Source organism: Triticum urartu, chromosome 7A, assembly GCF_056163025.1.
Source record: "Triticum urartu cultivar PI428250 chromosome 7A, HENAU_Tu73, whole genome shotgun sequence".
In the NCBI taxonomy this organism is placed as follows: Eukaryota; Viridiplantae; Streptophyta; class Magnoliopsida; order Poales; family Poaceae; genus Triticum; species Triticum urartu.
In genome coordinates, this window is record NC_141879.1 from 594,689,349 (window position 1) to 594,761,437 (window position 72,089).

General features: G+C 45.6%; 4 protein-coding genes across 4 annotated transcripts; 3 read left to right on the forward strand and 1 right to left on the reverse strand.

Moving 5' to 3' along the window:
• Positions 1-20,385: 20,385 nt before the first annotated feature.
• On the forward strand, positions 20,386-21,513 carry LOC125519109 (uncharacterized). The gene is made up of 3 exons (XM_048683988.2): positions 20,386-20,648; positions 20,753-21,124; positions 21,285-21,513. Exons 1-3 carry the CDS (start codon positions 20,556-20,558, stop codon positions 21,372-21,374), a joined length of 555 nt encoding a protein of 184 aa, XP_048539945.2. The 5' UTR covers positions 20,386-20,555; the 3' UTR covers positions 21,375-21,513.
• Positions 21,514-34,745: 13,232 nt separating this feature from the next.
• LOC125518903 (non-specific lipid transfer protein GPI-anchored 9) lies at positions 34,746-36,343 on the forward strand. The gene is made up of 3 exons (XM_048683797.2): positions 34,746-35,288; positions 35,819-35,881; positions 36,162-36,343. Exons 1-3 carry the CDS (start codon positions 34,904-34,906, stop codon positions 36,263-36,265), a joined length of 552 nt encoding a protein of 183 aa, XP_048539754.2. The 5' UTR covers positions 34,746-34,903; the 3' UTR covers positions 36,266-36,343.
• On the reverse strand, positions 35,946-38,297 carry LOC125518901 (uncharacterized). The gene is made up of 4 exons (XM_048683795.2): positions 37,773-38,297; positions 37,238-37,514; positions 36,669-37,010; positions 35,946-36,243 (listed from the first exon to the last, which is right to left on the reverse strand). Exons 1-3 carry the CDS (start codon positions 37,939-37,941, stop codon positions 36,701-36,703), a joined length of 756 nt encoding a protein of 251 aa, XP_048539752.2. The 5' UTR covers positions 37,942-38,297; the 3' UTR covers positions 35,946-36,243; positions 36,669-36,700.
• On the forward strand, positions 38,277-39,197 carry LOC125518902 (RING-H2 zinc finger protein). The gene has a single exon (XM_048683796.2). The coding sequence runs from the start codon at positions 38,372-38,374 to the stop codon at positions 39,050-39,052; it is 681 nt and encodes a 226-aa protein (XP_048539753.1). The 5' UTR covers positions 38,277-38,371; the 3' UTR covers positions 39,053-39,197.
• The last annotated feature ends 32,892 nt before the right edge of the window (positions 39,198-72,089 follow it).

Genomic DNA, 72,089 nt, shown 5'->3' on the forward strand with positions numbered 1-72,089 from the left:
GTTTCGAGGGCTAAAATTGGGATTTCAGGCTCGTGCCCACGTCAAGAGGTATAAGACCTCCGACGATTTTCTTAGCCTGCAAACTAAGGGAGAAAAGCTCAATTGTTGAACTTGTGCTCAGATTGTCTGAGTACAACAATCGCTTGAATCGAGTGGGAGTTGATCTTCCAGATGAAATAGTGATGGTTCTCCGAAGTCATTACCACCAAGCTGCTAGAGCTTCGTGATGAACTATAATATATCAGGGACATATATGATGATCCTTGAGATATTCGCGATGTTTGACACCAGAAAAGTAGAAATCAAGAAGGAGCATCAATTGTTGATGGTTGGTGAAACCACTAGTTTCAAGAAGGGCAAGGCCAAGAAGGGATACTTCATGAAACAGCAAATCAGCTGTTGTTCTAGTGAAGAAACCCAAGGTTGAACCCAAACCCGAGACTAAGTGCTTCTGTAATAAGGGGAACAGCCACTGGAGCGGAATTACCCTAGATACTTGGTAGATGAGAAGGCTGGCAAGGTCGATAGAAGTATATTGGATATACATTGTGTACTTTATTAGTACTCCTAGTAGCACCATGGTATTGGATACCGGTTCGGTTGCTAAGTCTTAGTAACTCGAAATAAAAGCTACGGAATAAACGGAGACTAGCTAAAGGTGAGCTGACGATATGTGTTGGAAGTGTTTCCAAGGTTGATATGATCAAGCATCGCACGCTCCCTCTACCATCGAGATTGGTGTTAAACCTAAATAATTGTTATTTGGTGTTTGCGTTGAGCATAGACATGATTGGATTATGTCTATCGCAATACGGTTATTCATTTAAAGCGAATAATAGTTACTCTGTTTATTTGAATAATACCTTCAATGGTCTTGCAACTAAAATGAATGGTTCATTAAATCTCGATCGTAGTGATACACATGTTCATGCCAAAAGATATAAGATAGTACCACCTACTTGTGGCACTGCCACTTAAGTCATATCGGTATAAAACGCATGAAGAAGCTCCATGTTGATGGATCTTTGGGCTCACTCGTTTTTGAAAAGTTTGAGACATGCGAACCATGTCTATTGGTGTATATGCATGAAGAAACTCCATGCAAATGGACCATTTGGACTCACTTGATTTTGAATCACTTGAGACATGCAAATCATACCACATGGGCAAGATGACTGAAAGCCTCGTTTTCAATAAAATGGAACTAGAAAGCAACTTGTTGGAAGTAATACATTTTGATGTGTGCAGTCCAATGAGTGCTGAGGCGTGTAGTGGATATCGTTATGCTCTTACTTCACAGATGATTTGAGTAGATGTTGAGTATATTTACTTGATGAATCACGAGTCTGAATTATTGAAAGGTTCAAGTAATTTCAGGGTGAAGTTGAAAGATCGTCGTGACAAGAGGATAAAATATCTATGATATGATCATAGAGATGAATATCTAAATTACGAGTTTGGCACAGAATTAAGACATTGTGGAAATTGTTTCACAACTAATACAGCCTAGAACACCATAGTGTGATGGTGTGTCCGAACATCATAACCGCACCTTATTGGATATGATGCATACCATGATGTCTCTTATCGAATTACCACGATAGTTTATGGGTTAGGCATTAGAGACAACCACATTCACTTTAAATAGGGTACCACGTAATTCCGATGAGATGACACTGTATGAACTATGGTTTAGAGAAACCTAAGCTGCCATTTCTTAAAAGTTTGGGGCTGCGACGCTTATGTGGAAAAGTTTCAGGCCGATAAGCTCGAACCCAAAGCGGATAATTACATCTTCATAGGACACCCAAAACAGTTGGGTATACCTCATGTCTCAGATCCGAAAGCAATAAGGGATTGTTTCTGGAATCGGGTCCTTTCTCGAGGAAAAGTTTCTCTCGAAAGAATTGAGTGGGAGGATGGTGGAGACTTGATGAGGTTATTGAACCGTCTCTTCAACTAGTTTGTGGCAGGGCACAGGGAGTTGTTCCTGTGGCACCTACACCAATTGAAGTGGAATCTTATGATAGTGATCATGAAACTTCAGATCAAGTCACTACCAAACCTCGTGGGATGACAAGGATGCGTACTACTTTAGAGTGGTACGTAATCCTGTCTTGGAAGTCATGTTGCTAGACAACAATGAACCTACGAGCTATGGAGAAGCGATGGTGGGCCTGGATTCCAAAATGGCTCGAGGCCATATAATCCGAGAGAGGATCCATATATGAAAACAAAGTGTAGACTTTGGAAGAACTACTTGATGGTCGTAAGGCTGTTAGGTACATATGTATTTTTAAAAGGAAGACGGACAATGATGGTATGTATCACCATTAAGAAAGCTCGACTTGTCGTTAAGATGTTTTCCGACAAGTTGAAGGAGTTGACTACAATGAGACTTTCTCACTCGTAGCGATGCTAAGAGTGTGTTGGAATTATATTAACGATTACTGCATTATTTATGAAATCTTGCAGATAGGATGTCAAAACATTGTTTCCTCAACGATTTTCTTGAGGAAAGGTTGTATGTGATACAACCGGAAGGTTTTGTCAATCCTGAAAGATTCTAATAAGTATGCAAAGCTCCAGCAATCCTTCTAAGGACTGGAGTAAGCATCTCGAATTTGGAATGTATGCTTTGATGAGATGATCAAAGATTTTGGGTATATACAAAGTTTATGAGAAACTTGTATTTCCAAAGAAGTGAGTGGGAGCACTATAGAATTTCCGATGAGTATATGTTGTTAACATATTGTTGATCAGAAATGATGTAGAATTTCTAGAAAGCATATAGGGTTATTTGAAAAGTGTTTTTCAATGGAAAACCTGGATTAAGCTACTTGAACGTTGAGCATCAAGATCTATGAGGATAGATCAAAACGCTTAATGGTACTTTCAAATGAGCACATACCTTGACATGATCTTGAAGGTGTTCAAGATGGATCAGTCAAAGAAGGAGTTCTTGCCTGAGTTGTAAGGTATGAAGTTAAGACTTAAAGCTCGACCACAACAGAAGAGAGAGGAAGGACGAAGGTCGTCCCCTATGCTTTTGTCATAGGCTCTATACGGTATGCCATGCTGAGTACTGCACCTGATGTGTGCCTTGCCACATATCTGGCAAGAGGGTACAAAGATAATCTAGGAGTAGATCACCACATAGCGGTCTAAATTATCCTTAGAGGAATAAGGATATGTTTCTCGGTTATGGAGGTGATAAAGAGTTCGACGTAAAGAGTTACGTCGATGCAAGCTTAACACCTCTCCGGATAGCTCTGAGTAGAGATACCGGATACGTATAATGGAGCAACAATTTAGAATAGCTCCAAGTAGAATAGTTATTTGGAATGGCTCCAAATGTAGCGTAGTAGTTGCATCCACAAGATGACATAGAAATTTGCGAAGTACATATGGATCTGAATGTTGCAGACCCGTTGACTAAAACCTCTCTCACAAGCAACATGATCAAACCCAGAACTCATTGAGTGTTAATCACATAGTGATGTGAACTAGATTGTGAGCTCTAGTAAACTCTTTGGATGTTGGTCACATGGCGATGTGACCTGTGAATGTTAATCACATGGCGATGTGAACTAGATTATTGACTCTAGTGCAAGTGGGAGACTGTTGGAAATATGCCCTAGAGGCAATAACAAATTGATTATTATTATATTTCCTTGTTCATGATAATCGTTTATTATCCATGCTATAATTGTATTGATAGGAAACTCAGATACATGTGTGGATACATAGACAACACCATGTCCCTAGTAAGCCTCTAGTTGACTAGCTCGTTGATCAATAGATGGTTACTGTTTCCTGACCATGGACATTGGATGTCATTGATAACGGGATCACATCATTAGGAGAATGATGTGATGGATAAGACCCAATCCTAAGCCTAGCACAAGATCATGTAGTCCGTATGCTATAGCTTTTCTAATGTCAAGTATCATTTCCTTAGACCATGAGATTGTGCAAATCCCGGATACCGCAGGAGTGCTTTGGGTGTGCCAAACGTCACAACGTAACTGGGTGGCTATAAAGGTACACTACAGGTATCTCCGAAAGTGTCTGTTGGCTTGGCACGAATCGAGACTGGGATTTGTCACTCCGTGTAAACGGAGAGGTATCTCTGGGCCCACTCGGTAGGACATCATCATAATGTGCACAATATGATCAAGGAGTTGATCACGGGATGATGTGTTACGGAACGAGTAAAGAGACTTGCCGGTAACGAGATTGAACAAGGTATCGGGATACCGACGATCGAATCTCGGGCAAGTATCGTACCGCTAGACAAAGGGAATTGTATACGGGATTGATTAAGTCCTTGACATCGTGGTTCATCCGATGAGATCATCGTGGAACATGTGGGAGCCAACATGGGTATCCAGATCCCGCTGTTGGTTATTGACCGGAGAGTCATCTCGGTCATGTCTGCATGTCTCCCGAACCCGTAGGGTCTACACACTTAAGGTTCGATGACACTAGGGTTATAAGGAATAGATATACGTGGTTACCGAATGTTGTTCGGAGTCCCGGATGAGATCCCGAACGTCACGAGGAGTTCCGGAATGGTCCGGAGGTAAATATTTATATATGGGAAGTCCTATTTTGATCACCGGAAAAGTTTCGGGTTTTATCGGTAACGTACCGGGACCACCGGGAGGGTCCCGGGGGTCCACCAAGTGGGGCCACAAGCCCCGAAGGGCTGCATGGGCCAAGTGTGGGAGGGGACCAGCCCCAGGTGGGCTGGTGCGCCCCCCCCCCCACCAAGGCACAAGGCGCCACCAAGAGGGGAAGGGGGCAAACCCTAGGGCAGATGGGCCCTAAGGCCCACCCTGGTGCGCCTCCCCCTCTCCCCTCCCCTTGGCCGCCCCTAGATGGGATCTAGGGGGCTGCCGCCACCCCTAGGGAGGGAACCCTAGGTGGGCGCACAGCCCCTCCCCTTCCCCTATATATACTTGAGGTTTGGGCTACCCAGCAGACACAAGTTCCTCTCCTTCTTGGCGCAGCCCTACCCCTCTCCCTCCTCGTCTCTTGCGGTGCTTGGCAAAGCCCTGCTGGAGTACCACGCTCCTCCACCACCACCACGCCATTGTGCTGCTGCTGGATGGAGTCTTCCTCAACCTCTCCTTCTCCCCTTGCTGGATCAAGGCGTAGGAGACGTCACCGGGTTCTCTTGAACGCTTCCGCTTAGCGATCTACAAGGGTATGTAGATGCACTCCTCTCTCTTGTTGCTAGATGACTCCATAGATTGATCTTGGTGATGCGTAGAAAATTTTAAAATTCTGCTACGTTCCCCAACACAGGCACCTCAGGAACATTTTCTTGAGCTGCGCCACTTACCGGTTCAAGAGGTAATACTTCATCAAGTTCTACCTTCCTCCCACTTATTTCTTTCGAGAGAAACTCTTTCTCTAGAAAGGACCCATTCTTGGCAACAAAGGTCTTGCCTTCGGATCTGAGGTAGAAGGTATACCCAACAGTTTCTTTAGGGTATCCTATGAAGACGCATTTTTCCGACTTGGGTTCGAGCTTTTCAGGTTGAAGTTTCTTGACATAAGCATCGCATCCCCAAACTTTTAGAAATGACAGCTTAGGTTTCTTCCCAAACCATAATTCATACGGTGTCATCTCAACGGATTTCGATGGAGCCCTATTTAAAGTGAATGCGGCAGTCTCTAAAGCATAGCCCCAAAATGATAGCGGTAAATCAGTAAGAGACATCATAGATCGCACCATATCTAATAGAGTGCGATTACGACGTTCGGACACACCATTACGCTGAGGTGTTCCAAGCGGCGTTAGTTGTGAAACTATTCCACATTTTCTTAAGTGTGTGCCAAATTCGTGACTCAAGTATTCTCCCCCACGATCTGATCGCAAGAACTTGATTTTCCTGTCACGTTGATTCTCAACCTCACTCTGAAATTCCTTGAATTTTTCAAAGGTCTCAGACTTGTGTTTCATTAAGTAGACATACCCATATCTACTCAAGTCATCAGTGAGGGTGAGAACATAACGATAGCCACCGTGAGCCTCAACACTCATTGGACCGCACACATCAGTATGTATGATTTCCAATAAGTTGGTTGCTCGCTCCATTGTTCCTGAGATTGGAGTCTTGGTCATTTTACCCATGAGGCTTGGTTCGCACGTGTCAAATGATTCGTAATCAAGAGACTCTAAAAGTCCATCTGCATGGAGCTTCTTCATGCGTTTGACACCTATGTGACCAAGGCGGCAGTGCCACAAGTATGTGGGACTATCATTATCAACCTTACATCTTTTGGTATTCACACTATGAACATGTGTAGCATTACGCTCGAGATTCATTAAGAATAAACCATTCACCATCGGAGCATGACCATAAAACATATCTCTCATATAAATAGAACAACCATTATTCTCAGATTTAAATGAGTAGCCATCTCGTATTAAACGAGATCCTGATACAATGTTCATGCTCAAAGCTGGCACTAAATAACAATTATTGAGGTTTAAAACTAATCCCGTGGGTAAATGTAGAGGTAGCGTGCCGACGGCGATCACATCGACCTTGGAACCATTCCCGACGCGCATCGTCACCTCGTCCTTCGCCAGTCTCCGCTTATTCCGCAGCTCCTGCTTTGAGTTACAAATGTGAGCAACCGCACCGGTATCAAATACCCAGGAGCTACTACGATTACTGGTAAGGTACACATCAATTACATGTATATCACATATACCTTTTGTGATGCCGGCCTTCTTGTCCGCTAAGTATTTGGGGCAGTTCCGCTTCCAGTGACCACTTCCCTTGCAATAAAAGCACTCAGTCTCGGGCTTGGGTCCATTCTTTGGCTTCTTCCCGGCAGCTTGCTTACCGGGCGCGGCAACTCCCTTGCCGTCCTTCTTGAAGTTCTTCTTACCCTTGCCTTTCTTGAACTTAGTGGTTTTATTCACCATCAACACTTGATGTTCCTTTTTGACTTCTACCTCTGCTGATTTCAGCATTGCAAATACTTCAGGAATGGTCTTTTCCATCCCCTGCATATTGAAGTTCATCACAGAGCTCTTGTAGCTTGGTGGAAGCGACTGAAGGATTCTGTCAATGACCGCGTCATCCGGGAGATTAACTCCCAGCTGAGTCAAGCGGTTATGCAACCCAGACATTTTGAGTATGTGCTCACTGACAGAACTATTTTCCTCCATCTTACAGCTGATGAACTTGCCGGAGACTTCATATCTCTCGACCCGGGCATGAGCTTGGAAAACTATTTTCAGCTCTTCGAACATCTCATATGCTCCGTGTCGCTCAAAACGCTTTTGGAGCCCCGGTTCTAAGTTGTAAAGCATGCCGCACTAAACGAGGGAGTAATCATCAGCACGTGTCTGCCAAGCGTTTATAACATCTTGGTTCTGTGGGACGGGTGCGTCACCTAGCAGTGGTTCTAGGACATAATCTTTCTTGGCAGCTATGAGGATGATCCTCAGGTTCCGGACCCAGTCCGTATAGTTGCTGCCATCGTCTTTCAGCTTGGTTTTCTCTAGGAACGCGTTGAAGTTGAGGACAATGTTGGCCATTTGATCTACAAGACATATTGTAAAGATTTTAGACTAAGTTCATGATAATTAAGTTCATCTAATCAAATTATTCAATGAACTCCCACTTAGATAGACATCCCTCCAGTCATCTAAGTATAACATGATCCGAGTTGACTAGGCCGTGTCCGATCATCACGTGAGACGGACTAGTCAACATCGGTGAACATCTTCATGTTGATCGTATCTTCTATACGACTCATGCTCGACCTTTCGGTCTTCTGTGTTCCGAGGCCATGTCTGTACATGCTAGGCTCGTCAAGTCAACCTAAGTGTATTGCGTGTGTAAATCTGTCTTACACCCGTTGTATGTGAACGTTGGAATCTATCACACCCGATCATCACGTGGTGCTTCGAAACAACGAACTGTCGCAACGGCGCACAGTTAGGGGGAACACTTTCTTGAAATTATTATGAGGGATCATCTTATTTACTACCGTCGTTCTAAGTAAACAAGATGCAAAAACATGATAAACATCACATGCAATCAAATAATAGTGACATGATATGGCCAATATCATATAGCTCCTTTGATCTCCATCTTGGGGCTCCATGATCATCTTGTCACCGGCATGACACCATGATCTCCATCATCGTGTCTCCATGAAGTTGCTTGCCAACTATTACTTCTACTACTATGGCTAACACGTTTAGCAATAAAGTAAAGTAATTTACATGGCGTTTCTCAATGACACGCAGGTCATACAAAAAAATAAAGACAACTCCTATGGCTCCTGCCGGTTGTCATACGCATCGACATGCAAGTCGTGATTCCTATTACAAGAACATGATCAATCTCATACATCACATATATCATTCATCATTCATCACAACCTCTGGCCATATCACATCACAAAACACTTGCTACAAAAACAAGTTAGACGTCCTCTAATTGTTGTTGCAAGTTTTTACGTGGCTGCTATAGGTTTCTAGCAAGAACGTTTCTTACCTACGCCAAAACCACAACATGAATTGCCAATTTCTATTTACCCTTCATAAGGACCCTATTCATCGAATCCGATCCGGCTAAAGTGGGAGAGACAGACACCCGCCAGCCACCTTATGCAACTAGTGCATGTCAGTCGGTGGAACCGGTCTCACGTAAGCGTACGTGTAAGGTTGGTCCGGGCCGCTTCATCCCATGATGCCGCTGAATCAAGATAAGACTAGTAACGGCAAGCAAATTGACAATATCGACGCCCACAACTACTTTGTGTTCTACTCGTGCATAGTAACTACGCATAGACCTAGCTCATGATGCCACTGTTGGGGAACGTTGCAGAAAACAAAAAAAATTCCTACGTTTCATCAAGATCAATCTATGGAGTCAACTAGCAACGAGAGGAGAGTGCATCTACATACCCTTGTAGATCGCGAGCGGAAGCGTTCAAGAGAACGGGGATGATGGAGTCGTACTCGCCCCGATCCAAATCACCGATGACCAAGTGCCGAACGGACGGCACCTCCGCGTTCAACACACGTACGGAGCGGATGACGTCTCCTCCTTCTTGATCCAGCAAGGGGGAAGGAGAGGTTGATCAATATCCAGCAGCACGACCGTGTGGTGGTGGATGCAGCAGTGATCGCAGCAGGGCTTCTTCGAGCTTCTGCGAGAGGAAGAGGTGTAGCAGGGGAGAGGGAGGCGCCAAGGCTTGGGTGCGGCTGCCCTCCCTCTCCCCCTCCTTTATATAGGCCCCCTAGGGGGGCGCCGGCCCTGGAGATGGGATCTCCCAAGGGGGCGGCGGCCAAGGGGTGTGGAGTGCCCCCCAAGGCAAGTGGAGGCGCCCCCCACCCTAGGGTTTCCAACCCTAGGCGCAGGGGGGCCCAAGGGGGGGGCGCACTAGCCCACTATGGGCTGGTTCACCTCCCCACTTCAGCCCATGGGGCCCTCCAGGATGGGTGGCCCCACCCGGTGGACCCCCGGGACCCATCCGGTGGTCCCCGTACAATACTGGTGACCCCGAATCTTTCCCGATGGCCGAAACTACACTTCCTATATATAATTCTTCACCTCTGGACCATTCTGGAACTCCTCGTGACGTCCAGGATCTCATCCGGGACTCCGAACAACTTTTGGATTACTGCATACTCATATCTCTACAACCCTAGCGTCACCGAACCTTAAGTGTGTAGACCCTACGGGTTCGGGAGACACGTAGACATGACCGAGACGGCTCTCCGGCCAATAACCAACAGCGGGATATGGATACCCATGTTGTCTCCCACATGCTCCTTGATGATCTGATCGGATGAACCACGATGTCGAGGACTTAATCAATCCCGTATTCAATTCCCTTTGTCAATCGGTACGTTACTTGCCCGAGACTCGATCGTCGGTATCCCAATACCTTGTTCAGTCTCGTTACCGGCAAGTCACTTTACTCGTACCGTAATGCATGATCCCGTGATCAACCACTTGATCACATTGAGCTCATTATGATGATGCATTACCGAGTGGGCCCAGAGAGATACCTCTCCGTCATACGGAGTGACAAATCCCAGTCTCGATTCGTGCCAACCCAACAGACACTTTCGGAGACACCTGTAATGTACCTTTATAGTCACCCAGTTACGTTGTGACGTTTGGCACACCCAAGGCACTCCTACGGTATCCGGGAGTTGCACAATCTCATGGTCTAAGGAAATGATACTTGAGATTCAGAAAAGCTACAGCAAACGAACTACACGATCTTTGTGCTATGCTTAGGTTTGGGTCTTGTCCATAACATCATTCTCCTAATGATGTGATCCCGTTATCAATGACATCCCCATGTTCATAGCCAGGAAACCATGACTATCTGTTGATCAACGAGCTAATCAACTAGAGGCTCACTAGGGACACATTGTGGTCTATGTATTCACACATGTATTACGATTTCCGGATAATACAATTATAGCATGAATAATAGACAATTATCATGAACAAGGAAATATAATAATCATTTTATTATTGTCTCTAGGGCATATTTCCAACAGTCTCCCACTTGCACTAGAGTCAATCATCTAGTTACATTGTGATGAATCGAACACCCATGGAATTCTGGTGTTGATCATGTTTTGCTCTAGGGAGAGGTTTAGTCAATGGATCTGCTACATTCAGGTCCGTATGTACTTTACAAATCTCTATGTCTCCATTTTGAACACTTTCACGAATGGAGTTGAAGCGACGCTTGATATGCCTGGTCTTCCTGTGAAACCTAGGTTCCTTGGCAAGGGCAATAGCTCCAGTGTTGTCACAGAAGAGAGTCATCGGGCCCGACGCATTGGGTATGACTCCTAGGTCGGTAATGAACTCCTTCACCCAGACTGCTTCGTGTGCTGCCTCCGAGGCTGCCATGTACTCCGCTTCACATGTAGATCCCGCCACAACGCTTTGCTTGCAACTGCACCAGCTTACTGCCCCACCATTCAAAATATACATGTATCCGGTTTGTGACTTAGAGTCATCCAGATCTGTGTCGAAGCTAGCATCGACGTAACCCTTTACGACGAGCTCTTTGTCACCTCCATAAACAAGAAACATTTCCTTGGTCCTTTTCAGGTACTTCAGGATATTCTTGACCGTTGTCCAGTGTTCCATGTCGGGATTACTTTGGTACCTTCCTACCAAACTTACGGCAAGGTTTACATCAGGTCTGGTACACAGCATAGCATACATGATAGGCCCTATGGCCGAGGCATAGGGGACGACACTCATCTTTTCTCTATCTTCTGCCGTGGTCGGGCATTGAGCCATGCTCAATCTCGTACCTTGCAATACAGGCAAGAACCCCTTCTTTGACTGATCCATTTTGAACATCTTCAATATCTTGTCAAGGTACGTACTCTGTGAAGGACCAATGAGGCGTCTCGATCTATCTCTATAAATCTTGATGCCTAATATATAAGCAGCTTGTCCAAGGTCCTTCATTGAAAAACACTTGTTCAAGTAGGCCTTTATGCTTTCCAAGAATTCTATATCATTTCCCATCAAGAGTATGTCATCCACATACAATATGAGAAATGCTACAGAGCTCCCAGTCACTTTCTTGTAAATGCAGGCTTCTCCATAAGTCTGCATAAACCCAAACGCTTTGATCATCTCATCAAAACGAATGTTCCAACTCCGAGATGCTTGCACCAGCCCATAAATCGAGCGTTGGAGCTTGCACACCTTGTCAGCATTCTTACGGTTGACAAAACCTTTCGGCTGCATCATATACAATTCTTCCTTAAGGAAACCATTAAGGAATGTCGTTTTGACGTCCATTTGCCATATCTCATAATCATAGAATGCAGCAATTGCTAACATGATTCGGACGGACTTCAGCTTCGCTACGGGTGAGAAAGTCTCATCGTAGTCAACCCCTTGAACTTGTCAATAACCCTTAGCGACAAGCCGAGCTTTATAGATGGTCACATTACCATCCGCGTCTGTCTTCTTCTTAAAGATCCATTTATTTTATATGGCTCGCCGATCAACGGGCAAGTCAGTCAAAGTCCATACTTCGTTTTCATACATGGATCCTATCTCGGATTTCATGGCTTCCAGCCATTTGTCGGAATCCGGGCTCACCATCGCTTCTTCATAGTTCGAAGGTTCACCGTTGCATACAACATGATTTCCAAGACAGGGTTGCCGTACCACTCTGGTGCGGAACGTGTCCTTGTGGACCTACGAAGTTTAGTAGCAACTTGATCTGAAGTTTCATGATCATCATCATCAACTTCCTCTCTAGTCAGTGCAGGCACCTCAGGAACATTTTCTTGAGCTGCGCCACTTACCGGTTCAAGAGGTAATACTTCATCAAGTTCTACCTTCCTCCCACTTATTTCTTTCGAGAGAAACTCTTTCTCTAGAAAGGACCCATTCTTGGCAACAAAGATCTTGCCTTCGGATCTGAGGTAGAAGGTATACCCAACAGTTTCTTTAGGGTATCCTATGAAGACGCATTTTTCCGACTTGGGTTCGAGCTTTTCAGGTTGAAGTTTCTTGACATAAGCATCGCATCCCCAAACTTCTAGAAACGATAGCATAGGTTTCTTCCCAAACCATAATTCATACGGTGTCGTCTCAACGGATTTCGACGGAGCCCTATTTAAAGTGAATGCGGCAGTCTCTAAAGCATAGCCCCAAAATGATAGCGGTAAATCGGTAAGAGACATCATAGATCACACCATATCTAATAGAGTGCAATTACGATGTTCGGACACACCATTACACTGAGGTGTTCCAGGCGGCGTTAGTTGTGAAACTATTCCACATTTTCTTAAGTGTGTGACAAATTCATGACTCAAGTATTCTCCCCCACGATCTGATCGCAAGAACTTGATTTTCCTGTCACGTTGATTCTCAACCTCACTCTGAAATTCCTTGAATTTTTCAAAGGTCTCAGACTTGTGTTTCATTAAGTAGACATACCCATATCTACTCAAGTCATCAGTGAGGGTGAGAACATAACGATAGCCACCGCGAGCCTCAACACTCATTGGACCGCACACATCAATATGTATGATTTCCAATAAGTTGGTTGCTCGCTCCATTGTTCCTGAGAATGGAGTCTTGGTCATTTTACCCATGAGGCATGGTTCGCACGTGTCAAATGATTCGTAATCAAGAGACTCTAAAAGTCCATCTGCATGGAGCTTCTTCATGCGTTTAACACCTATGTGACCAAGGCGGCAGTGCCACAAGTATGTGGGACTATCATTATCAACCTTACATCTTTTGGTATTCACACTATGAACATGTGTAGCATTATGCTTGAGATTCATTAAGAATAAACCATTCACCATCGGAGCATGACCATAAAACATATCTCTCATATAAATAGAACAACCATTATTCTCAGATTTAAATGAGTAGCCATCTCGTATTAAACGAGATCCTAATACAATGTTCATGCTCAAAGCTGGCACTAAATAACAATTATTGAGGTTTAAAACTAATCCCGTGGGTAAATGTAGAGGTAGCGTGCCGACGGCGATCACATCGACCTTGGAACCATTCCCGACGCGCATCGTCACCTCGTCCTTCGCCAGTCTCCGCTTATTCCGCAGCTCCTGCTTTGAGTTACAAATGTGAGCAACCGCACCGGTATCAAATACCCAGGAGCTACTACGATTACTGGTAAGGTACACATCAATTACATGTATATCATATACCTTTTGTGATGCCGGCCTTCTTGTCCGCTAAGTATTTGGGGCAGTTCCGCTTCCAGTGACCACTTCCCTTGCAATAAAAGCACTCAGTCTCGGGCTTGGGTCCATTCTTTGGCTTCTTCCCGGCAGCTTGCTTACCGGGCGCGGCAACTCCCTTGCCGTCCTTCTTGAAGTTCTTCTTACCCTTGCCTTTCTTGAACTTAGTGGTTTTATTCACCATCAACACTTGATGTTCCTTTTTGACTTCTACCTCTGCTGATTTCAGCATTGCAAATACTTCAGGAATGGTCTTTTCCATCCCCTGCATATTGAAGTTCATCACAAAGCTGTAGCTTGGTGGAAGCGACTGAAGGATTCTGTCAATGACCGCGTCATCCGGGAGATTAACTCCCAGCTGAGTCAAGCGGTTATGCAACCCAGACATTTTGAGTATGTGCTCACTGACAGAACTATTTTCCTCCATCTTACAGCTAAAGAACTTGTCGGAGACTTCATATCTCTCGACCCGGGCATGAGCTTGGAAAACCATTTTCAGCTCTTCGAACATCTCATATGCTCCGTGTCGCTCAAAACGCTTTTGGAGCCCCGGTTCTAAGCTGTAAAGCATGCTGCACTGAACGAGGGAGTAATCATCAGCACGTGTTTGCCAAGCATTTATAATGTCTTGGTTCTGTGGGACGGGTGCGTCACCTAGCGGTGCTTCTAGGACATAATCTTCTTGGCAGCTATGAGGATGATCCTCAGGTTCCGGACCCAGTCCGTATAGTTGCTGCCATCGTCTTTCAGCTTGGTTTTCTCTAGGAACGCGTTGAAGTTGAGACAACGTTGGCCATTTGATCTACAAGACATATTGTAAAGATTTTAGACTAAGTTCATGATAATTAAGTTCATCTAATCAAATTATTCAATGAACTCCCACTTAGATAGACATCCCTCCAGTCATCTAAGTATAACATGATCCGAGTTGACTAGGCCGTGTCCGATCATCACGTGAGACGGACTAGTCAACATCGGTGAACATCTTCATGTTGATCGTATCTTCTATACGACTCATGCTCGACCTTTCGGTCTTCTGTGTTCCGAGGCCATGTCTGTACATGCTAGGCTCGTCAAGTCAACCTAAGTGTATTGCGTGTGTAAATCTGTCTTACACCCGTTGTATGTGAACGTTGGAATCTATCACACCCGATCATCACATGGTGCTTCGAAACAACGAACTGTCGCAACGGCGCACAGTTAGGGGGAACACTTTCTTGAAATTATTATGAGGGATCATCTTATTTACTACCGTCGTTCTAAGTAAACAAGATGCAAAAACATGATAAACATCACTGCAATCAAATAATAGTGACATGATATGGCCAATATCATATAGCTCCTTTGATCTCCATCTTGGGGCTCCATGATCATCTTGTCACCGGCATGACACCATGATCTCCATCATCATGATCTCCATCATCGTGTCTCCATGAAGTTGCTCGCCAACTATTACTTCTACTACTATGGCTAACACGTTAAGCAATAAAGTAAAGTAATTTACATGGCGTTTCTCAATGACACGCAGGTCATACAAAAAAATAAAGACAACTCCTATGGCTCCTGCCGGTTGTCATACGCATCGACATGCAAGTCGTGATTCCTATTACAAGAACATGATCGATCTCATACATCACATATATCATTCATCATTCATCACAACCTCTGGCCATATCACATCACAAAACACTTGCTGCAAAAACAAGTTAGACGTCCTCTAATTGTTGTTGTAAGTTTTTACATGGCTGCTATAGGTTTCTAGCAAGAACGTTTCTTACCTACGCCAAAACCACAACTGGAATTGCCAATTTCTATTTACCCTTCATAAGGACCCTGTTCATCGAATCCGATCTGACTAAAGTGGGAGAGACAGACACCCGCCAGCCACCTTATGCAACTAGTGCATGTCAGTCGGTGGAACCGGTCTCACGTAAGCGTACGTGTAAGGTTGGTCCGGGCCGCTTCATCCCACGATGCCGCCGAATCAAGATAAGACTAGTAACGGCAAGCAAATTGACAATATCGACGCCCACAACTACTTTGTGTTCTACTCGTGCATAGTAACTACACATAGACCTAGCTCATGATGCCACTGTTGGGGAACGTTGCAGAAAACAAAACAAAAATTTCCTACGTTTCACCAAGATCAATCTATGGAGTCAACTAGCAACGGGAGGAGAGTGCATCTACATACCCTTGTAGATCGCGAGCGGAAGCGTTCAAGAGAACAGGGATGATGGAGTCGTACTCGCCGTGATCCAAATCACCGATGACCAAGTGCCGAACGGACGGCACCTCCGCGTTCAACACACGTACGGAGCGGATGACGTCTCCTCCTTCTTGATCCAGCAAGGGGGAAGGAGAGGTTGATGAAGATCCAGCAGCACGACGGCGTGGTGGTGGATGCAGCAGTGATCGCAGCAGGGCTTCGCCGAGCTTCTGCGAGAGGAAGAGGTGTAGCAGGGAGAGGGAGGCGCCAAGGCTTGGGTGCGGCTGCCCTCCCTCTCCCCCTCCTTTATATAGGCCCCCTGGGGGGGCGCCGGCCCTGGAGATGGGATCTCCCAAGGGGGCGGCGGCCAAGGGGGGTGGAGTGCCCCCCAAGGCAAGTGGAGGTGCCCCCCACCCTAGGGTTTCCAACCCTAGGCGCAGGGGGGCCTAAGGGGGGGGCGCACCAGCCCACTATGGGCTGGTTCCCCTCCCCACTTCAGCCCATGGGGCCCTCCGGGATGGGTGGCCCCACCCAATGGACCCCCGGGACCCATTCGGTGGTCCCGGTACAATACCGGTGACCCCGAATCTTTCCCGATGGCCGAAACTACACTTCCTATATATAATTCTTCACCTCCGGACCATTTCGGAACTCCTCGTGACGTCCAGGATCTCATCCGGGACTCCGAACAACTTTCGGATTACTGCATACTCATATCTCTACAACCCTAGCGTCACCGAACCTTAAGTGTGTAGACCCTACGGGTTCGGGAGACACGTAGACATGACCGAGAAGGCTCTCCGGCCAATAACCAACAGCGGGATCTGGATACCCATGTTGGCTCCCACATGCTCCTCGATGATCTCATCGGATGAACCACGATGTCGAGGACTTAATCAATCCCGTATTCAATTCCCTTTGTCAATCGGTACGTTACTTGCCCGAGACTCGATCATCGGTATCCCAATACCTTGTTCAGTCTCGTTACCGGCAAGTCACTTTACTCGTACCGTAATGCATGATCTCGTGATCAACCACTTGATCACATTGAGCTCATTATGATGATGCATTACCGAGTGGGCCAGAGAGATACCTCTCCGTCATACGGAGTGACAAATCCCAGTCTCGATTCGTGCCAACCCAACAGACACTTTCGGAGACACCTGTAATGTACCTTTATAGTCACCCATTTACGTTGTGACGTTTGGCACACCCAAGGCACTCCTACGGTGTCCGGGAGTTGCACAATCTCATGGTCTAAGGAAATGATACTTGACATTCAGAAAAGCTACAACAAACGAACTACACGATCTTTGTGCTATGCTTAGGTTTGGGTCTTGTCCATCACATCATTCTCCTAATGATGTGATCCCATTATCAATGACATCCCCATGTCCATAGCCAGGAAACCATGACTATCTGTTGATCAACGAGCTAGTCAACTAGAGGCTCACTAGGGACACATTGTGGTCTATGTATTCACACATGTATTACGATTTCCGGATAATACAATTATAGCATGAATAATAGACAATTATCATGAACAAGGAAATATAATAATCATTTTATTATTGCATCTAGGGCATATTTCCAACAACAAGGGTGCAACAAGTTTTGTGCCAGCCTTGAGAGCATCGAGGGCTGTCCCTTGAGTGGCCTCGGCACCAAAGACATGGTATACAATTCCTCCATCTTCATTCCCGTTTCCGTTGTTTGATGCTTGCATGTTGATTGCGCATATAAATATACATTCGTGTCCTCAATTGTAGGAATTCCAAGCTTTGGAAGCATTCAAGGCCCAGCATGGAAACAAGTCATTCACCCTCGCCCATTGTTGGATGCTCATAAAAGACGATGAGAAGTTCAAGGAGTAATATGCCGCCCTCAAGAAGAATGGAGGGTCGTAAGCCGCCGAGGACCATGGTGAGGTAGAGAAGCGATCGTGGGGAAAGACCAAGTCCAAGAAGGAGAAGAAGCATGATGCAGTGGCATTTGCCTTGCAAAACTTTGCAAGGCATGATTACCCAAAAGGAAACAAGAGAGGAGAGGCGCCGCCAAGATAAAGCAGAGAAATTGAAGGCCTACATCGAGATACAAAGGAAGAAGCTCAAGATGGAGTTGGAAATGCAAGCGAATAAGTTCGAGATGGAGGCAGAAATGCACGCGAAGAAGCTAGAAATGGAGGTGGACATGCAAGCGGAGAAGCTCGAGATAGAGGCGACCAAAGCCAAGACCAAAGCAAAAGAAGTGGCGCTCGCTTGCATGATGAAGGAGGTGAAGATCATGACGGTGGACTTGAGCATGGTGTCCTCGAGAAGGAGGCCATGGTTCGATAAGATGCAAAGAGAGATGCTCAAGCTTGATGATTGATCTATGACGGAGAGCGACATCTTTTTTGCATGCCGACAAGTGTGCCGGTAGGACCACGGCCGAGATGTATGGCGTGATTGAACTACCGCCTTTTTGTGTGCTGGCAACTGTGTCGACCATTGGCGTGTGTGCCGACAATGAACAGTGTGTTGTTTTTTGGAGGCTGGCATGTATGCCGGCCGCTGGCATGGCGGTCGTCATGAGTTGTGGCCGCTGGCCTTTTTTAATGTAGATTTGCTTTGTATGCTAACAAAAAATGCGTCGGTCGGTTGGGCACACCGGCCGGACACATGCGGACAGCGAGCGCCTAGCCGACCCAAACAGACAAAACGCGCGTCCGTTTGCGTCGGAGCGTCGGAGTTGCTCTAATTACCTCACCCCAATGAGCTAAGTGCATGTAGAAAGCAATGAGACCATGTGTTTATGGCCATGCATGACACAAAGTAACACATCATTAATTATGATATGGTATCTATCAATGTTACTCCCTTCCTTAATTTTCGGCCACATTAGGGTGTTTGCTATTCCCGAGTGCATGATACCGGCTAAGGTACCACCACTATGGCCAGCCTTATTAGTCGTGATTACCGTGTGACGCGAGAGAAGCTTTTTTTCTACTTTAAAGTTCACTTAGAAGATAGAAATACACTTTTTTATGAACAAATTTTAATTGCCAAAGTACACTTATTCGCAGACAAAGGAAATATGAGGCATGCATCACAAAAAATGAGGTCCCTATGATACAAAATATGTTATGCATTGTGCAGGTAGTATCGTACACTAGTATGCATCACTGTAACTAGCCATAGCTACAGGTGAAAACATTAAATAAGAAAAAGAACGAAATAGAAAAGTGAAAAAAGTACCCCCCCCCCCCGGTATATTAGGCTCCTCGTTTTTTGAGGCAAAATTTGACCATGCATTTGTGTAAAATATGAGTTATAGGTAAGCAAAAATAACACAATTGAAACTTCTTTCAAATATAAATTCAACAATATATGTAAGCAAAAAATAATACAATTGAAACTTCTTTCAAATACAAATTCAACAATACATGTAAGCAAAAATACCACATATACTATTTTACAAATAAAATTTATGCTCAAAATTTGAAGACTAATAAACTCATACCAAGGAAGTAGTAACTAATAAGAGTAGCTGCTGTTCCGCTACTACTTATTTTTGCTCTTTAATCATCCAATCACTGATAACTCTGTTCGTCTCTAGACCAAATCCACCAAGAGTGCGCTGCAATGATTCGTTTCATTGTAAGTGGATTCGCAGCTATGCATGTATACTCGGACGCATCATGAGGCCATGATAGAGCGCCTTTCGCGCGTTCGCTTCTTGTTAGGACGATGTGCAACGCACGCTTCCTAACGGATAACGCTGTCGATCCAAAAAGATCGATCATGCGCGATGACAGGCGAGCAGCAGCAGCATCGCATGCCGCCACCGCCACAGCCACCGCTGCGGGGCTCTCTCGGGCGCATTGCATCGCAAGGACACCAAGAAGCGGTTAAAAACGCGAAACCCCAGCCGGACCCCGCCCACCGTCGTTGGTGACCGGGACAGCGGCGGCGAGGAGAGTTGACGACGGTGGTGGTGCGCGTGCCAGCCATTCATGTCACAATTATCGGGCCCGGAAAGCGCCTCGAACTCCACGCGCGCTCGTCGGAATCATCCCGCCCGGATTCGAAACACCGAGCAAAAAGCCGCGACCAAAAGGTAAAACCCCACTGCGCTGCCTTCCCACGCTCGGCTGCCGCCGCTGCTGCACACTCCCAGTCAGTCCCTGTTCCGCCACCTTCTGCTCGTCCGTGTCACCGGGTGCGTGCGAACGATTAGCTACAGATTAATCGCGAATCTAGGCGCCGATCGATTAACATAACCTTTCCTCCCATCATCACGCTGAAAAGGCCCTCGAAAGCCAGGCGTCCGTGCTTTGGTAATTTGTTCGTTTGTTACAGGCTTTACTCGCTTACCAGTTTGGGCTTTGGGCTTTATGCTTTGTGCCATTGCCTGCACTGCACTGCAGGTCAGTGCGCCAGGCACCACCATCACCATGTGCGGTGCGGTGCCTCCTCGCTCCGTATTTACTCCCACCACTCGCTGTCGCGCCACGGCTACTTGTTCGAGCTCCAGAACCAAGCGGCAGCACAAGCGCAACTGCACAAGCAACGAGGAGTAGGCCAAGCGCTGTGGAAGGAAGAGATGGGAGCTTCCACCGTGCAATGCTACTCCTCCTCCTCCTTGCTCGCGTTGCTGCTCTGCTCCATGCTCCTGCACCCGTCGCAAGCATTCAAGGTACGTGCGTGTGTACAGCTTAGTTGTAGCATCGAATTATGGATGTCTTCACGTCACGTACGTGAATATAACACTGCGTTTACTTGCGGCAATGGGGTGCGCAGCTGCATGAGGAGAAGGTGCCGTTGAGCTTCATCGTGCCGGACCCCTCGCCGGTGCAGTCACCGCTCTCCGCGCCGCCTCCGGTGACCGGCGCCAACGACGACGACGGGATGAGGCCGAGGCTGCCGACGGAGCGGTGGAAGCGGGGCCGAGGCGAGGAGAGGCGGGCCCGTGGTGGCGCGCACGCACCGGCGCTCGCGCCGTGGTCGGCGGGCCCCGCGCGCGCACCAGCCTCATCCCCATCCTACGCGCCGGCGCCGGACTCCGGAAGCGGGGCGCCGGTCATCGAGAGCAGCCCCGCCGTGCCGGTCCCGCGCGGCGTGAGGGACACGGCCACCATCCTGCCCATGCCCGCGCCCGGCGTCAAGCGGCAGGTGCGTAGTGCCGCCGGTTCCACCACCCACGTCTTCTCCTTTACCTCCTCCCTTTTGCTTCTTTTCATGCTCCGTCAACCTCCATTGATCTGCTCCCACATTTCACTCACCGTTCCGATTTTCCTGTTCACTCTTTGACATTTTGATTCATCTTTTGCAGGACGTGGGCGGAGCCGCTTTGGCTCGGCCCGGTATGGCGCCGCTGGTGGTAGGGCTCGCCATGATGGCGGCTTTAGGAGCTTTATGCTAGAAGTTTTTTTCTTTTTGATCTGTAGTAGTGGTAGTAGCCGTAGCCAGTATCGCAGAGCCGATGAAGCTTTTCATTTTTCTCCTCCTTCCTCGCTGTCTTTCAGTGCTAATCCTCTGTAAACAAAGCTCGTCTTCCTTTATTTTGGCCACCTTCTTTGTCTTCCTTTCTGCTCCTAGGCTAAAAGTCGCTGCTTTTCTTTCCTGGATGGCGCACCATATGCTATGCCATGCGCACGATAAAGCGCTGCGTGGTATTCGTGGCAGAAAGGGGAAAGTAAAGGGGGAAAAAAGCTGCGTGGTGGTATGGGTATATAGTATACCGATGCATATTCTTAAGACAGCCCAGGGTGTGAAGAGCACAACGGAAATCTTATTCTGGCTGACGTTCGAAGAGGATGGCAAATAACCTTTTTTTATGGCGGTTTAGTTTTGAGACGAGATCTCTTTTCTGACAGAAACTATCATGTCGCTTTACTGTCTCTCACAAATAAAATGGCTAGCGAAATGGTTCGCAAATGTCACCTCTCTCGGTGAACGTTCGCCAGTTAAAGGGGTCCATAACAAAAAAATAAGACCATAAACCCGACTCAAGCAGTGTGGATAGTAATATTTTGGTGTTCACCAAAATTATTGAAATTCAACTAATCTCATCGACGCCTCATAAAAAATGAAACCGCCATGGCGTATTATGGTCTCTCAGATGACACACTCTTGTCATGTTCAAGGCCACCCCCCCTCACCACATCTTCGCCAACGTCTATCACAATCACTAGTGGGACATCTCACATTCTACCTCTTCATCCTCGTTTTTCTCACGCTCTGCGGCATCCTGAAGCCCTCATGGCAAGCCATTGAAGGCTACGACTAGCTTGCCTTGCAGCTCGGCAAATGGGAGGCTGCCAGACTATGGCAGATGGCGTATTCTATGTGACGCTCATTTTCATGGTGTTTGGTGCCACCAAGAACCAGTTGTGTGTGCCACCGTTCAGGACCGACCAGCTTGACAAATGTGGTGACCCTGAGGCCTCCTCCCTAGACCCTTAAGCACTAGGGACCCAACAACTGGCACTTGTGCATGGCTATGTGGGCCACCGGCCATTCACGAGTGATGACTCGATCGTCTCGTGGGGGGCTCCTAAGACCTCCTGCAATGCATTGGTGCTAAGGTGAGGTGCTAACTGCATTAATTGTCTTGGCAACTAATGTCCCCAATGCATGGGTACTTAGCTTTTGTTGCTAAGCTTGGTTTAGTTAATTCTTTATCAATAGAACTCCTTCATGCATTGGTCAGTAGGTACTTTGCATAGGTTCACGTGCTTAGAACCGTTTCCTCCTGGGTCACCATAATGCTCTCTCTCCTCTTTAATAGATTTGCCACATCATTTTTTGGCTTTTGAGGCATCCTTAGCATCCGTACACGGTGGAGCACCGGGAGAGGCCTAAGGCGCTACCTTCCGCGTGGAAGTAGCGCCGGTGCTCATACGCGCCCGAGCGGGCTACGACCCAGCAACACAACTTGCCTCCCGCTAGTCCTTGTTGGTTGTTCGCTAGTTTCTTTTTCGTTTTTGTGTTGTTGATGTGGTAGAAAAAAACTGTGAATTTTTTTTTATTTATGAAACAATTTGTGAAATCAAATAAGGTTTAAGGATTTTATAAAAAAATTCATGCATTGGAGAAAACGTACATCGATTTTGGAAAAAAATTCATCAATTTTGAAAAAAAGACACAAATTTGGAAAAAGTTAATCAAACTTAAAAAAATCATTGATTTGGAAAAAAATACTGATTTTTAAAAAAGTTCATTGATTTTTTTAAAAGAATCATCAATTTGAATAATGGTCACAAAAATTGAAAATTTTCGTCAATTGGAAAAAGTTCATCGATTTTGAAGAAAATTTTCACAAAGTTGAAACAATAAGTTCATGAATTTGATTTTTATGCGAATTTAAGGAAAAAAAGAAAAAAAAGAAAAGAAACAGGAAATAACTGCTTTTTAAGCGTTGCATATAAAAGAATAAAACAAGGAAACTAGCACAACCGGTCCGGCGACCAAGTTGTTTAGTGTTTTTCTTACTGAACCGAATGGTGCGCGCATGTTTTTTTGGGTTTAAACATAAAGAAAAAAGTAAGTGGGCTGGCCCACAACGGAGGGAGTGTGTGCCAAGTTGCAGAATGCACTATAACGGGCGCACAAAGTTCCAACCATAGGAACGGGTGATTCCTATATGACGCTCGTTAGCGTCAAATCTTCGCAGCTTTTTTTTTTTGAGAAAAAAATCTCCGCAGCTTCGCTCAGAGCGAGCAACCTGTCGCTCCCACTTGGGCCGGCCCAGCATTCGCTCCCCTCCTGTTTCTTCGTTGCGGTATCTTTGGGGAAACGTTCCGGTTTTGGGAACCTTCTGGAACGTTCCTGGCCTGAAACGGTTTTTCCTTTTTTAACCATGTTTTATTCTATTTTTATTTCAATTTTTCCTTTTCTCTGCTTTTTTTTTGCTGTTTCTTTTCTCTGCTTTTCATTTTGTAGTATATAAAAGGTCCTCCGCGTATTAAAAAAAGGTTTGTTGTATATTAAGAAATTGTTCATCTTGTATTTTAAACTTGTTCATCGTATATTAAGAGATTGTTCAACATATACTACAAAATGTTCATTGTGTATTTTGAAAACTTGTTCATCGTATATTAAGAGATTGTTCAACATATACTACAAAATGTTAATTGTGTATTTTGAAAACTTGTTCATCATATATTAAGGGATTGTTCAATGTATACTACAAAATGTTCATTGTGTATTTTGAAAACTTGCTCGTCGTATATTAAGAGATTGTTCAATGTGTTCTTACAAATTGTTTGGCGTATATTACATAAATGTTCAATGTACATTAAAATTTTGTTCAGACTATATAAAAAAATTGTTCATGTTTTCATTTTTTCACTTTTTTCAAAATTGTCCGTGTTTTAGAAGTTTTTCGAATTTTGAAAAGAAATTTGCGTTTCTGAAGAAATTTTGTTCACGCGAGGGCTCCGCCTTGTTTGCTATTAGTTAAGCATTTGCGCTATGATTTGGCTAAGAAGAGTGGCTAGCTCGACCGGTTACCAACTGTAGTTTGCGGCATGCCGGCGGGGGAGTTCGAGTCAAGGCCCCTGCTAAAATTCTTGTAAGTTCATGAATTCTAAAAAGTTTACAAATTTGGAAAAAGTTACGGTTTTGAGAAAAGTTTGTTACCAGCAAAAGTTCACAAATTCAAAAAAATCATGAATTGAAAAGTTACGAATTTGATAAAAAATTGCAAATTTGAAAAATTCTAGAAAATTGAAAGCAAATCATGAATTTGAAAGAAGTTCGGGAATCTGACAAAAAGTGCACGAATTTGCAAAACTATTTGCACATTTGGAACAAGTTCAAAAACTAGGGAAAAATCACGAATTTGAAAAAACATGAATTAGAAAACCAAAAAAAGAAAAGGGAAAAGGTAAAATACCAAAGGAAACCCGTCCTTAAAAAATAAGAGAAGAAATCACCCTAGAAAACAGGGGAACCTTCTTTATTTGAAAGGAAACTATATTCCATTACCAGGGCCGCCTCCAGAAATTCGAGGCCCCGGGCGAAAACCAAAATGTGGCCCAAAATTTTAAACAGTTCACATAACAGAAGAATTATTATGCGTAAAGCATATTGTCACTTTATTATATAATTGCAAGTCTGTTTTATTTGTACCTTGTTAGGCATATATCAACACTAATGTTAAAAAGTCAAAAGGGATTGCAAGCAATGAACAAACCTCATGTTCTACCAAAAAGGAGCATCCGTCTAGTATTTCTTGAAATAAAATCTTCAATCATATCTTCGTTGCAAAAAGGACCTTCACTGGCAACATTACCATCATCAATTTATGCATCATGAGCCCTCAACCTCTGTTGCATCATCATCACGAGCATCACCAACATTAACATCTGTAGTTTGATTTGCAGAATTATATTGGGGGTCTTTCACCAAATATGTATCAAGGGAACCTGTTAGAGATTGAGCCTCCACTTCAAGTCTTTGTTTCTTCTTACGCTTTGCAGTATCAGTTTCATGCTTCCTAAGTCTAGTAGACATGATGAAGACTTAGAAAAAAATACCTAACAAATTATAAGTGATCATTGATCAAACAGAATCTAATTATTTTCTAATAGTAACAATCACCAGATGAATAGTTCATTCGTATACAAGAAAATGAACTGAAAATAGAACCTTGCACTTGAAGATTAAAACACACTTCGTAGGTCCTGATTGAAGTGACGAACGAACCGCAGTCCACGGCTGTTGCGTCTTCATGCAGCAAGACGATCAACAATAGGAATAGATCGGAGGTAACTGCGCTGGCGCCGGCACGACTGCTAGGGCCTTCGTCAATCCCCGATCGCCGCTTGCAAGAGGCGAGACGCTGCTTGTTCGTCTGCAATCGCTGGAATCAGGCGATCTGTATCCAGTCTTGTCATCGTGCTATTGGGCCTCCAACCTTCTTCTCTGGAATTGTGTTATTTGGGCCTCCCGCACGTTAGTTTCCTACTTTCCTTATCTGGTTTTTGTAGCGATCTTTTAGCGGCAGGGAGGCATCATAGTACGAAGGGTTTTTGTCTCGACGGGGGCCCCACGATTTTGGGGTCCCTGTGCGGTCGCTCACATCGCTCCCCCTCATCGACGGGCCTGTCCATTACACATACGGGCCAACAAAATCGATGGCAACCGCTTCAGTTACAAAGCTTGGTAGCTTGGTACATCTGACAACCACATGCATATATCTGGCTCAACCAAACTCACACCAGACGACGCTAGCTTATGGGAAGCTACATTACAGGATCTGGGACACCAGTTGATAAAAGCAGATTGAAAATAGTACAATATTTTAAACTTTGCTTCTCCGAACAGGGCACCGAAAACTGAATTATCGTAGGTGTCTTCATCGATAGCTTGTTTCAACACCAATGCATCCGTTTCAAAGATTACATTCCTGCATCCCAGCTCACTTGCTCTCTCCGCGGCATATAACATGGCAATTGTTTCTGCTTGAATTGCTTCAGAGAGTCTTGACAATCTCCCTGCCCCTATTGCTTCTACTCCTCTTTCAGAGTTTCTAATGATGAAACCCCATCCCTCCTTCTTTGTCTCCTTTGTGAAGGCTCCGTCTATATTGACTTTAGATAATTTTTCTCGGGCGGTTTCCAACAACTACCCTTGGTCGTTATTTTAGTACATTTCCTCTTGCAAAACTCATCGAATTCTCTATCATGAATTTCTAGGGATTCTAGAATTTCAATTGTACTCCCTCCGTTCCTAAATATTTGCCTTTATACAGGGCCGCCTCCAGAAATTCGAGGCCCAGGCGAAAACCAAAATGTGGCCCAAAATTTTAAACAGTTCACATAACAAAAGAATTATTATGCGTAAAGCATATTGTCACTTTATTATATAATTGCAAGTCTGTTTTATTTGTACCTTGTTAGGCATATATCAACACTAATGTTAAAAAGTCAAAAGGGATTGCAAGCAATGAACAAACCTCATGTTCTACCAAAAAGGAGCATCTGTCTAATATTTCTTGAAATAAAATCTTCAATCATATCTTCGTTGCAAAAAGGACCTTCACTGGCAACATTACCATCATCAATTTATGCATCATGAGCCTCAACCTCTGTTGCATCATCATCACGAGCATCACCAACATTAACATCTGTAGTTTGATTTGCAGAATTATATTGGGGGTCTTTCACCAAATATGTATCAAGGGAACCTATTAGAGATTGAGCCTCCACTTCAAGTCTTTGTTTCTTCTTACGCTTTGCAGTACCAGTTTCATGCTTCCTAAGTCTAGTAGACATGGTGAAGACTTAGAAAAAAATACCTAACAAATTATAAGTGATCATTGATCAAACAGAATCTAATTATTTTCTTATAGTAACAATCACCAGATGAATAGTTCATTCGTATACAAGAAAATGAACTGAAAATAGAACCTTGCACTTGGAGATTAAAACACACTTCGTAGGTCCTGATTGAAGTGACGAACGAACCGCAGTCCACGGCTGTTGCGTCTTCATGCAGCAAGACGATCAGCAATAGGAATAGATCGGAGGTAACTGCGCTGGCGCCGGCACGACTGCTAGGGCCTTCGTCAATCCCCGATCGCCGCTCGCGAGAGGCGAGACGCTGCTTGTTCGTCTGCAATCGCTGGAATCAGGCGATCTGTATCCAGTCTTGTCATCGTGCTATTGGGCCTCCAACCTTCTTCTCTGGAATTGTGTTATTTGGGCCTTCCGCACGTTAGTTTCCTACTTTCCTTATCTGGTTTTTGTAGCGATCTTTTAGCGGCAGGGAGGCATCATAGCGAAGGGTTTTTCTCTCGACGGGGGCCCCACGATTTTGGGGTCCCTGTGCGGTCGCTCACCTCGCTCCCCCTCATCGACGGGCCTGTCTTTATAGAGATTTCAACAAGTGACTATATACGGAGCAAAATGAGTGAATCCACACTCTAAAATATGTCTATATACATCCATATGTGATAGTCCATTTGAAATCTCTAAAAAGACAAATATTTAGAAACGGAGGGAGTACTACTTATAGCCTCCCCTTTATTAGCTTTATTTCTCTCATGCTACCAAAGCCACATAAGAATACTTGTTGTTGCACTCTTTCTCTGATCAAGCTTAAAAATTTGAATGAGCACATCTTTCGGACTACAACAAACGCTAAGATTTTTCCTTATATCCTCCATCTGAGCCGCTCTCCGGATGTGCTTCACCTGTTTGCATTTGAAGAAGGTGTACCCTCCATCCTCATGAGTACGTAAACATACTGGACACCATGGTTCTGCTTTAACTCCTCCATGAATTAGTTTTTGTCTCAGAGCAGACCGTTTCTCGCCATTCTCTATAAAAAGTGCAAGATTTTTGCCGGTAGCGAAAGCCTCCATATTTTCTCCCACTCAAAAGGTAAGTGGTCAGCTGTTGTGCCAGATGCAGAGGCAATACCGTGGATAGACTTCCTTGCATCTGTTTCAATGGCCACTCGATAAGCTGATTTCACAGAGAATAAACCCCTTTTATCAAAGTGCCACGCAAGTGTTCGACGTGATTTTGTACTAAAGAAAGCAGAAACTTTGAATACTTTTTGTAGGTATACACAGGAAAGAATATATATGTATGCTCGCAGACTAGTGCATGCATGCATTGACCTGATCTCTTGAGTATGTACGTGGTGCATGGCAAAAATTGCCTACGTACTACATGCAGGCATCCGACCTACTAGAGCGGCAACTCGCACGTCTAGGAGCGCAATACATACCGGAGTACGCAGCGGCCGTCACGACCGGCATGTATAACTATGTACACAAATACCTGTATACCGGCCAGCAAGCGCGCGTACATACTCGAATACCCGTACAAACAGTTCAAAATAAGATGAAAATGGATGAACATCCAGGACGGCCGAAGTCACATGTTTGGCAAATGCACTGACCCACCTGCAGTCAGTTGAAAACTAACTAAATACGTATGTGTTATTTTCTTTTGCAGGAGTGTGGGTCAAGAAGATCAGTCGAAGGGATAAACATACGAAGAAGATCAACATGTTTCCATCCATATCGCTTCCAGGAAAATCGGAAGGTTACGGGCGCGGAGGGCTTCACCTCCAGCCTATAAATAGATGCTCAAGCAAATGGGGCACGGGGGGAGAAACGCCCAAGGCCGCCGCCATTCGCCAACGCACACATCCATCAGGAGATCCATCCACGCCATCACGCCGCAAGGCTACCGCATCCATTCATCACGCACATACGTCCAGAGAAAAGACCTGCTAGCACCACATCCATCCATTCGTCACCGGAGCACACAACCGGCGACCAGGCACACATCCATCATAACTCACGCACGGAAGAGATCCATCCATCCTTCACGCAACACAACATCTATCTATTCTACCACGCACACATCCATCCATCGCCCGGCAAACCACTTTGCAAAACACCAGAGGCAAATCACATCTTGCAGGAATTAACGCAGCCGCAACGAAGATCGACGGCCATCCATGCAAGGGCGGCAAGGACTTCGACGATATGAACACCAAGCTCATGTTGCCTGATGGTGAGATGATCGTCTAATTACTTTTTTTTTTATTTCTCTCCCTGCCATCCAGCATGCGTGCACTACACCTAGAGTATGTGCCGGACATCGGAGACGACGACGTTTGCGTGATCGCTTTGTCGCCGCCGTCGAAGACGACTTCACTGGACCAGAAAAACTGCACCGACATCGTTGGGGTTTGTCTACGCCAAGCCGTTCATTTTCAGGTGTCATGTTCTTGGCTGGAGATTACTCGAGAGCAGCCGGAGCTCTCCAACGACGCAGCCCAACCGCTAGCCCCGGCGCCCTACCATCGCAGCCTTCATGGCGCTTGGTGAACACCCCACGGTATACAGGTCGCGACACACAGATGACGACGAACAGGGCCACGGTGAACAGGTTTATAGCAAAGGGTACACCGGTGTACAGGCTTGGCATCACACTCTTGGATGAGACGGCGTGGCGGAATCGAAGCTCGCTGACGATGCAGCCCGAGACCCGCTTTTTTCATCACGGCGTACAGGTTTCACATTACACTCTTGGAGGAGACGGCATGGCGGAACCGGAGCTCGCCGACAACGCAGCCCGAGACCCGCCTTTCCCATCACGACGTACAGGTCCTTGGTGGAACCAATATCCGCAACGATGGGTCTAAGACCGATTCCTCCTTCATAAGGCCCGCATCCCCGATGAACAGGTCAATGGCATACAGATCCTTTACTGAACTGAAGATTGCAACAACGCTGTCCAAGACCGGTCCCTCCTTCAAGAGGCGCACCCATCATGGCGGACAGGTCCTTGATGTACAGGTCCATGGCTTCGCCGGCGCACAGGTCACTCTTTCGCGTAGTACCAGCCCAAGGCGATGCGGCCTTTGCGACACCATTTTCCACGGCCCCGTGAGGCGGCGCCTTTGCCTTGGCAGACCGCCAAATACTTGGCGTCTAGCGAAGATAAGGCGCCAACCACCCTGGCCATGCCAATATGAGCGTGTGTCAGTTTATTTTACACTGATGCCGGTCTCCCCAAACCGTTACTCCCGCAAGGCGTAGCTCCTTGAACACCCCGATGAAGCAACAGGTCATCAAGATGTCTGAGCCGACCGCGACCCATGCTACCCCAACACCAACTACTCCAACATCGCAAAAACCGACGAGGCACGACGGCGAGGGCGGGCGTGGCCACCGCAAAGGCCACACTACTTGCGGCGCGTGTACCGGCGAGGACACGGGCTCTGCCGCCGCCCACACACACCACCATCATCATGCATGGAGAACGCGAAGCGAAGACGACGAAGACGACCACGTAGCTTAATCGGAGGTATCTCGCGGAGCAACCCGCGGGAGTAATTAACCGGGAGCCTTCCGAGGCCGCGGGAACCAGGAGACCGCGATCGCCATAGTCAGGCTGGCCGCGCTAGTAGGCCACGGAGCGCACTTTTTGTTTACGGGATCTTGTACTTTTGTTTCTCCAATGAGATTAATGAAATACTCGTTTCCCGCATCCTTTTCTTTGTGTACTACGGTACACTAGCACGCCCGCAAATTTTCTTTTCTTCTTTTCCCCGGCGCAAGAGAGAAATACGCTCCCCTTCCCTTCTCGCGGAGTCCCTAGATGATTTTTCTCGTGTCAAACAGCAAGCCAGTCCTCGTTGCCTTCGCCGATTGGTATTTGCAGAATTTCCTCTTCGTCTTCCTCATTAAACGTTTCTTTTATTAGGTCCTCATCCCAGTCACCCTCTACTGGGTTAATTAGGTCCGAGACTTTGTGGAGGATAGCATTCCTTCTTCGGGGAATAGCTAGTTTTCTACTCTGGCCTCGTGGGATCCATGGGTTGTTCCATATGTTCACCTTCTCACCATTGCCTATTCTCCGGATTACTCCTTCTCTTAGCAGTTCAACTCCTTTAAGGACGCTTCTTTATGAATAAGACAAGCCATCCTTTGGCACTGCTCTAATAACTGACCTGATGGGTAGTATTTTTTTAAGGGTCTGATGGGTAGTATTTAGCAGATAGAACTCTAGCGCAAAGAGAGTTGGGCGCATTTGCTAACCTCCATGCTTGCCTTGCCAACATGGCTTTATTAAACACATGGAGATATCTGAAACCTAGCCCTCCATCCTTCTTTGGTAGCATCATATGTTCCCGACTAACCCAATGGATTTTATGTTCTTTGTCCATATTGCTCCATCAGTATCTGCAGATCATTTCACTAATTTGGTTACATAAAGTCTTGGTCAGATCAAAACATGCCATTGCAAAGACCGGAACTGTTTGGGCTACGGCCTTTATTAGAATCTTTTTACCTGCCGTTGAGAGCATTTTTCTTCCCATCCCTAAATTTTCCTCCAAATTTTGTCTTTGAGGTAGGCAAATGCTTTTTCTTTTGATCTTCCATGTACACTAGCAGAGCCCTAAATACTTCTCTGTTCTTCCCTCCGTTGTAATATGCAATGCTGACATGATCATATTCTTCTGCTGATGCTAGGTATTCTTGCTAAACATTATGGTAGATTTCTCTGTATTGATTACTTGACCCGGGCAACTAGCATATGACCCTAGGACATGACTTATCTCTATTGCAGTCCTATTTTCAACTTTGAAGAGCAGTTTCTTGAAGGTACCCAAAACTGGTTGGAAGAGACTATATGAGCTGGTCCGTTTAAACAATCTGCACAATGCGTATGGTACTGTTTGTACTCTATATAAGCGCAACGACTATTTCTCGCCTTAAGCGAGTCGAGAGGAAATCTCGCGTTGAGTTTTTTCGGTCGTGGTTGTTACGGGCCGGCCCATGAACTCATTTTTTGAGGCGCTTGGGATGAATCGATCCTAGGACCTGCTTGTTCCTTCGAGGCACTGCTAGCCACTACGCCAACATCTTCTTCGTGAACAATATGTGGTCGTGAACTACTAGAAGAAGGAAAGCGAGCCGGTTTTTCACGCTGGTCCATTTTCTTTTTCCTGTTTTTACTGGGGTTTTTCTTTCTTTTCTTTCTTCATTTTTATTTGGTTTTCTCTGGGTTTTTTCTTTCCCCATTTCTTTTTTTGCTTTTCTTATTTATTTTCTCCGATTTTTTGTTATTATTTTTGTTTCGTCCATTTTTTTTATCTTTTTCCTTTTCTTACATATTATCCTTGTTTCATTCTTCGGTTTTTTGTTACTTTCTTGGTTTTCAATGCTTTTTTTTATTATTTTATTTTGTTTCTTTTCTTTTTTCTTCTCCGGTTTTTTGTTTTGTTTTCATTCTTTCTGCATTTTTCTCTTCTGTTATATTTCTTATTTTCCTTTTTCTTTGGTTTATTTTAGTTTCGTTTGTGGCTTTTTATTTGTTTGTTTTCTTCCCTTCTTTTGTTTTCATTCTATACTTTTTGTATATGTCAACAAGATTTTTCTAATGCATGTTTAACATCTTTCTATTACAAATTTAACATTTCTTAATACATGGTCAACATATTTTCTATACACTTTTAAAAAAATTCAAATGCTTGATTAACATTTTTCAGATACAAGATTAACATGTTTGAATACATGGTCAGCATTTTCCCTAGACACACTTTTTAAACCTTTCAAATGCTTGACTAACATTTTTTCAACAGTAGATTAACATTTTCTATCACATGGCCAAGATTTTTTCTATGCACATTTAACATTCTTTCAAATGCTTGATTAACATTTTCTAAATGCAATACTAACATTCTTTTAACACATGGTCAACATTTTTTTCTATACACACTCAACATTTTCCAAATGCTTGATTAAAATAATTGTTCAACATTTTTAAAATGCTAGATTAACATTTTTTGTATACATAATCCACAATTTTATTCATTTTTAATACATGATCAACATTTTTCTGGTGGTGACCCCGTGGAGACAATGGCACATTTGGCTTCAAACAGCTGCCAGAATGGGCTGGGCCAGCACGGACCACAAACCTTCGGCGTTCTTTTCACATTTTTTATTTCGTTTCTTGCTTTATTTTTTATTTTGCTTATATTTCAAAATATTCTATATAGAAATCACTTTATATATATATATATATATATATATATATATATATATATATATATTAGAAATCACTTTACACATAAATTTGAAAAATGTTAATCGCACATTTGCCAAATGTTTCTAATGTAACGAAATTGTACAGTGTGTATAGGAGAAGGTAGACATATGTAGCAAAATTATTAATTATGTCTTTGAAATATGTTAAACATGTATATACAAAAATTTTCTGATGTATACAAAAATGTATAATGTGATGGAAAAGTTGACATAAATAATTATGTGTTTTAAAATTGTTAATTATGTATGTAAAAAATGTTCATAATGTATACAAAAAATGTATAATGTGTATGAAAAAGTATACATAAAAATATAGGTTTCTAAAAATATTAATCAAGTACTTGAAAAATGTTAAACAGGCCCACGGCTTGGCGACCGCGTTCGGCATGCTGACGTTGGACCATGGGCGCTTCCATAGCACATTTCTTTGCCAACACGATGCTTTATCAACATAGGAGGGCGCATAAAAAAAAATTCAACATAGGGTGCCGAGGGGCAACCTGCTCACGAGGGTATTGGAGGTGCTCGTCGCCATCTTCCGGAATAGAAACACTGAGTTCACACATGACGACCGGGGCTTCTACAAGATTGCAAACTAGGTCTATCATTTGTGGCAGAGCCAAGATCAAGGGTTTTGGTTACTGGAAGAGATACCGCGCGATTACCGCATTTCTCGATACCCGTCGAGAAAAGTAAATACCGGCAAAAAAAGTCAAACTATTTGAAATGTTATAATTTGAAGGATGCATGAATAATTAAGTCTGATCGTAAATATCACCCTCCTAGGCATGCAACTCAAAGTCCCGTGTTCGACTCCCAGCGGTTGTACCCCCACCCATCGGTAAATTTGTGGTATGATATTTGTGGTTTAGTGTTCGGTTGAAAGGAAAGAGAGAATGACAAAACTCCCCTGAGTTTGTCTCTAAAATACCAAAATTAGGACGTCCAGACAGTTTCACGACTGAGATCCTTATTGAATTGCAAAAGCAAACATAAGTTATCCTAACACCACATGCGAGAGTTTGACGGGTCTCCGTTGAAGATGTCCTTATCTCCTACTCCCTCCGTCCCAAAATGCGGATTGTGATTTTGTTATAATGCTCAATACCACACGACTCCTGTCGTGCCCACCACCTCTCCCGAACTGGATCGGCCATAGCGTAGGAAGATTCCAGCCCACGTACGTACACGTCGCCAGCCAGGCACCAACCACCCTGCAGGCACACATGCTAGACTAGAACTAGACTAGATCCATGCAGCAGCTGAACTGCCGAAGAATATAGTACCATACCACCTTGCTCGCTCTCACGCACTCACACTAGTTCACTCTCGCAGCAGCTAGCCTCGCTCTCGCGCGCAGGATGCGGAGCGGTGTCGGCGCGCGCCTTCTGCCACAGGCGGTGGCCATCGCCATCGCCGTGGCCGTCGCCTGCTGCATGGCCGCCGCGCCCTCGTCGGCGCAGGGGACGACGACGCCCGCGGACGCCGGCGGCGCGGTGCCGTCGTGCGCGTCGAAGCTCGTGACGTGCGCGGGCTACCTGAACACCACCGACACGCCGCCGGAGTCGTGCTGCGACCCGCTCAAGGAGGCGGCGGCCACGCAGGCGGCGTGCATGTGCGCCATCCTCATGAACAGGGCCGCGCTGCAGGCGTTCGGCGTGGCGCCGGAGGAGGGGGTGCTCCTCGCCAAGCGCTGCGGCGTCACCACCGACGCGTCCACCTGCGCCAAGTACAGCGCCGGCGCCGGTAAGTTCGCCCGCTTTCCGAGCTCTCGTCAATCATCATCATCATTATCATTGCCGACAGGGTCGATGGTTGGTTTAGCGCCTAGCGCGGCACGCACGTACGTCCAAGCTGATCTGAAACTTAATTATTTGTTTGTCAGAAACAGTAGTACTTGGATCAGATCAAGCTGGGTTGTTTCCTTACTCGAAAATTTGTCGTTTCATGCACCTGACCTGAGCCAGCCATTTGTCTCTCTTAAAAATCTTTACCATCAATCTGTACTTTGCAGTAGTACTACTGTAGTTAACAGCATGCAAAAAAGGTAATCTGCCGGTTGCAGAAGAGCTGAGGGTAGAGAAATGGGTGTCAAAGTTTGGATCTTCGTCAGACCAGAACCACAATCATCTTCCGCTGCAATTGTGCATACGCAAGATCTCTTCATTGATGATCTGATCTGATCTTATCTCAACTGATACGACCAATCATGCCATAATTAGGTTGATTTGTACAACGGCGTGCTGAGCAATGCTGATTTTAACTCTCTTTTGCAGATGCTGGCACTGCAGGTAGCACAGCTGCTTCTTCAGCATCCACGGGAACTGCTGCTTCTACAGGTAATTTGAGTTCAGACAACAATCTTAGTGCTGTCTAGGATGATCAGAAGTAGAGAAACTTACAAATTTCTAGTCTCGCTAGAATAACTTTAAAAATTACTGCCTTAAAACACCGGGAAAATGTACACATGAAACCAACATAATGATGGCAGAGATGTTCTTTCAATTGGTAGCCTGAACCTCTCTTCTGAAACCATCTCAAACTTAACTGACCTTTGTTCTGAAAGGAAACTTAACTGAATTTCTACTGCCAGTAACCCACCCTTCTGTTCTTCTGCAGTTGCCAAGCCAACGGCAAGTGGAGGAACCACGCATCCCCTGAGCTTGATCGCCGCATCTTCATTTGTAGGCTTCAGTTTCATCTGGTGGATGATCATGGCGTAGTAAGAGATACCAATGAGTATGAACTGTTATGTAAAAAAAAACTGTATCGTCTCAATAAACATAACTATCTGGTTGTCACTTCGTTCCGTAAATTTTACTGCATGTGCCTTTGTACATGGCCTACGCATCCCATTCTGTATGCCTATCTAGGTTACAATTGTCATTAAATGAGAACGAAGGGTAGATTGTTTAGAAGGGAGAGACGGAACAATGAAGAACATAACAGAGCATGTCTACTTCGAAAACACATCATAATTGCAAACACATAACTGCGCAAATCACCAAGTAGAAGTCTAGGGCCAAAAACCAATGAGAGAAAAGACCTTCTATTCACTTCAAAAGAGACATGTTTTATTTGATACAATAATTTCAACAGGTCACAAATTAGCGGCAAAGGGTGAACCTTTTCTCCACATTCCGATTAATCATCAGCCATCACTCCCTACTTCGGCTTTTATGTTCACGGTGGTGATGTTTGGACCTCTTGTTGTCCTTCTTTCTCTCTCGTTTGCTGCTATTGTTCTTTTCTTGTTTTATGTGCTTGTGCTTCGAGGTGGATGGCTCCTCGTCTGAGGATTTAGATCTCAAAAATAGTGGTTTCTCTGGACCATAAACTCGGCGCTTCCGGTCTTCTTTCACTCCTGCGTCCGGACTTGCTGAATTGTCTTGCCTACCGCATGGAGGCTTGAGGTATGGACCGGGCTCATCCATTCTAGAACCAATGGCTCCTCGTCCGCGCTTCACCCTAACAAAAAAATTGTGTGTTTAGTGAAAATTGGAGCAGATAGATGGCCTATGCATATGCAGACACAAATGTATAGGCTAACCACATTTCTTAGTACAATGAGAACATTGTAAGACTATGATCATGGAAAGTACAAATAATATCAGAAAGATCAGATCTTCAATTAATATCGGATTTTCTCTCACTATTTAATTTCTCCTGTGTTGTTTACGGATACTGTAACTGACCTTGATCGAAGAAACTCTTCGATTTCATCATCGCCTAGCCCATCCTCCCGGCCCGAATAAGAACTGCTATGTGAATCCCTCGACGAAGATGATGCACCAGCACCATATGGTCTGTCTCGCTGGATCTTAGAGACAGGGCTCTGGTCTCTTGAGTCGTTCTTCCGTTTCAGGGATCTCGAGTCAATTCGACCACTGGTTCTGGCTTTCATCTTTGATTCCAGCTCCATTTCCTTCTCCCTGGCACGCCAGATCTCATTAACCTCCACAACTCGATTTGCTGCAGACAAACAGAGAAATTTTATTTCGACGAGAAAGTTCCAAACTGGATTTCTAACGGCAATTCTCAACAAAGTAGTATCTTGTTTCAAATGAAAGTTTTTGGATATGAGCACTAGCAATTTTTTTTACTAAGACATGTCATTTGCAATATAACTGCTTTTAGTTAGTAAATCATATTAGCTGGGCACTGAGCATAACCAACAGATACCAATGAATCATATTAACATCGAACAAAAGCAAGGAGAAGCCAACCGACCTTGCTGAACGCCAAGAACGGTGGCGGCAAGGAACCGCGAGTTGGGGCGGTGCCTCACGTTAGGTTTCTGCAGATAGGCGTGCACCCCTTCCTTCTCCGCCTGCATCCGCAGCCTCCGGGCCTCCTCGAGGAGCAACGCCGCAAGGCGATTCTCCGTCCCCAAATCCATCGTCCAGCCGCGAAGGCAAGCCCTGTCTGGAGAGGAGAGGAGAGCCTCGGTGCCCGTGCGGGCCTCGGCGACAGCGGCCGTGCACGCGTCGCCCGGCGGCGACGGACGGCGAGAAGCCCAGCCGCCGGGAGGATTTTGGACGCGTCTAGAAATTCCGGTGGCGATTGGGGACAAGAGACCTCGATTGCTTCCTTCTGTTTTGTGATCGATTCCACCGATTCCTGCTGGGCTTCCGCTTCCGTATCCGGCTCGTGCTGGGTTGCTGTTTTCTTGTATGGGCCTCCACTAGCCCATGTAACCGAGCCCACGCCTAGCAGCATTCCCTAAGCCCGAGCGCCATGCTTCCGTTCCGGCAACGCAACCCACCGGAGGAATTCTCATCTGGAGGAGAAAGAAACTCGTCCGCCCCCAAATCGACGACGGGCACCAGATGCGGCCGCCGTCGCCGCCGCGGCCGCTGGCCTTCCCAACGCTGGACTCGCTCGCGGCGTACCTCCGGCCGCGCCTCCCGGGCCCGGCGCTCGCCTCCTGGGGATCCGCGCCGGGGACCAAGAACCTGCTCAACCTCTTCCTGGAGCTCTCCTGCGGCGACTGCACGCTGCTGCCCGCGGCCTCCTCCCCGCCGGCCCTCGTCGTGCGCGCCGTCCACGTCGCCACCGTGCGCATCCGCAACCGCCGGGGCGCGCTCCTCGTGGAGACCCGCCAGCTGCTCTCCGATGGCACGCTCCGCCGCCGGGCCGCGCGGCCGCTCTCCGAGAAGATGCGCCCCGGGGAGACGCCCGAGGCCGCCGCGGCCCGCGCCGTCGTCGAGGAGCTCGGCGAGCGCGCCCGCGTCCGGATCCTGGGGGCGGCCCCGGAGCCGCGCGTGGAGGAGCGGGAGTCCGTCTCGTACCCGGGGCTCCCCGCCAGGTACGTGCTGCACGCGGTGGACGCGGAGCTCGTGGAGGGCGTCCCGGAGGAGGGCGAGTTCGACACGGAGGAGGCCGGCGAGGGCGAGGGCCACGACGGCGGCGGCGCGGCCATCACCGTGAAGCGGCACTACTGGTCATGGGTCGACGACGAGGAGGCCCGCGGCGAGGCCGCCCCGGCCGCCGTCGCCGGTGCGCAGTAGGAACTAATATGTGCTGTTATCATGTTGTGTTTGGTTAATTTATTTTTATCACTTCATCGGCTTGCGATATCATGTAATACTCCAGTATGTTTCTTGCGCTCTGCTCTGCAGTGTTCATAGTACCATGGATCTCTTTGCAACCCCACAGTTAGTCACTCTCTGTCTCTGCACCGCAGGGATGTCGAAGTGTTTCTTCCGCACTCAGGTCTGTTTGTTTGAGCTTCGAGACCAGATTCAGCTTTGCCAGTGAACCTGAATCTGAAAGTTGAAACAAACAGTTGTATATCAAATCAGCATTACCAGTGAAGCTGAATTTGTTAGCATCCAGGCCATTTCCAATACAATTGTCTAACACATCTCAAAGTGTACTTCAAGCGAGTCCACAAATAATAAACCAATCAAAGCTGAAACAAACATGACTCGCTCTGCCTACTCCTACATAACGGAAGAATCTGCAACTGCTTAGGCCATCTCCAACGGCGACCCTCAAACCGCCCGCATATGTCTGCATCGAGCTGTCCGGACCGCGGAAGACATCCAACGCAGTCCTGTATCAGTTCGTGGCGCGGTCCGGACCATGATTTTTCCGCAAATCAGAACCAAATGGGGGGAGGGGGTGCGGGAGTTCGGACACGCTAAACGTCGCGCTCTAATCCCCTGGCCCACCCAAAAGGAAAGCGGAGCCCGCGCTTTTTGTACCAACCTGCACTGTTTCCGCGCCAAAACCTCCACTCTCGTCTTCCATCCCCCGCCGCTCTTCACCTAATTCCCGTCCTTTTTTCCCACCCTTTTCTTCCTTCCGTCGCCGACGCATGGAACCGGGCTGTTGGAGATGGAGGTGACTGCGGTGCCGGATGATCCGAGCATCATGCTCACCTGGAAGATCAGCTTGGCTACGTGGCAAACTCGTCGCGTGAAGGCGAAGGCCGCAAAGGAGGAGAATCTCAAGAAGCGAATGGTCGCCAGTGGGTGTGGTGGTGGAGGTGGTGCTCGTGCCGGAGGGCGCGGTACCCAGACGGGCGCGCCCACAGTACAGACGGCGCCGGGGCCGGGACCTTTCAAGCCTCTGTACTTCTACGCCGCCAAGCAGCTCAGAACCCCCGCCGGGAAGGTGCCTTACATCATCGACGTAAACGTGTCGCCACTCTTCTCCGAGTATTCTTCGTCGTAGCTCGTCCGGGCGTGGACGGCATGTGGAGAGCAAATGGGTGCATGCACGCTGTTTGCGCCAATGCCTAGAGCAGGGGATCCGGCGTACGAGGACCCCCGACAGGGAGATGCTCGACATCATCCATGACGGAGGCGAAGGAGGAGGATGTGGCTATGAGGACGGGCGGGTGGAAGACTCTGATCTGACCCAGTCCGGCAACTACCAGCAGCAACAGTTTCCTACAGCCAGATGGCACACAGTAGTCCTACACCTGGACCGGTGTGGGCACACAACAAGAGTAGCACAAGGCTGTCGAACAGCAACACCATGATGGGGGGGGGGGGATGGCGAGGACGATGATCCGAATGATAGAGCAGGCGATCCAAAGAAGAAGGGTAGATGAGAAAGCTTCAACATGCGGGAGGACGAGCCGTTGTGCTATCCATGGTTGGCCACTAGCCTCGATCTGATCCATGGCATGTAGCAAAAGGGCACAACATTTTGGAACAACATTTACATTTGGTTACACGAACACAAGCATTTTGCCCCGTACTTCGACGCGGTCATCCACAACCGTGAATCAAAGTCCGTCAACAATCGATGGTACTCCATCCAAGAGGCCATGTCCAAGTATTGCGGGCACTTGAAGCATCTCGTCGCACGGTGGCCTAGCGGTGCACAAATCACCAATCAAGTAAGTTGATCACTAGCCGAACATGCTTATTTTTTTGCTCACTAGCCGATCATGCTTAGTTTGTTGCTCACTAGCCAGGCATGCTTAGTTTTGTTGTTCACTAGCCGGACATGCTTAGTTTTGTTGCTCACTAGCCGGACATGCTTAGTTTTGTTCCTCGCTAGCCGGATATGCATTGTTGACATTGTTTCACTTTGTAGCCTTCTCGTGCTTGTTTGGTGTACAAGAAGTGGGAGAAGAAAAACTTCACCGTCATACATTGTTGTTTGAAATTGAATGGGCAACCCAAATGAAACCTTTTCATAGCCAAAACTGTCGCCCAAGCCACCGAGGAAGAAACCGGTGACACTACTGACCCACCCCAAGAACCGCCGAAGAAGGTGAGAAATTTTTTATAGGGGAAGAAGTGGGAGGAGGAGAGGGCGAAGCGAGAAGGTGCGGCGGCCATGCTGGCAGAGAGGTTCGAGGACATCTTGTCAAAGAAGGAGGAGGCATGTGTGAAGTGCTCGGACCTCAAGGAGGAGAAAAGGCGGAGAGGTTCACATTGTTGATGGAGGCGATGGACAAGAAGCTCAAGTTTGAAGAGAGAAGGACCATGATCGAAGAGAGGAAGACCGCGCCGGAGGAAAAGAAGTTGAAGATCACCGCCAATGCGGATGACGCCAAGGTGTTGACCTTGAATCTGGACTCTTTGGATGTCGATGTAAGAATGATCTGTGCAATTCGTCCGCTACGAGATGTTGAAGGGGCAGAAAAATCAGTTGGTAGCGGCAGCCGATGAGGACGAGGCGAAGGCGGACGCGGAGGCAGACACGGAGGTTGCCTACGCGGCGGCAACGGCACCTTGATATGGGAGCAGACCGTTGGGTGTCGGTCCGGCAGGGCAGAAAATTGCAGGGACTGCCGGACCGATGTTGTTTTTGGATTTGGCCATGTAAAAACTAACTATACTTGTCTCTTTTTAACTGTAATCGGGCATGTGATCTGGCGTTGATGTAATCCGGCGTGCTGGGTGGATCAGCCTGAATTTGCATTGGATGACCGCCTCCCAACCGATCCACCACGGACGCGGGAGCAAATTTGTTGATGCCCTTATGTTGCAGCTACTGAATTTCTGTGAACATTCTGTCGGCGAGGGACTGCCAAATCGATTTAAAAATAGGGCCTGGTGTCCTCGTGGCCCTCGTGCCTTCGTCCACCAACATTCTGACGTTGGGAAACGGGAGCCACAAGGCGGCCATTTCCATCTCTCCAGTCAAGCACGTTAAGCCTTCTTGTTTCTATGCGTTGTTGGCGTTCAAAACACTCTGCCCTCTCCATTTGGACATCCGGGATAGGAGGTGAATCGTTCTAGTCAACCAATCACAGCTATCTGAATTGGCACGACGAACGACGCATTAGATAAACCGCCGCTAGTTGCTCCAGATAGCGTGTTTCTTCTGAAAAGAAAAAGTTGATGTAGCGCGAGGAGCTTGTGGCTGTGAATATACGGCAATATGTATTGTATATCATTATTGGTGCGTGGATGGGACGGACAAGCAGCTAGTTTGTTGTCATGCGTTGCGTTTCCATTTCCTTTACCACGCGCGTACAATTTTAATATAGTAGTGTGATTTGTATGTAGTTTGGAGTGAACGTAGTGTTATCACCTGCAAACAATTCATATGTTTGTCCATCTCTTTCTGACGGATCGGGCCAACAGGAACTTTTTTTAAGAGTCTAAGAGGAACTACAGCTACACATAGAAAATCCAGGCCTCCCAGACGTGTCCGCAGGCATTGATTGAACACACCACATATTTTCGCTTTCATACCGGCATCCCTCATATCCAAAACCTCAAAGCCATGCAACGCTACGTAAAACACATGATCAACACTCGATGATGAGTCGAAGCGTCTTGGCATTCTTGCGGTGAAGGCGCCGCACATGCGTCTCAGTCGTTGTGAGAGAGCGGCAGAGGAACGGCGCGAGGAGCGCGGCCTCCGGATCGACCAGCGCGCTCGCGCGTGACTGGCGCGCGGACAACGCTTCACCGCCCGTTGCTCTTTCCCTCACTCGCTGCCGCTCGCACGGGGCTGCACGTGCCTCGGACTCAGGCGTCCTCGTGCGCACTGGCCCCGGTGCGGGCACTAGGACCCAACGGTGGCTGGGTACCACTTCTGGACCAAAGGGTGGTGAAGGTGGGCGGCGTACCTGAAAGAGCGAAGCGGAGCTGCCGAAGCTTCACACCAGGCGAGAAGGGTCGGCAACGTCACCGGCGCTGCGTCGACGGGCAATGGGTGTCGTGGAAGAAGATTCGCCGCTGCAGGGGGCCGCCTTGCTCGAGCAGCGACCTCCTCAAGGCAATGCGGAGGGTCACCTCCTCCACATCGATGCTCGAGCCATTGAATTATGCACCGGAGCCACAACTGCTTCCGTTGCCGGCCATCAGATCAGAGGGCAGAGGTTTGAAAGTGGAGTGGATGTAGAGGGGAGTGAAGTGGAGTTCGGATTGACCGATGTCAGGGTTTTCCGGATGGGGATATTTGTGTGGCATGGGTGACCAGGCTGGGCTAAACCGACGTGGCGGACGCGCCCGGTCCGCCTCATATTTGCCTCATATTTGGGCTAGATATGAGGGGTACCTAACGACCCGAACATTTGAGGATGGTTCAAGGTGCCTTCTAGGTTAGTTTTTCATGACGGGTCAGTGACCGGGCCATCCGTTCGGGCGTTTGGGAACGGTTTGGGCGGCCCGGCTGTAGATTCTCTAAAGGTTATATATTCAGTGGTACAAGTCCTTACCAGAACACTCTACATAAATTTTAAAAAATACATTCAAGTTGTGATATGTCGAAGTTTCTTCCTCATACATCCACCAACTTGCTAGATTTGTCATGCCCTCGGGTCGTGCCTAACCAGAAAATTGCAATTGATAGTTTGAAAAAAAGAAGCCTTTAGGGTTCAATCTATTAGTTAATAAAAAAAGAGTTGTCTGAATAATTAAATACTTCATCCGTCCGAAAATACTTGTCATCAAAATGAACAAAAAAGATATATCTAGAACTAAAATACGTCTAGATACATCCCCTTGTATCCATTTTGATGACAAATATTTCCAGACGGAGGGAGTAGAACATAGGAAAAATGGTACAACATGCCCACAAGACACAACGCACCGCCGAACTTGGATATCCACAAAGACCGACACGCACACCATCAAACAGAGATGTTGTCAAATTGTCATAGTCAACACTTATCCTCGAGCAAGTGACTTCAACTTCACCATGAAAGACCAAGCAAGAATCATCGCAACGACACTCGACATGTCAGTCGGCTTATGCAAAACAAACAACCAAAGGTGTCAATAACTAGGGAGCTCTGACTGTGGCGTCGAGTTTCTAGGAGAAAGAAGCCCATCTGGCAACGGCAGCTCCAAATGTAGCCACCGAACATCGCCAATCATCGGGCCTGCCTTTCGTAGGGCATCATTGTCAGCGAGACACCTCTTGCGCGAACTCGACTTCATCGCTACATAGCAAGAAGACAGGAGGGCATACCCAAGGACAGGTCAGATGGTTGACCACGGGAAACACACAACCCAATTCATCTTGACACCAACATCCTTACCACATGAGTCGCAATGCCAACCGCGATGCCATGCACGCCGAGCCTCGAAAATGCGTGTAGGGAGGAGTCGTCAAGATGACTCCCCATGAAGGGAAGTAATACAGAGACGACGATGTCGCCCGTCCATGGAATCATGGCCTTAGGATTTCGCCTGAAGGCAACCTCCAGAGTGGAGAAGGCCGGAAAACTCCACGATGACCCCCCTCCCCTTTCAACCTTTTCCTTTTAGGCCCTCTTTAATTCCCATGATTTGTAAGACACGTTGTAGTAAAACACATGAATAAAGTGTCATTCCATCTTCAGCTTTAAGATCGTGGGCAAGTTTGATCGTTGGCTGCCCTCCAAAGCGCAAACTCCCTCCATAAGTCATGGTCACGGCGCATCAAACTGGCCTCAAACGATCGGGTTAACTGGCACCCCTTATATTTAGTCCAAATATGGGTCGGATATGGGAGGCCCGGACATGATCGGACTCGTTCGCCATGTCAGTCCTGATCAGCTTTGGTCCACCCGACCCTACATATATTCATCTCAATCCGTTTTTTGGATCAAACTCTAGTCACTTCACTTCACTCTTCTCCACTTCACCACCCAAGCTCACATCCGGCAATCTACAGTCTGCTCCGGCATGACAGGGCAGCGGATCGGACTCTGACCAGTTTGGATCCATCGACTAGGGTATCGTCCCGTGCGGATTGAAGAAGGTAATGGCCGTCCGCTTACAGTCCTAAGATCGTGGGCAAGTTTGATCATTGGCGGCCCTTTCAAAGCGCAAACTCCCTGCATAAGCCATGGCCACGGAACATCGGTGCTAGGAGTTGTGCCGAACTAAAAATCTCGGATTAATGGTTTCGTTCGTTTCTGCTGCAGCCACGCTCCTCCTCCGGCCAACCGTAAATTCCAGCGAACAAACATCCCGTCGAGGAAAAAGACAGGCAAATGCTTGGTTGGCCTTCGAGACTCTCCATTTGGCAATCCGGGCACTTTGCGTCAGAAATCTGCGGCTGCTCCCGAGCTCCGTCACCAGTTTGACGTTGATCTGCCCACGCCATGGGGTTCGGCCAACAGTGCGTGCGTGCTCTCCGCGGTAGAAAGGGACTTAGCTGACGACACTATTATAGGCAATGAGAGCAACTCCACCGGGTCGACCTAAACGGACGGCGATTTCGTCTGCTTTTTGTTCGTTTGGGTCGGTTGCCCGCCCGATGTCCGCACTGTTTTTCATATAGGTCGGCAGCGCGCCCAACGCGCTGACCCATATGTGCAGACGTGGCCGGCTGACCGCCCAATTTTGCATTGCGTTCGACATATTGTGAAATGAAAATTTAACAAACAAAATAGTCCGCCTAAATAAATAGTATAGTTACAGGCCAAATAAAAATAAAAATGTTTCACATAGTTTTATAAACGAATAAAAGAAGATATATCTATTGGTTGCCAACATGAGTCCACATATGCTCAACCAAATCATTTTGCAGTTGCACGTGAGTTACCCAATCACGCATGTTTTTATGAAACTGAGTGAACTGCTCAAATGTTGCCGCTACTCTATGCTCAGGCACAACATTCTCACCCTGAAAGTGAAAGCCTTGATCGTACAGACGTTCCGGGCGCTCGTCTTCTACGATCATATTATGCATGATCACACAAGTAGTCACCACCTCCCATAGTTTCTGCGTGCTCCAAGTATTAGTAGGTACCGAACGATGCCCCATCGAGATTGCAAAACACCAAAGGCATGCTCGACATCATTTCTAGCACTCTCTTGCTCTTGGGCAAATCTTTTCCTTTTCTCTTCAATAGGGTTGGGTATTGTCATTACAATAGTGGTCCACTGGGGATAGATACCGTCACCCAAATAGTACCCTTTGTCGTAGTTGTGACCGTTGACAGTAAAGTTCACCGGTGGGTTGTTGCCTTCGGCAAGCCTAGCAAACACCGGCGAGCGCTGAAGCACGTTGATATCATTGTGTGATCCAGCCATGCCAAAGAAAGAGTGCCAGATCTAGAGATCTTGAGACGCCACGACTTCTAGTATGACAGTGCAAGCCCTGACATGTCCCTTATACTGCCCCTGCCAAGCAGAAGGGCAGTTCTTCCACTCCCAGTGCATGCAGTCTATGCTGCCAAGCATCCCCGGGAAGCCACTGCTAGCATTCATCGCCAACAAACGGGGCTGTATCTGCAGCTGTCGGCTCTCTCAAGTACTCAGGGTCAAACACAACAATCACAACCTTGCAGAACTTATACAGGGACTCTAGGCATGTAGACTCGCTCATACAGACGTACTCTGTTGGAAATATGCCCTAGAGACAATAATAAATTAATTATTATTATATTTCCTTGTTCATGATAATCATTTATTATCCATGCTAGAATTGTATTGATAGGAAACTCAGATACATGTGTGGATACATAGACAACACCATGTCCCTAGTAAGCCTCTAGTTGACTAGCTCGTTGATCAATAGATGGTTACGGTTTCCTGATCATGGACATTGCATGTCATTGATAACGGGATCACATCATTAGGAGAATGATGTGATGGACAAGACCCAATCCTAAGCATAGCACTAGATCGTGTAGTTCGTATGCTAAAGCTTTTCTAATGTCAAGTATCATTTCCTTAGACCATGAGATTGTGCAACTCCTGGATACCGTAGGAGTGCTTAAAGGTACACTACAGGTATCTCCGAAAGTGTCTGTTGGGTTGGCACGAATCGAGACTGGGATTTGTCACTCCGTGTGACGGAGAGGTGTCTCTGGGCCCACTCGGTAGGACATCATCATAATGTGCACAATGTGATCAAGGAGTTGATCACGGGATGATGTGTTATGGAACGAGTAAAGAGACTTGTCGGTAACGAGATTGAACAAGGTATCGGGATACCGACGATCGAATCTCGGGCAAGTATCGTACCGCTAGACAAAGGGAATTGTATACGGGATTGATTAAGTCCTTGACATCGTGGTTCATCCGATGAGATCATCGTGGAACATGTGGGAGCCAACATGGGTATCCAGATCCCGCTGTTGGTTATTGGCCGGAGAGTCATCTCGGTCATGTCTGCATGTCTCCCGAACCCGTAGGGTCTACACACTTAAGGTTCGGTGACGCTAGGGTTATAGAGATATTAGTATGCGGTAACCCGAAAGTTGTTCGGAGTCCCGGATGAGATTCCGGACGTCACGAGGAGTTCCGGAATGGTCCGGAGGTAAAGAATTATATATAGGAAGTGCTATTTTGGCCATCGGGACAAGTTTCGGGGTCACCGGTATTGTACCGGGACCACCGGAAGGGTCCCGGGGGTCCACCGGGTGGGGCCACCTGCCCCGGGGGCCACATGGGCTGTAGGGGGTGCACCTTGGCCTATATGGGCCAAGGGCACCAGCACCTAGAGGCCCATGCGCCAAAGGGACAAGAGGAGGGGAGAGTCCTAAAGGGGGAAGGCACCTCCGAGGTGCCTTGGGGAGGATGGACTCCTCCCCCCCTTGGCCGCACCCTTCCTTGGAGGAAGGGGCAAGGCTGCGCCCTCCCCCTCTCCCTTGGCCCTATATATAGTGGGGGGAAGGGAGGGCAACCATACCTAAGCCCTGGCGCCTCCCTCTCCCTCCCGTGACACATCTCCCTTTTCCCGCAGCGCTTGGCGAAGCCCTATTGGAATTCCGCTACTACCACCACCACACCGTCGTGCTGCTGGTTCTCCATTAACCTCTCCTTCCCCCTTGCTGGATCAAGAAGGAGGAGACGTCGCTGCTCCGTACGTGTGTTGAACGCGGAGGTGCCGTCCGTTCGACGCTAGGATCATCGGTGATTTGGATCACGACGAGTACGACTCCATCAACCCCTTTCTCTTGAACGCTTCCGCGCGCGATCTACAAGGGTATGTAGATCCACTCCTCCCTCGTTGCTAGATGACTCCATAGATTGATCTTGGTCACACGTAGGAAAATTTTGAATTATTGCTACGTTCCCCAACAGTGGTATCAGAGCTAGGTCTATTGCGTAGATTCTATGCACGAGTAGAACACAAAGTAGTTGTGGGCGTTGATTTTATTCAATATGCTTACCGTTACTAGTCCAATCTTGATTCGGCGGCATTGTGGGATAAAGCGGCCCGGACCAACCTTACACGTACGGTTACGTGAGACCGGTTCCACCGACTGACATGCACTAGTTGCATAAGGTGGTTGGCGGGTGTCTGTTTCTCCCACTTCAGTCGGATCGGATTCGATGAAAAGGGTCCTTATGAAGGGTAAATAGCAATTGGCATATCACGTTGTGGTCTTTGCGTAGGTAAAAAACGTTCTTGCTAGAAACCCATAGCAACCACGTAAAACATGCAAACAACAATTAGAGGACGTCTAACTTGTTTTTGCAGGGTATGCTATGTGATGTGATATGGCCAAAGGATGTGATGAATGATATATGTGATGTATGAGATTGATCATGTTCTTGTAATAGGAATCACGACTTGCATGTCGATGAGTATGACAACCGGCAGGAGCCATAGGAGTTGTCTTAATTTATTTATGACCTGCGTGTCAACTTACACGTCATGTAATTACTTTACTTTATTGCTAAAGCGTTAGCCGTAGTAGTAGAAGTAATAGATGACGAGACAACTTCAAGAAGACACGATGATGGAGATCATGATGATGGAGATCATGGTGTCATGCCGGTGACAAGATGATCATGGAGCCCCAAGATGGAGATCAAAGGAGCTATATGATATTGGCCATATCATGTCACTATTATTTGATTGCATGTGATGTTTATCATGTTTATACATCTTATTTGCTTAGAACGACGGTAGTAAATAAGATGATCCCTCATAATAATTTCAAGAAAGTGTTTCCCCTAACTATGCACCGTTGCGACAGTTCGTTGTTTCAAAGCACCACGTGATCGGGTGTTTGATTCAGGCGTTCACATACAACGGGTGTAAGACAGATTTACACACGCGAAACACTTAGGTTGACTTGACGAGCCTAGCATGTACAGACATGGCCTCGGAACACAAGAGACCGAAAGGTCGAGCATGAGTCGTATGGTAGATACGATCAACATGAAGATGTTCACCGATGATGACTAGTCCGTCTCACGTGATGATCGGACACGGCCTAGTTGACTCGGATCATGTAATCACTTAGATGACTAGAGGGATGTCTATCTGAGTGGGAGTTCATAAGATGAACTTAATTATCCTGAACATAGTCAAAAGGATTTTGCAAATTATGTCGTAGCACACGCTTTAGTTCTACTGTTTAGATATGTTCCTAGAGAAAATTTAGTTGAAAGTTGATAGTAGCAATTGTGCGGACTAGGTCCGTAAACTGAGGATTGTCCTCATTGCTTCATAGAAGGCTTATGTCCTTAATGCACCGCTCAGTGTGCTGAACCTCGAATGTTGTCTGTGGATGTTGCGAACATCTGACATACACATTTTGATAACTACGTGATAGTTCAGTTAAACGGTTTAGAGTTGAGGCGCCGAAGACGTTTTTGAAACGTCGCAAAACATATGAGATGTTTTGAGGGCTGAAATTGGGATTTCAGACTCGTGCCCACGTCAAGAGGTATAAGACCTCCGACGATTTTCTTAACCTGCAAACTAAGGGAGGAAAGCTCAATTGTTGAGCTTGTGCTCAGACTGTCTGAATACAACAATCATTTGAATCAAGTGGGAGTTGATCTTCCAGATGAGATAGTGATGTTTCTCCGAAGTCATTACCACCAAGCTGCTAGAGCTTCGTGATGAACTATAACATATCAGGGATAGATATGATGATCCTTGAAATACTCGCGATGTTTGACACCGCGAAAGTAGAAATCAAGAAGGAGCATCAATTGTTGATGGTTGGTGAAACCACTAGTTTTAAGAAGGGCAAGGGCAAGAAGGGATACTTCATGAAACGGCAAATCAGCTGCTGCTCTAGTGAAGAAACCCAAGGTTGAACCCAAACCCGAGACTAAGTGCTTCTGTAATAAAGGGAACAGCCACTGGAGCAGAATTACCCTAGATACTTGGTAGATAAGAAGGCTGGCAAGGTCGATAGAAGTATATTGGATATACATTATGTTAATGTGTACTTTACTAGTACTCCTAGTAGCACCAGGGTATTAGATACCGGTTCGGTTGCTAAGTGTTAGTAACTCGAAATAAAAGCTACGGAATAAACGGAGACTAGCTAAAGGTGAGCTGACGATATGTGTTGGAAGTGTTTCCAATGTTGATATGATCAAGCATCGCACGCTCCCTCTACCATCGAGATTGGGGTTAAACCTAAATAATTGTTATTTGGTGTTTGCGTTGAGCATAGACATGTTTGGATTACGTCTATCGCAATACGGTTATTCATTTAAGGAGAATAATGGTTACTCTGTTTATTTGAATAATACCTTCGATGGTCTTACACCTAAAATGAATGGTTTATTGAATCTCGATCATAGTGATACACATGTTCATGCCAAAAGATATAAGATAGTAATGATAATACCACCTACTTGTGGCACTGCCACGTAAGTCATATCGGTATAAAGCGCATGAAGAAGCTCCATGTTGATGGATCTTTGGGCTCACTCTTTTTTAAAAAAAGTTTGAGACATGCGAACCATGTCTATTGGTGTATATGCATGAAGAAACTCCATGCAAATGGACCGTTTGAACTCACTTGATTTTGAATCACTTGAGACATGCATATCATACCACATGGGCAAGATGACTGAAAGCCTCGTTTTCAGTAAAATGGAACTAGAAAGCAACTTGTTGGAAGTAATACATTTAGATGTGTGCAGTCCAATGAGTGTTGAGGCATGTAGTGGATATCATTATGTTCTTACTTCACAGATGATTTGAATAGATGTTGAGTATATTTACTTGATGAATCACGAGTCTGAATTATTGAAAGGTTCAAGTAATTTCAGGGTGAAGTTGAAAGATCGTCGTGACAAGAGGATAAAATATCTATGATATGATCATAGAGATGAATATCTGAATTACGAGTTTGGCACAGAATTAAGACATTGTGGAAATTGTTTCACAACTAATACAGCCTGGAACACCATAGTGTGATGGTGTGTCCGAACATCATAACTGCACCCTATTGGATATGATGCATACCATGATGTCTCTTATCGAATTACCACGATAGTTTATGGGTTAGGCATTAGAGACAACCACATTCACTTTAAAAGGGGGCACCACGTAATTCCGATGAGATGACACCGTATGAACTATGGTTTAGAGAAACCTAAGCTGTCATTTCTTAAAAGTTTGGGGCTGCGACGCTTATGTGAAAAAGTTTCAGGCTGATAAGCTCGAACCCAAAGCGGATAAATGCATCTTCATAGGACACCCAAAACAGTTGGGTATACTTCCTGTCTCAGATTCGAAAGCAATAAGGGATTGTTTCTAGAATCGGGTTCTTTCTCGAGGAAAAGTTTCTCCCGAAAGAATTGAGTGGGAGGATGGTGGAGACTTGATGAGGTTATTGAACCGTCTCTTCAACTAGTGTGTGGCAGGGCACAGGAAGTTGTTCCTGTGGCACCTACAACAATTGAAGTGGAAGCTTATGATAGTGATCATGAAACTTCAGATCAAGTCACTACCAAACCTCGTGGGATGACAAGGATGCGTACTACTTCAGAGTGGTACGTGATCCTGTCTTGGAAGTCATGTTGCTAGACAACAATGAACCTACGAGCCATGGAGAAGCGATGGTGGGCCCTGATTCCGATAAATGGCTCGAGGCCATAAAATCCGAGATAGGATCCTTGTATGAAAACAAAGTGTAGACTTTGGAAGAACTACTTGATGGTCGTAAGGCTGTTAGGTACATATGGATTTTAAAAGGAAGACGGACAATGATGGTAAATGTCACCATTAAGAAAGCTCGACTTGTCGTTAAGATGTTTCCCGACAAGTTCAAGGAGTTGACTACGAAGAGACTTTCTCACTCGTAGCGATGCTAAGAGTCTGTTGGAATTATATTAGCGATTACTGCATTATTTATGAAATCTTGCAGATAGGATGTCGAAACATTGTTTCCTCGATGATTTTCTTGAGGAAAGGTTGTATGTGATACAACCGGAAGGTTTTGTCAATCCTGAAAGATGCTAATAAGTATGCAAAGCTCCAGGACTGGAGTAAGCATCTGGGAGTTGGAATGTACGCTTTGATGAGATGATCAAAGATTTTGGGTTTATACAAAGTTTATGAGAAACTTGTATTTCCAAAGAAGTGAGTGGGAGCACTATAGAATTTCTGATGAGTATATGTTGTTGACATATTATGGATCAGAAATGATGTAGAATTTCTGGAAAGCATATAGGGTTATTTGGAAAGTGTTTTTCAATGGAAAGCCTGGATTAAGCTACTTGAACATTGAGCATCAAGATCTATAAGGATAGATCAAAACGCTTAATGGTACTTTCAAATGAGCACATACCTTGACATGATCTTGAAGGTGTTCAAGATGGATCAGTCAAAGAAGGAGTTCTTGCCTGAGTTGTAAGGTATGAAGTTAAGACTTAAAGCTCGACCACGGCAGAAGAAAGAGGAAGGACGAAGGTCGTCCCCTATGCTTTTATCATAGGCTCTCTACAGTATGCTATGCTGTGTACCGCACCTGAAGTGTGCCTTATCATGAGTCAGTCAAGGGGTACAAGAGTGATCCAAGAATGGATCACAGACAGCGGTCAAAGTTATCCTTAGTAACTAGTGGACTAAGGAATTTTCTCGATTATGGAGGTGGTAAAAGAGTTCGTCGTAAAGGGTTACGTCGATGCAAGCTTAACACCTATCCGGATAGCTCTGAGTAGAGATACCGGATACGTATAATGGAGCAACAATTTAGAATAGCTCCAAGTAGAACAGTTATTTGGAATGGCTCCAAATATAGCGTAGTAGTTGCATCTAGGAGATGACATAGAGATTTGTAAAGCGCACACGGATCTGAAAGGTTCACCCGTTGACTATAACCTCTCTCACAAGCATAACATGATCAAACCCAGAACTCATCGAGTGTTCATCACATGGTAAATGTGAACTAGATTATTGACTCTAGTAAACTCTTTGGGTGTTAGTCACATGGGGATGTGACCTTGAGTGTTAATCACATATCGATGTGAACTAGATTATTGACTCTAGTGCAAGTGGGAGACTGTTGGAAATATGCCCTAGAGGCAATAATAAATTGATTATTATTATATTTCCTTGTTCATGATAATCGTTTATTATCCATGCTAGAATTGTATTGATAGGAAACTCAGATACATGTGTGGATACATAGACAACACCATGTCCCTAGTAAGCCTCTACTTGACTAGCTCGTTGATCAATAGATGGTTACGGTTTCCTGACCATGGACATTGGATGTCATTGATAACGGGATCACATCATTAGGAGAATGATGTGATGGACAAGACCCAATCCTAAGCATAGCACTAGATCATGTAGTTCGTATGCTAAAGCTTTTCTAATGTCAAGTATCATTTCCTTAGACCATGAGATTGTGCAACTCCCGGATACCGTAGGAGTGCTTTGGGTGTGCCAAACGTCACAACGTAACTGGGTGGCTATAAAGGTACACTACAGGTATCTCCAAAAGTGTCTGTTGGGTTGGCACGAATCGAGACTGGGATTTGTCACTCCGTGTGACGGAGAGGTGTCTCTGGGCCCACTCGGTAGGACATCATCATAATGTGCACAATGTGATCAAGGAGTTGATCACGGGATGATGTGTTACGGAACGAGTAAAGAGACTTGCCGGTAACGAGATTGAACAAGGTATCGGGATACCGACGATTGAATCTCGGGCAAGTATCGTACCGCTAGACAAAGGGAATTGTATACGGGATTGATTAAGTCCTTGACATCGTGGTTCATCCGATGAGATCATCGTGGAACATGTGGGAGCCAACATGGGTATCCAGATCCCGCTGTTGGTTATTGGCCGGAGAGTCATCTCGGTCATGTCTGCATGTCTCCCGAACCCGTAGGGTCTACACACTTAAGGTTCGGTGACGCTAGGGTTATAGAGATATTAGTATGCGGTAACCCGAAAGTTGTTCGGAGTCCCGGATGAGATCCCGGACGTCACGAGGAGTTCCAGAATGGTCCGGAGGTAAAGAATTATATATAGGAAGTGCTATTTCGGCCATCGGGACAAGTTTCGGGGTCACCGGTATTGTACCGGGACCACCGGAAGGGTCCTGGGGGTCCACCGGGTGGGGCCACCTGCCCCGGGGGCCACATGGGCTGTAGGGGGTGCGCCTTGGCCTATATGGGCCAAGGGCACCAGCCCCTAGAGGCCCATGCGCCAAAGGGACAAGAGGAGGGGAGAGTCCTAAAGGGGGAAGGCACCTCCGAGGTGCCTTGGGGAGGATGGACTCCTCCCCCCCTTGGCCGCACCCTTCCTTGGAGGAAGGGGCAAGGCTGCGCCCTCCCCCTCTCCCTTGGCCCTATATATAGTGGGGGGAAGGGAGGGCAACCATACCTAAGCCCTGGCGCCTCCCTCTCCCTCCCGTGACACATCTCCCTTTTCCCGCAGCGCTTGGCGAAGCCCTGTTGGAATCCCGCTACCACCACCACCACGCCGTCGTGCTGCTGGTTCTCCATTAACCTCTCCTTCCCCCTTGCTGGATCAAGAAGGAGGAGACGTCGCTGCTCCGTACGTGTGTTGAACGCGGAGGTGCCGTCCGTTCGGCGCTAGGATCATCGGTGATTTGGATCACGATGAGTACGACTCCATCAACCCCGTTCTCTTAAACGCTTTCGCACGCGATCTACAAGGGTATGTAGATCCACTCATCCCTCGTTGCTAGATGACTCCATAGATTGATCTTGGTGACACGTAGAAAAATTTTAAATTATTGCTACGTTCCCCAACATACTCGTCAATGAGATCACCGGGCACTCCGTATGCAAGCATTCGGATGGCGACAGTGCATTTCTGATAAGAGGAGAAACCAATCTTGCCGACGACATCCTCTTTGTGCTCGAAGTAGTCATCATAGCCGACCACTCCCTCTCTAATACGATTGAAAACATGCCTACTCATACGGAACCGGCGGTGGAATTTGTGATGTTTGAATAATGGGTTTGTTGTATCAAAGTAGTCCTTCCAGAGAAGGAAATGCCCGCGCTCTCAGTTACGATTCAACGCCGGAAGGTGGCCCGGAATGGGGCCACGGAACAACGGCCGCTGGTTGTTGAGGTGGTGATGCACCAACACGGCAGCCAGTATCTCCTCCTTGTCGTCGGACGACGAATCGTCGGAGTTTCAAATGAAATTGTGGAAAAAGAACTCGTCGGCGGAGTCCATTTTCGTACCTTGGAAAACTATCGACCAGCTTGTGGGCGTCGAATAAGGAGACGGCCGGCGAGGGGAGACGCGGCGCCCACAGACCAGCTAGCTGCCCTGCCGACGTCCGACGAGCGTGCCGGTCGTATGTGGCGGGGCTGGCGAGGCGTCTTCTTGGTCGCGGGGCGGCTGTGCGGTGGGGAAACCGGCGGCGGGAACTAGTTTGCTCCCCGGCGGCGGCGGGCGACTGGGGGCAGGGGCGGCGTTGCTGGACGGATGTGGAGGCGTCAGCAGCCGGAAGAGTCGCCGCAAAAATGGGCGACGGCGTTGGTGACGGAGAAGGCGGGGAGCGAGGGTTGCTTGTTGGCCGGGGAAGGAAGGCCAATATGCCACAGACCAGACCAGTGGGCCTGGGAACAGGAGTAGGCGACCGCGCGTGCGTCTGTTGCGTATTTGCATGATGCAAATCAGGCTAAAAAATAAATCAAAAATGGGTCGCCCGTGAACGAAAAACGAACGTGCGTCCGTTTAGATCGGCGCGTTGGGTCGTCTTTTCTATCCATACCGATCTAAATGGACGGTCGCGGATAAAATGGGTCGCCCCATTGAAGTCAGAGTTACTCTGAGCGCTGCCTGCACCATTGTGTATGTGGCGCCCTCTCGAAAGTCGGAACGTGTATGTGGTTGCAAAGCGCAGGCGCCAACCTGTGTCCGCGTGCGTGGCCATGATTACAGAACATCCGTGCTGATCACACGACGGCGCCTCACACGACCAAACAAACCGTCTGCAGTCGTTTCTGTCGGAGGAACCACGTGCTCGCCGCGTCGATACCTCGTCGGCGGTGACCGGTGAGGGCCGCAGCAGGTGACGACGATGCATTTTTTTTCATTCTCAAAGCAGTACTATACAAGTATTGGATCTTGGGATCGCAGCTGTGATTTCGCGAGGATCTGCATCTCGTCTCGCCGGGACGCGGAGTGGATCCGATCCCGATCCAGGCTGACGCGACGTGAGCGGGATATCCCGTGCCGGCGGTGGCGGCGGCCATCGGGCCATGTGCGCACATGCCGCCTGCAGATTTGAGTCGGACGACGCAAACGATACGCTCTTTCGGCCCAGCGAGTAGTGTGTGTGAAAACGTAATCCATTTCCGTTTTTTAATTGCAGCCACATCCGGGATGAAGCGGCGATGTGATCTGAAGTCAAAAAGGAAAAAAGAAAAATCCGGTGTTGTGATCTGCTAGAGAATTGAAAACTGGAGCATGGCGTTAGAATTTGAGCTAATCCTTGGAGCACCTCTAGTCTTCCCTTCTCTTCTAGTAATGATATTTTTAAAAGGTTATATCTATTATAAAGATTCACTGCCGGAAGTACAAAGCACCTCAAATATAATAAAAAACACATCATGGTACATGAACCACCGAACGATCACTGTTGCCGCCAGAACGAGTCGTCGCCGCTTCGCTGTCGTCGTAAGGCAAAAAAAAACCTGACACCAAATCTTGCCGTTGCGTACATAAGGCAAAAAATAAACCTAACCTCGTCGCCCCCCAGGAGCTGGAAGGAATCTACGCTAGAGCTTCGTCTAATCCGTCCCCACGGACGAAATTAAGGAGGATCGGTCCCAGGAACACTGACTTGAAGAAGAAGCGTTGTCCGAGCACCGTCATGTGAGGAACAAAACCCTATCTATCTACTAGTCGAAGCTAGGACGTCAGGATTCCCCTACCATGCGAGGACTAAAACCAAATACATCTCTAGCCTTTCCATGATTCTATTTTTTAGGGGAACATTGCTACTTTATTCAGTGTTAAGGCTCCATCCGATGCAAGCTCCGAGCTAACACACTCCGGAGATACATGGAGTCGAGTTTTACATAACGACTTCGTACAACCTTTTCTAGCTAATACGTGTGCGACTTTATTAGCCGAACTTCGCACCCATGCAACCCTAGACTCAAGAAAGGAACTAAGTAACACTTTTACATCTTGAACTAGTTGCCCATGAACAGAGAAGTCCCGTTGCTCATTTTTTATCTTGCTCAACGCCGACTGGGAGTCTGTCTCTAGTATTACCTTCTGAATATTAAGTTCTCTAGCCAGGATAAGAGCCCGGCGACACGCCAACAGCTCCGCCGCCTCCGCGTCATGAGTTGAAGGGAAAAAAGCGAGAACCCGCCAGGAACCTGCCATGGTTGTCCCTAAGAACAGCTCCTCCCCCCTGAATCATTATGTTTTGACATGGTGCCGTCAGCATTAGCCTTAACCTATCCTTCCTTTGGCTTCTTCCATCGCTCCTGGATATTCCGCTCTTTTTGTCGAGGTACAGTCTCATGAACAGACTTCCACTCCGCAGCAAGACGTAAAACCCTAGGGGTGCCCACCTCGGGTGCCCTCGGACTGCCTCTTTGCCCTATAAATACCCAATATTCCAGAAACCCTAGGGGAGTCGACGGAATATTCATCCAGCCGCCGTAGAGTCCAGAACCACTAGATCCAATCTAGACACCATCTCAGATGGGGTTCACCACCTCCATTGGTGCCTCTCCGATGATGCGTGAGTAGTTCTTTGTAGACCTTCGGGTCCGTAGTTAGTAGCTAGATGACTTCATCTCTCTCTCTCTTGATTCTCAATACAATGGTCTCTTGGAGATCCATATGATGTAACTCCTTTTGCGGTGTGTTTGTTGGGATCTGATGAACTTTGAGTTTATGATCAGTCATATCTTTTTATATCCATGAAAGTTATTTGAGTTTCTTTGATCTCTTATAGCCTCATATTTCTTCTCCGATATTTGGGTTTTGTTTGGCCTACTTGACCTATTTATCTTGCAATGGAAAGAGGTGCCCGGTAGTGGGTTCGATCTTACGGTGCTTGATCCCAGAGACAGGAAGGGAACCGACACGTATGTATCGTTGCTACTAAGGATAAAAAGATGGGATCTATATCTACGCAATAGATAAACGGATCTTGTCTACATCATGTCATCGTTCTTATTGCATTACTCCATTTTCCATGAACTTAATACACTAGATGCATGCTAGATAGCGGTCGATGTGAGGAGTAATAGTAGTAGATGCAGGCAGGAGTCAGTCTACTAATCTTGGACGTGATGCCTATGTAATGATCATTGCCTAGATATCGTCATAATTATTTGAGGTTCTATCAATTGCCCAATAGTAATTTGTTTACCCACCATTTACTATCTTTCTCGAGAGAAGCCACTAGTGAAACCTACGCCCCCCGGGTCTTCTTCCTCATATATTTGCTTGCGATCTACTTTTCCTTTGCATTTTTTTTCCAGATATATTAAACCAAAAATACAAAAGTACTTTGCTGCACTTTATTTTATTTGCGATCTATTATTTCAATCTACTACACATCTCTGGCATAGTTACCCGAAAGGGATTGACAACCCCTTTAACACGTCGGGTTGCGAGGTGTTGTTATTTGTGTGCAGGTGCTGTTTACGTTGTGTTGCTTGGTTCTCCTACTGGTTCGATAACCTTGGTTTCTTCACTGAGGGAAATAGCTACCGTCGCTGTGCTGCATCATCCCTTCCTCTTTGGGGAAATACCAACGTCCTAGCAGACAGAGCTTTTTTGGCGCTATAGTCAGAGAGCAATCACACCCTCATTATCTTAACGGGTAAAGTTAGCAACATAGTAGTCTTGCTTTAAGAGAGGTATTAGTTTATTTAATCAGTGCCAATTAGCTCAACACTCAAAGCATTGCCATGTATCGTAGGTTGCAAAACTTTAATGTGCAAAGATAAAGGAGTTTCTCATGACAGTAGCACGATACAAATAGAGATGACAACAAACTAATATGGATGAAGGCCTTAGGCCGGTACCAACCTGAGCAAAAAATCTTATTCATGCAGTCCTAGAAGAGATGATAAAGCACTCACTAGAATCACTCCATAGTATATATTTTTGTGCACTTCAAATGTATGGTTGAAATCACTCTTGTTTACCAGTGCTGAGATTATATCGAAAGATTATCAAGAACTTCCAGCAGAGTTAAAGCACTGGCTGGTATACAACTCATTGTATCGTCTTGTGTAGTTCCACTAAAATGTATGATTGGCACAACATGATCCCTGTTTGCACAAGTAGGAACAAGGTGAAACCTTCATTAGCTTAGTGAGAAAGGATAGAAAGACATTAGCATATTACTCTAACAGTAGCATCAAATTCATGATGGACAATACGCGGAACATTGCCTCATTGAACCAATGGTAATAAATTGACATGCAAAACAATAGCACTATTATGTCATGACACTACCAAGATTCCCTCCCCGCTCCACCACATGATTCACCTCCACAGACAAACATACACACGTACATGATTCAACGTAGGAGACGTAGGATCTTCATCCAACCGTCTGAAATGGTCGACTGACCCATATGACAAAAGTCACGCGACTTGCATGCAGACATGCCTTTATATTCAGTACCATCATCGTAGCTGCTTAGCATTGCTCCTGAATCCATCAAGCTAAACAACGTGCCACTCATAATTCCAAACTTGTTGCTCAAATATGAATCTGATATGATGCTGATATTACTAAAACAGATAATGTTTAATTGGTCAGCTAATGTTCTTACTTTACTTTCGAAAAGCACGTGCACCACATATAGAGAGACAGCAGGGAGTTGCATTCTTAATGCGCCCTGGTTCATCATGTGTGGGCACTGCGCAACGAACATTTTATTATCCAAAATTTGCTTGCTCTTCTTTAGCATGTTCCTCTTTCGTTCTTCTTTAATAAGTACTCTCTCCGTTCCTAAATACAAGTCTTTGTATAGATTCCACCATGGACTACATATGGAGCAAAATGGGTGAATCTACACTCTAAAATGTATCTGTATACATCTGTATGTGATCCATAGTGGAAATCTCTACAAAGACTTATATTTTGGAATGGAGGGAGTATGATAGTAGTATAGTACGTTCCCTGTAGTGAAGATGAGCAGGGACATTTGCAGTGTAGAGGTCTATACGGTCGGTTGTGATGGACACTTTGAACTCTTCAAGCCTCTTTGATTCGTAGGGTTTTGTAAACATAGGAATAGGAATTGTAGTGGCCTGCCCACTTGAATCCTATAAGATTAGCAAGGAAATGCGGGGAGCTGTGTCGCCTTGAGAGTTACACTGATATTAACAGTACTGCACTTTCACTTGAAGAGAGCTGGTATCCGAAGCCTTTCTAGCCGTACCGGCAATACTAGCACATATATTCCAGCAAGTTCCACTTTGCTGATTTTACTCCCGATGCTTACGATTTTCCCATTATATCTACACTATGATCCGTGTAGATGCTTTGTGTCGCACTAGCAGCAGTCCACTCTTGAAGCTAAACAACACACTAATCATAAGTCCAAAGCTTACTTCTTCAAATATGAATTGTGATATGGTACTGACATTAGCTAACAAACACACATTTAATTGGTTAGCTAATGCTCCCAATTGAGTTTGAAAATGCTTGTGGCCACATATAGAGAGACATCATGGAATTGCATTTCTTTGGGTGCTATGATTCATCATGGGTGGGCAACCAACATTATATAGAAAGAAGGGGAATCTCAATAATATGCTTCCTCTTCTGTTCTTTAACATGTTCCTCTTCTGCTCTTCTTTAGTAAGAACAGTATGTTCCTTGTCAGGAAGGGGAGCAGGGACATCTGAAGTCGACAGTTCTATTGGGTTGGTTCTGCTAAATGATTTCGCACTTCGAGTTGGTCTGCTATAATACCCCAGAAATGGTGGGAGCCACATGGTCTTTGATAGACTAAACTGATAGTAATAGCTGTGCGCCTTCAGATGAATAGAGTTGGCCTGTAGGTGATCGATAGGCTGCATATTAGTAGCGGCAAAACCCTATGTTTTCCAGCCAGTTCCACTTTCCCGGTTTATTTATGGTGGTTATGGTGTACCCCTATTATCTATACTACGATCTGCCTACTGGCTCTGCGCTCTCGTTATCATGGTTTGGCAATAAACTTTCTATACGGTACATTATGAACCTATCATCCGCCAACTATCCTTACATCTGGGGCCCCCAACAGGGAGCCTATTTTTTGTGTAGTTGTGCCAGATTATATTAATCTACTCACCATATTACAACACACATGGGCTCTCTCATCAGAATCCAGTGATAACACACAAGGGTTTACAGGGAGCCTCTATTATATTACAATATCCTCTGCATTACAAAGATAATCTCACTACTATTTATGTTTTCATGCTTTACAGATATTGTACGTAATCACAATGAATATAAGAATGCGCACATCAGAAGAATATTGCAGAACAGTTCAATGGGTAATAAACTTGGCATCAATGGATTGAGGTCCATTGTGGATGCAATGAAACCCATGTAGCGATCCGACCTCAGACGGTCAAATCTCTGTGCATAAGTGTCATCCCTGGATCGGTAATGCTGACACACACAATACTCGAGGGATTTATAACAGAGTAGCAATCACACACTTATTACATAGATAGTCTCAAGAGAGAACTTACTATAATAAATATGGCTTAAGGCCATCTAAATAAGATAACAACAGAAGGCTTGGAAGGTAAAATGAATCCATCAACTCCAATGGCATAGCTGAGTGCACGACAACGACCTAGCGCACCTTACTCTTCGTCTGAAAAGTCTGCAACATGATATGTTGTAACCCGAAATGGGTCAGCACATGGAATATGCTGGCAATGTAACATAGTAGAGCAATGAACAGAATAAATGCTATCACTACATGCATATATGGCTGGTGGAGGCTCTATGGTTATAATGTTTTGCGAAAAGCCAATTTTCCCTACAACAAAGGAATATAATTTGTTTAACTATCATGGTAGTTGTTAAACATTGAGAAGGTTCCTCCAACTCAATCCCAATTAAGCATTATTAGTAACCCAACAAATTTAATTTAGAGTGATGAGATCAACATGATAATCCAAGAACCAGATACTCAAGGTGTCCATAACCGGGGACACGGCTAACCATGATTAGTTTGTACACTCTGCAGAGGTTTGCGCACTTTTCCCCACAAGACTCGATCTCCTCCGTTGGTTTTCTCGCACTACATGGTATTTGAGAATCGGATGACCGAGACACAGTCTTTCAGAAACATTACTCTTTACTCTGGGTGGACAGTTACACCTACTTTCCCCTACATCTGCTAGCCCACCACTGAAAGAGGTCATGCAACATACTCAACTATGCTAGAGCCCATAATAGCTTGTGGCTGCACACGGAAGTTTCTAGCATGAATAATTTTATGATCCCTTTGAGCCTGGGTGGCGAACCATAGGATGATCACACGGGTACTCCGGGATATCCTAGGACAACATGGATTCTCCAGGTGCCCGCAACCAATCCACCCAGATGTGTATTTAAGTAGCCACCTTAAGTAAACCATTAATTAACAATCTCACATCTGTCATGGATACACTCAAACCTAATCCACGTCTACTAGCATAGCATGGCAATATAAGCATAACGTAGAAGTAACTCCCAAGGGTTTGATAATAAAAGGGCAATAGGTTCTACCTCATCATCTACTTCCCAAACCCACATGTTAAGAGATCCTACTCATGCAATGATTGAGGTGTGAAACTAATGCATAAAAACTGGGTATGAAAAGAGTATGATGAATGTGTTACTTGCCTTGCTGACGATCTGCAAACCCTAGAGACTCGTAGTAGCATGCTTCGCACTCCGGGAATTCTATCGTAAACAAACAATAGCATACATAAGCAATCAAGTAAAGATGCACAGGTAAAACTCAAATAAGAAGACCAAATCTGAAAGTTCAACTAAAGAGATTTGATCTGTGAAAAGAATCAATCGAATCGGAACTACAGAACTGAAACTACGGTCAAAAGAACCTCAAATTCAAATGTGCTTGAAACCAAATTTTAAATTGTCAAAAACCTTGTTCAAGTTGATTAAACAGAAAGAGGGGCTCGGTACGAAGATTTTGGCGTTGGTTTCACTGGATTTGGACAAATGGTTTACAAACGGTGAGGGTTTGAAGTCCAGGGGCTAATCTGCGATAAAAATAATCGCGGATAGGTCCCTGGCCGAAAATAAAATTAAAAGAGAAGACTAACGAATGAACGTTCGCTGTCTGAACCTAACCGGTGAACAACATTCGTTAAAACGAACAAACGAACGAACGCCTGCTAAAAAAACCGACGAAAACCGATCTAAGAAATAAAATCGGAAAACTAAAAAAACGGGGTTTAACCGAGAAAAACCGACTGATCAAACGGGTCAACGGCGGCGGGGACGACGTCGGGCGGCTGCGGGGCGACGGGGTACGGCTGCGGGCGGTGGCGGTGCGGCGCGGCAAGGGCAGCGAGGGGCGGACGGCGGCGCGCGGCGGCGGGGCTGCGGGCTCGGCGTGGGGTGGAGGCGGTGGGGGCGGCGCCTTTTGAAGGCCCGAGGGGGGCGACGTGCGGCAGGGGGCAGCGAGGGGAGTCCGGCTCGGAATCCCTCGACGGCGTGCGGCGGCGGGATTCCTCCCGCTCGGGAGGAAGGCGGTGGGGAGGTGGGCTGTGGCCTGGCTCGGCTAGGCCTTCTTCCTAGTCGGGCGAAGAGTTTTTTCTTAAAGATTCCGCCGAGTAAAAAAATCCTAAATAAATAAAAATAAAATTGAAAAATGCCAAAACAAATTTTCACCGCCTAAATAGAATATTTAGAACGTAGTGAACATTTTCTTGGCCTAAATGCAATTTTTGAAAAATGCATATTTTTCTAATGCAAATAAAATAACAATAAAATCCAGATAAAATTATTTATTTGATTTTAACATTTTTCCTCCAATATTTCATTTATTTTGGAGAAGTCATATTATCTCCTCTCATATATTTTTAATATGAAATATTTTTGGAGAGAAAAATAATTAAAGCCCAAAATGATCCTTGTTTTGATAGTTGAGAAAATTCAAATATGAAAATGGTAAAATCCCCAACTCTCTCCATGGGTCCTTGAGTTTCTTAGAATTTCGAGAATCGCAAAGCAAAATGCAAATAAAATATGATATGCATATGATGACCTATGTATAACATTCCAAATTGGAAATTTGGGATGTCACAAACCTACCCCCCTTAAGATGAATCTCGCCCTTGAGATTAGGGTTGGCTAGAAAATAGGTGTGGGTGGTCTTTGCGTAGATATTCTTCTCATTCCCAGGTGGCTTCATCCTCGGTATGGTGGCTCCACTGAACTTCGCAAAACTTGATAACCATGCTGCGTGTGACTCGGCTGGCAAACTCAAGAATCTTGACTGGTTTCTCCTCATAGGTCAGATCATTATCCAACTGAATTGCTTCCAGGGGCACTGTATCTCTTAGAGGAATATCGGCCATCTCAGCATGACACTTCTTCAACTGGGAAATGTGAAACACATCATGAACTCCTGACAGTCCTTCGGGTAACTCCAACTTGTAGGTCACCTCTCCCATACGCTCCAAGACTCGGTATGGTCCTACAAATCTCAGGGCTAACTTTCCATTAACTCCAAATCGTTTAAGTCCTCGCAGATGTGACACACGAAGATATGCTGTCTCCGATTTCATAGACTACTTCATTGCATTTTGAGTCTGCATAACTCTTCTGCCTGGACTGAGCTACCTTCAGTCTATCTCGAATTAACTTAACCTTCTCTTCGGACTCTTTAATCAAATCCGGTCCAAACAACTAACGGTCTCCAACTTCATCCCACATTAACGGTGTCCTACACCTCCTTCCATACAAGGCTTCGAAGGGTGCCATCTTCAAACTGGCTTTGTAGCTGTTGTTGTATGAGAACTCCGCGTAAGGCAAACTATCATCCCAACTAGATCCATAATCTAGCGCACAAGCTCTCAACATGTCCTCCAGAATCTGATTGACTCTCTCGGTCTGTCCATCGGTCTGCGGATGAAAGACTGTACTGAACTCTAGTATGGTTCCCGAAGTCTGGTGCAGCTGGTGCCAAAACTTCAAAGTAAACTGGGTCCCTCTATCTGATACGATGGTCCTCGGAACTCCATGCAGACATACGATCCTGGTCATATATATCTTGGCCAACTTCGCACTTGTATAGGTGGTCTTCACTGGGATAAAGAGAGCTACTTTGGTCAGACGATCCACTACTACCCAAATATAATCATATCCCGATCGGGTCCTGTGTAATCCGGTGATAAAATCCATGCAAAGCTTGTCCCACTTCCATTCGGGTATCGGCATAGGTTGCAGTAATCCTGCTGGCTTCTAATGTTCTGCCTTCACTCTCTAACATACATCACATACGGCTACATACTCGGCGATATCCTTCTTCATACCAGTCCACCAGAAATGCTCCTTCAAATCCAAATACATCTTGGTGTTTCTGGGGTGTATCGAATATGGCGAGTCATGAGCTTCCCGAAGTATCAATTTCCCGATCTCTGCATTATTGGGCACATAAACACGGTCCTCAAACCACAAGGTGTCATGCTCATCCTCACGAAAACCTTTGGCTTTTCCTTTACTCATCCTCTCCTTTATCTCGATAATCTCTTTGTCATCCTTCTAAGCTTCTCGAATCTGTCCAATAGTGTTGACTGTACTTCCAATGCTGCAACAAAACCTCTAGGGACTATCTCCCTGAGATCTTCGGCTAACTCCTTTGGTAATCCTCTGCTTACGAGGGTATTGGCGTAACTCTTCCGGCTCAAAGCGTCTGCTACGACACTGGCCTTGCCTGGATGATAGTGCAGCTTCATATCATAATCCTTTATAAGCTCCAACCATCTCCTTTGCCTGAGATTCAGCTCCTTCTGTGCGAAAATGTACTTCAAACTCTTATGATCCGTGTACACATCACAACGATTTCCAATAAGAAAATGTCTCCAGGTTTTGAGTGCATGCACTACGGCTGCTAACTCTAAATCATGTGTGGCATAATTCAACTCATGCGGTCGAAGCTGTCGTGAGGCATATGAAACAACTCTTCCATCTTGCATAAGTAACCCTCCAAGTCCTAAGCGAGAAGCGTCGCAATACACTTGGAAATCCTTGCGTATATCCGGCAGAATCAGCACTAGGGCTGTAACCAAACATTTCGTCAACTCCTGAAAACTTGCCTCACATTCATCTATACATTTAAACTTGATGTCCTTCTTCAACAACTCCGTCATGGGCTTCGCAATCTTAGAGAAATTCTCAATGAATCTCCGGTAGTATCCCGCGAGTCCAAGAAAACTGCGGATCTCTCCTACTAAGGTGGGTGCTAGCCAATCAGTGACAGACTGAACCTTGGTAGGGTCTACTGTTATACCTTCTCCTGATATAACATGTCCAATAAATCCAAGTTCCTTCAACCAAAACTCGCATTTGCCGAACTTGGCATATAGCTGATGTTCCCTGAGCTTCTCGAGAACTAAACGCAAATGCTCCTTGTGTTCCTCTTTATTCTTCAGTATACCAAGGTATCATCAATGAACACCACAACAAACTTATCGAAGAACTCCATGAACACCTTATTAATCATACTCATGAAATAGGCAGGGGCATTAGTCAATCCAAATGACATAACCGTATACTCGTATAGCCCGTACCTTGTAGTGACAGCTGTCTTAGGTATATCCTGTTCTCGACTCTTCAGCTGGTGGTATCCTGATCGTAGATCGATCTTGGGGAATACTTTAGCTCCTTGCAGCTGGTCAAACAAATCATCGATCATCGGCAGTGGCTGACATGTCTCCGTCGTATCTACTTTTCCAAACACTTTTGCCCTTATTTTGGACTCTAACTTGCATGATTTGAATGGAACTAACCCGGACTGATGATGTTTTCAGCAGAATTGCCATGGTGTTATTTTTGTGCAGAAATAAAAGTTCTCGGAATGACCTGAAAATCAACGAAGATTATTTTTGTAATATATAAAAATACTGGAAGAAGAATCCACATCAGGGGCCCACACCCTATCCACGAGGCAGGGGGGGCGCCCCCTGCCTCGTGGGCCCCCTGACGCTCCACCGACCTCAACTCCAACTCCATATATTCGTGTTCGGGGAGAAAAAATCAGGGAGAAGGATTCATCGCATTTTACGATATGGAGCCGCCGTCAAGCCCTAAACTCTCTCGGGAGGGCTGATCTAGAGTCCGTTCGGGGCTCCGGAGAGGGGAATCCGTTGCCATCGTCATCATCAACCTTCCTCCATCACCAATTTCATGATGCTCACCGCCATGCGTGAGTAATTCCATCGTAGGCTTGCTGGACGGTGATGGGTTGGATGAGATTTATCATGTAATCGAGTTAGTTTTGTTAGGGTTTGATTCCTAGTATCCACTATGTTCTGAGATTGATGTTGCTATGACTTTGCTATGCTTAATGCTTGTCACTAGGGCCTGATACGTCTCCAACGTATCTATAATTTTTGATTGCTCCATGCTATTATATTATCTATTTTGGATGTCAATGGGCTTTATTTTATACTTTTATATCATTTTTGGGACTAACCTACTAACCGGAGGCCCAACCCAAATTGTTGTTTTTTTGCCTATTTTAGGGTTTCGAAGAAAAGGAATATCAAACGGATTCCAAACGGAGTGAAACCTTTGGGAACATGATTTTATCAACAAACGTGATCCAGGAGACTTGGAGTAGCCGTCAAGAAACAAGGGAGGAAGGCACGAGGCAGGGGGGCATGCCTACCTCCCTGGGCACACCCTCCACACTCGTGGGCCCTCCGTTGCTCCACCGGCGTACTTCTTCCTCATATATATATATATATATCCACGTAACCCCCAAACATCCAGGAGCACCACGAAAACCTAATTCCACCGCCGCGACCTTCTATACTCGAGAGATCCCATCTCGGGGCCTTTTCCGGAGCTCCACCGGAGGGGGCATTGATCACGGAGGGCCTCTACATCAACTCCATGGCCTCTCCGATGATGTGTGAGTAGTTTACTTCAGACCTTCGGGTTCATAGTTATTAGCTAGATGGCTTCTTCTCTCTCTCTCTCTTTGGATCTCAATAAAAAGTTCTCCTCGATTTTCTTGGAGATCTATTCGATGTAATCTTCTTTTGCGGTGTGTTTGTCGAGATCCGATGAATTGTGGGTTTATGATCCAAATTATCTATGAACAATATTTGATTCTCCTCTAAATTCTTTTATGTATGATTGGTTTATCTTTGCAAGTCTCTTCGAATTATCAGTTTGGTTTGGCCTACTAGATTGATCTTTCTTGCAATGGGAGAAGTGCTTAGCTTTGGGTTCAATCTTGTGGTGTTCGATCCCAGTGACAGAAAGGGAACCAATACGTATTGTATTGTTGCCATCGAGGATAAAAAGATGGGGTTTATATCATATTGCATGAGTTTATCCCTCTACATCATGTCATCTTCCTTAAAGCACTACTCTGTTCTTTTGAACTTAATACTCTAGATGCATGCTGGATAGCGGTCGATGTGTGGAGTAATAGTAGTAGATGCAGAATTGTTTCGGTCTACTTGTCTCGAACGTGATGCCTATATACATGATCATACCTAGATATTCTCATAACTATGCTCAATTCTATCAATTGCTCGACAGTAATTCGTTTACCCACCGTAATACTTATGCTCTTGAGAGAAGCCACTAGTGAAACCTATGGCCCCCGGGTCTAACTTCCATCATATTAATCTTCCAATACTTAGTTATTTCCTTTGCCTTTTATTTTACTTTGCATCTTTATTTCTCTTTATCATAAAAATACCAAAAATATTACCTTATCATATCTATCAGATCTCACTCTCATAAGTGACCGAGAAGGGCTTGACAACTCCTTTATCGCGTTGGTTGCGAGGTTCTTATTTGTTTGTGTAGGTGCGTGGCTCTTGAGCGTGATCTCCTACTGGATTGATACCTTGGTTCTCAAAAACTGAGGGAAATACTTATGCTACTTTACTGCATCACCCTTTCGTCTTCAAGGGAAAACCAACGTAGTGGTCAAGAGGTAGCAAGAAGGATGTCTGGCGCCATTGCCGGGGACATTCGCGCCAAGTCAAGTCAAGGTTTTACTCCCACAACGAGTCATTTCTGGCACCATTACCAAGTCAAAATATACCAAGTACCCATCACAAACTCTTATCCCTCGCATTACATTATTTGCCATTTGCCTCTCGTTTTCCTCTCCCCGACTTCACCCTTGCCGTTTTATTTGCCCTCTCTTCCTCTCTCCCTCTCTTTCCGTTCCCCTTCTCTTTTTCTATTTGCCTCTTTTGCCCATTTCCTGTTTGCTTGTGTGTTGGATTGCTTGCTTGTCATGATGGCTCAAGATAATACTAAATTTTGTGACTTTGCCAATACCAACAATAATGATTTTATTAGCACTCCGATTGCTCCTCTTACTGATGCTGAATCTTGTGAAATCAATACTGCTTTGCTGAATCTTGTCATGAAAGATCCGTTTTCTGGCCTTCCTAGTGAAGATGCCGCTACCCATCTAAACAACTTTGTTGATTTGTGTGATATGCAAAAGAACAAAGATGTGGATAATGATATTCTTAAATTGAAGCTATTTCCGTTTTTGCTTAGAGATCGTGCTAAAGCTTGGTTTTCGTCTTTGCCTAAAAATAGTATTGATTCATGGAATAAATGTAAAGATGCTTTTATCTCTAAGTATTTTCCTCCCGCTAATATCATCTCTCTTAGAAACGATATTATGAATTTTAAGCAACTTGAGCATGAACATGTTGCACAATCTTGGGTGAGGATGAAATCAATGATACGTAATTACCCATCACATGGTTTGAATCTTTGGGTGATTATACAAAACTTTTATGCCGGGTTGAATTTTGCTTCTAGAAATCTTTTAGATTCGGCCGCGAGAGGCACTTTTATGGAAATCACTTTAGGAGAATCTACCAAACTCCTAGATAATATTATGGTTAATTATTCTCAATGGCAAGCCGAAAGATCTACTAATAAAAAAGTGCATGCAATTAAAGAGATTAATGTTTTGAGTGGAAAGATGGATGAACTTATGAATTTTTTTGCTAATAATAGTGCTCCTACTGATCCTAATGATATGCCCTTTTCTACCTTGATTGAGAATAACAATGAATCTATGGATGTGAATTTTGTTGGTAGGAACAATTTTGGTAATAACGCGTATAGAGGTAATTTTAATTCTAGGCCGTTTCCTAGTAATTCCTCTAATAATTATGGTAATTACTACAACAATTCCTATGGAAATTATAATAAGATTCCCTCTGATTTTGAATCTAATATTAAAGAATTTATCACTTCGCAAAAGAGTTTCAATGCTTTGATTGAAGAAAAATTGCTTAAGATTGATGAGTTGGCTAGGAACGTTGATAGAATTTCTCTTGATGTTGATTCTTTGAAACTTAGATCTATTCCACCTAAGCATTATATCAATGAGTCTCTCAAAGCCATGAGAATTTCCATTGATGAGTGCAAAGAAAGAACCGCTAGGATGCGTGCTAAGAAAGATTGCTTTATAAGAGCGTGTTCTTCTAGTTTTCATGAAAATAAGGATGAAGATCTAAAAGTTATTGATGTGTCTCCTATTAAATCTTTGTTTTGCAATATGAATCTTTATAATGATGGGGCTGAAGATGAGCCACCTTTACCTAGAAGGCGTTCCAAAAATTCAGAGTCTTTAGATCTTGATGCTAAGATTGTTAAAAGTGGGATTGAAGAGGTCAAAACTTTAAATATCAATAAACCCACTATTTTGGATTTCAAGGAATTTAATTATGATAATTGCTCTTTGATATATTGTATTTCCTTGTTGCAATCCGTGCTAAATTCTCCTCATGCTTATAGTCAAAATAAAGCTTTTACTAAACATATTGTTGATGCTTTGATGCAATCTTATGAAGAAAAACTTGAGTTGGAAGTTTCTATCCCTAGAAAACTTTATGATGAGTGGGAACCTACAATAAAAATTAAAATTAAAGATCATTAGTGTTATGCTTTGTGTGATTTGGGTGCTAGTGTTTCGACGATTCCAAAAACTTTGTGTGATTTGCTAGGTTTCCGTGATTTTGATGATTGTTCTTTGAACTTGCACCTTGCGGATTCCACTATTAAGAAACCTATGGGAAGAATTAATGATGTTCTTATTGTTGCAAATAGTAACTATGTGCCCGTAGATTTCATTGTTCTTGATATACATTGCAATCCTTCATGTCCTATTATTCTTGGTAGACATTTCCTTAGAACAATTGGTGCATTTATTGATATGAAGGAAGGGAATATTAGATTCCAATTTCCGTTA

Bases quoted from the DNA above. Each gene is read 5' to 3' on its own strand.
- LOC125518903 (XM_048683797.2), top strand. From the start codon at position 34,904: ATGCGGAGCGGTGTCGGCGCGCGCCTTCTGCCACAGGCGGTGGCCATC. The intron at 35,289-35,818 runs GTAAGTTCGCCC...TCTCTTTTGCAG, and splicing joins CAAGTACAGCGCCGGCGCCG to ATGCTGGCACTGCAGGTAGC. The intron at 35,882-36,161 runs GTAATTTGAGTT...GTTCTTCTGCAG, and splicing joins GGGAACTGCTGCTTCTACAG to TTGCCAAGCCAACGGCAAGT.
- LOC125519109 (XM_048683988.2), top strand. From the start codon at position 20,556: ATGGGAGCTTCCACCGTGCAATGCTACTCCTCCTCCTCCTTGCTCGCG. The intron at 20,649-20,752 runs GTACGTGCGTGT...TGGGGTGCGCAG, and splicing joins ACCCGTCGCAAGCATTCAAG to CTGCATGAGGAGAAGGTGCC. The intron at 21,125-21,284 runs GTGCGTAGTGCC...CATCTTTTGCAG, and splicing joins CGCCCGGCGTCAAGCGGCAG to GACGTGGGCGGAGCCGCTTT.
- LOC125518902 (XM_048683796.2), top strand. From the start codon at position 38,372: ATGCGGCCGCCGTCGCCGCCGCGGCCGCTGGCCTTCCCAACGCTGGAC.
- LOC125518901 (XM_048683795.2), bottom strand. From the start codon at position 37,941: ATGGATTTGGGGACGGAGAATCGCCTTGCGGCGTTGCTCCTCGAGGAG. The intron at 37,515-37,772 runs GTCGGTTGGCTT...GTTTGTCTGCAG, and splicing joins CGTTCTTGGCGTTCAGCAAG to CAAATCGAGTTGTGGAGGTT. The intron at 37,011-37,237 runs GTCAGTTACAGT...TTTTTTTGTTAG, and splicing joins GAAGAGTTTCTTCGATCAAG to GGTGAAGCGCGGACGAGGAG.